Raw genomic sequence first — 72,089 nt, forward strand, 5'->3', positions numbered from 1 at the left:
AAATGGCAAACAGGAGAGTGATATATGAAAATACACAAATGAAAAGAAATGCAGATATATACGTGCGTGCGTACGCATGACAGAAATAATAGTTTTAAAAGACACTAGCGTGTTGTTCTTACCTCCGGTTCCGGATTCCCTCAGCACCCTTTACTAAGCGAAGCAGATGCTTATCCAGACAGCACTGCGAGGAATATGATCTCCCGCCCTTTGCTGATGGATAATGTCTGCTGAAATTACCTAGCAGAGATATGTGAAGGACGGACGAGCCGCCAATTGATAAAGCTAAATATTTATCTTACTTAAAACCCTTTAAGAGGTCTAAGAACACTGTACGCTATTAACGTATGGAATACCGTAAGGGTACGCACGTTGTGTAACAATCGCTTAGCCGTAGTCGAGACGCTCAAGCGTCACGTTCGCTCACGGCCAAGAGATCACAGGCAGGCACGCTATTGGCTGCCGACTAACGTAATGATACGCTATCAGCGTAGCGGACGCTCGGGACCACGAGGAGATCACCAGCGGTGCAGACGTTCACAGTGTAAAACCTTTCTATCTAAACCATAAACAATGTAATATGCAGTAAAACCTTAGTGTAGTGATAGGGTGTAGATGCAACACAGTGTAACCTTTTTAACTTAAAAGCTGTTCGAGCGTCACCGACGCTCTGAGAATACTTAACACTATAAGAAATACACAAATACCGGGCTTAGGGTCTAACGCCTTATATGAATGTTATACTTGCAAAAGAATAATACAATACAAGTCATACACTACCAATATAACATAGATTACCTAACCAGATAACTACACATGAAATACAATATTAGTACAATAACTATATAAGAGAAACGAGAGAGAAAGAGAAGAGAGAGAGATATGGCTCACAACAACAAGAAAGACAATATGATTGCGGAGAAAACTTACGCACAAAGGGGAACGATTGCATGCGCCTCTGGATATCCAGCTCCCGATTATCAGCAATGAGAACCGTTGAAGAGTGAGAGCTGGATATGATCGGCTTGTCTATTTATGCCCCACAAACAATACCATTCAATGGTCCCTACAATCTCATTGTTCATTGGACACAGGAATTCGTCTTCGCATTATAACAAAAGGTCATAGGTTGATTCATACAGGTGGGCTGTGTCTACTTCCAACTGCTCAGGTGGGTGGGAAACTAGGTTTCCCGCCGCATGGATAAGTGAGTGCAAATAATAGTAAATGGACATAAACTTCTTATGTCCATAACTATTCGCACGAGCGATTAATTCGCTTCAAACCAACACCGGAATATTGCTAATTAAATACTCTTCCGATGGATACTAAACACCACTGTATAATCCCTGTCTGACCCTTTGTATCAAACAAAGAGGGATCTCTTTGTCCATGAACATGCTATATTAACTAAACTTTCAGAATCTATCAAAGGGACCATGATCTACAAAATACGTTATACAGTTAAAATATGTTATGAACGAGTCGCCCGCTAGACGCACATAAACTTTACCGTAAATGCGCACACCGTGCACCTGCGGGTGCCCGCAACGGCGAGTATGCGCACGCACGGCAGGGCTCATGAACGTGCAACAGGCACTCGCATGAGGTGCAAATATGGCAGTGTGCATATTGATATTTTTCTGACTTTGACAGTACGGAAGGCCACTGCTCTACCTACCTCTGTGTCGTCAAGTATACTTTCCATCCATACCTGTGGTGCATTTCAGTTGTGCGCAGTATATATAGTAGTAGGCCATTGCTATTGATACTGGCATTTAATTCCACACATTAAAAAATGGAGAACAAAAATGTGGAGGTTAAAATAGGGAAAGATCAAGATCCACTTCCACCTCGTGCTGAAGCTGCTGCCACTAGTCATGGCCGAGACGATGAAATGCCATCAATGTCGTCTGCCAAGGCCGATGCCCAATGTCTTAGTAGAGAGCATGTAAAATCAAAAAACAAAAGTTCAGTAAAATGACCCAAAAATCAAAATTTAAAGCGTCTGATTAGAAGCGTAAACTTGCCAATATGCCATTTACGACACAGAGTGGCAAGTAACGGCTGAGGCCCTGGCCTATGTTCATGGCTAGTGGTTCAGATTCACATGAGGATGGAAGCACTCATCCTCTCGCTAGAAAAATGAAAAGACTTAAGCTGGCAAAAGCACAGCAAAGAACTGTGCGTTCTTCTAAATCACAAATCCCCAAGGAGAGTCCAATTGTGTCGGTTGCGATGCCTGACCTTCCCAACACTGGACGGGAAGAGCTTGCGCCTTCCACCATTTGCACGCCCCCTGCAAGTGCTGGAAGGAGCATCCGCAGTCCAGTTCCTGATAGTCAAATTGAAGATGTCACTGTTGAAGTACACCAGGATGAGGATATGGGTGTTGCTGGCGCTGGGGAGGAAATTGACAAGGAGAATTCTGATGGTGAGGTGGTTTGATTAAGTCAGGCACCCGGGGAGACACCTGTTGTCCGTTGGACGAATATGGCCATTGACATGCCAGGTCAAAATACAAAAAAAATCAGCTCTTCGGTGTGGAATTATTTTAACACAAATGCGAACAACAGGTGTCAAGCCGTGTGTTGCCTTTGTCAAGCTGTAATAAGTAGGGGTAAGGACGTTAACCACCTAGGAACATCCTCCCTTATACGTCACCTGGACCGTATTCATCAGAAGTCAGTGACAAGTTCAAAAACTTTGGATGACAGCGGAAGCAGTCCACTGACCACTAAATCCCTTCCTCTTGTAACCAAGCTCCTGCAAACCACACCACCAACTCCCTCAGTGTCAATTTCCACCTTAGACAGGAAAGCCAATAGTCCTGCAGGCCATGTCACTGGCAAGTCTGACGAGTCCTCTCCTCCCTGGGATTCCTCCGATGCATCCTTGAGTGTAACGCCTACTGCTGCTGGCGCTGCTGTTGTTGCTGATGGGAGTCGATCGTCATCCCAGAGGGGAAGTCGGAAGACCACTTGTACTACTTCCAGTAAGCAATTGACTGTCCAACAGTCCTTTGCGAGGAAGATGAAATATCATAGCAGTCATCCTGCTGCAAAGCGGATAACTCAGGTCTTGTCAGCCTGGGTGGTGTCCGGTATCCACCGTTAATTCACAGGCAACTAGAGACTTGATTGAGGTACTGTGTCCCCGGTACCAAATACCATCTAGGTTCCATTTCTCTAGGCAGGCGATACCGAAAATGTACACAGACGTCAGAAAAAGAGTCACCAGTGTCCTAAAAAATGCAGTTGTACCCAATGTCCACTTAACCACGGACATGTGGACAAGTGGAGCTGGGCAGACTCAGGACTATATGACTGTGACAGCCCACTGGGTAGATGTATTGCCTCCCGCAGCAAGAACAGCAGCGGCGGCACCAGTAGCAGCATCTCGCAAACGCCAACTCGTTCCTAGGCAGGCTACGCTTTGTATCACCGCTTTCCATAAGAGGCACACAGCTGACAACCTCTTACGGAAACTGAGGAAGATCATCGCAGAATGGCTTACCCCAATTGGACTCTCCTGGGGATTTGTGACATCGGACAACGCCACCAATATTGTGCGTGCATTACATCTGGGCAAATTCCAGCACGTCCCATGTTTTGCACATACATTGAATTTGGTGGTGCAGAATTATTTAAAAAACGACAGGGGCGTGCAAGAGATGCTGTCGGTGGCCCGAAGAATTGCGGGCCACTTTCGGCATTCAGCCACTGCGTGCCGAAGACTGGAGCACCAGCAAACAGTCCTGAACCTGCCCTGCCATCATCTGAAGCAAGAGGTGGTAACGAGGTGGAATTCAACCCTCTATATGCTTCAGAGGATGGAGGAGCAGCAAAAGGCCATTCAAGCCTATACATCTGCCCACGATATAGGCAAAGGAGGGGGAATGCTCCTGACTCAAGCGCAGTGGAGAATGATTTCAACGTTGTGCAAGGTTCTGCAACCCTTTGAACTTGCCACACGTGAAGTCAGTTCAGACACTGCCAGCCTGAGTCAGGTCATTCCCCTCATCAGGCTTTTGCAGAAGAAGCTGGAGACATTTAAGGAGGAGCTAAAACAGAGCGATTCCGCTAGGCATGTGGGACTTGTGGATGGAGCCCTTAATTCGCTTAACCAGGATTCACGGGTGGTCAATCTGTTGAAATCAGAGCACTACATTTTGGCCACCGTGCTCGATCCTAGATTTAAAACCTATCTCTCTTTCCAGCCGACACAAGTCTGCAGAGGTTCAAAGACCTGCTGGTGAGAAAATTGTCAAGTCAAGCGGAACGTGACCCGTCAACAGCTCCTCCTTCACATTCTCCCGCAACTGGGGGTGCGAGGAAAAGGCTAAGAATTCCGAGCCCACCCGCTGGAGGTGATGCAGAGCAGTCTGGAGCGAGTGCTGACAACTGGTCCGGACTGAAGGACCTGCCAACGATTACTGACATGTCGTCTACTGTCACTGCATATGATTCTGTCACCATTGAAAGAATGGTGGAGGATTATATGAGTGACCGCATCCAAGTAGGCACGTCAGACAGTCCGTACGTACAGTATACTGGCAGGAAAAAGAGGCAATTTGGAGGCCCTTGCACAAACTGGCTTTATTCTACCTAAGTTGCCCTCCCTCCAGTGTGTACTCCGAAAGAGTGTTTAGTGCAGCCGCTCACCTTGTCAGCGATCAGCGTACGAGGTTACTTCCAGAAAATTTGGAGAAGATGATGTTCATCAAAATGAATTATAATCAATTGCTCCGTGGAGACATTCACCAGCAATTGCCTCCAGAAAGTACACAGGGATCTGAGATGGTGGATTCCAGTGGGGACGAATTAATAATCTGTGAGGAGGGGGATGTACACAGTGAAAGGGGTGAGGAATTGGAGGATGATGATGAGGTGGACATCTTGCCTCTGTAGAGCCAGTTTGTGCAAGGAGAGATTGATTGCTTCTTTTTTGGTGGGGGCCCAAACCAACCAGTCATTTCAGTCACAGTCGTGTGGCAGACCCTGTCGCTGAAATGATGGGTTCGTTAAAGTGTGCATGTCCTGTTTATACAACATAAGGGTGGGTGGGGGGGCCCAAGGACAATTCCATCTTGCACCTCTTTTTTCTTTCATTTTTCTTTGCATCATGTGCTGTTTGGGGACTATTTTTTAAGTGCCATCCTGTCTGACACTGAAGTGCCACTCCTAGATGGGCCAGGTGTTTGTGTCGGCCACTTGTGTCGCTTAGCTTAGTCACACAGCGACCTTGGTGTGCCTCTTTTTTTCTTTGCATCATGTGCTGTTTGGGGACTATTTTTTTGAAGTGCCATCCTGCCTGACACTGCAGTGCCACTCCTAGATGGGCCTGGTGTTTGTGTCGGCCACTTGTGTCGCTTAGCTTAGTCACACAGCGACCCTGGTGCACCTCTTTTTTTCTTTGCATCATGTGCTGTTTGGGGACTATTTTTTTGAAGTGCCATCCTGCCTGACACTGCAGTGCCACTCCTAGATGGGCCAGGTGTTTGTGTCGGCCACTTGTGTCGCTTAGCTTAGCCATCCAGCGACCTCGGTGCAAATTTTAGGACTAAAAATAATATTGTGAGGTGTGAGGTGTTCAGAATAGACTGAAAATGAGTGTAAATTATGGTTATTGAGGTTAATAATACTATGGGATCAAAATGACCCCCAAATTCTATGATTTAAGCTGTTTTTGAGGTTTTTTTGTAAGGTGTGAGGTGTTGTGAGGTGTGAGGTGTTCAGAATAGACTGAAAATGAGTGTAAATTATGGTTATTGAGGTTAATAATACTATGGGATCAAAATGACCCCCAAATTCTATGATTTAAGCTGTTTTTGAGGTTTTTTTGTAAAAAAAACACCCGAATCCAAAACACACCCGAATCCGACAAAAAATTTTCAGGGAGGTTTTGGCAAAACGCGTACGAATCCAAAACACGGCCGCGGAACGGAATCCAAAACCAAAACACAAAACCCGAAAATTTCCGGTGCATATCTCTAATTTAAACAGGAGTTCCTGCCTGGGGTGCTCACTGTTAACTTTATAGAGCTGCCTAGTTTGCACTACTAAATAAAATACATCATTAACATGGACAGAACGGGTTATTCCCGGCACTACATATTGGAGAGGGTTTTTTATATTCATTGTTAGACACAAATTATCTAATCTGCTATAATTTTGTATTTAACAGTTAAAAAAAAAAGTATTTTAAGACTCCCAGAAATATTCTTTGAGAAGAGGGAAAACACCTCCCTCGATTCCTATTGCTAAACATGAGATAATATTTGTGATGTTCAGCATTAAGGGGGTCATTCCGAGTTGATCGCTCGCTGCCGATTTTAACAGCACAGCGATCAGGTAAAAAAAAATGGCAAAACTGCGCATGTGTATGCACCGCAATGCGCACGTGTGTCGTACTGGTACAAAGAGCATTGTTGCTGTGCAATGGTTCTAGCAAAGAATCCATTCGCACTGCCGATCGCAAGGAGATTGACAGGAAGAGGGCGTTTATGGGTGTCAACTGACCGTTTTCTGGGAGTGGTTGGGAAAACACAGGCATATCCAGGTGTTTGCAGGGCGGGTGTCTGATGTCAATTCCGGGACCTCCATTGCTGGATTAATCGCACAGGATAAGTAACTACAGGACTAGTGTTGTTTTGCATAAAATGTTTTTGTACCGCTCGGCTGCAAAGGCGTTCACACACTTACAAAGCGGAAATACACTCCCCAGTGGGCGGCGACAATGCGTTTGCACGACTGCTAAAAGTAGCTAGCGAGTGATCAACTCGGAATGAGGGCCTAAGAGTCTAGTCTGTTAAAACAACTTTCTTTCTGGCTTTCTGGCACAAGTTGCTGCAGGCAAATGCACTTGGGAGACTGGAACGGTGATAAAAAAAAAAACTGAATATTGGTGAATATAAAAATGACGGGATATATTTATGTTATGGAGAAGAGCTGTAATTCTATTGACATGACTGTTTTTCAATGAAGTTTTTGCTTCTCCAATGGATATCCCTGGCAATAGCCTTTACCGTATGCTTCTGGCAAAATCTTACCCAGGGATGGTTGTCCTTCTATCGCTGACAGAAAAGACAATAAATAGAGGATTATTGCGCTTGTGCATGCTTGTTCATTATATCACATCAAATATATATATATATATATATATATATATATATGAGGTTTTTTTGTATAACCATTGGTCCTTAGAAATAAATAAATATTAAGAATTAATATTAGGAAGGCCTGTATTTATATAATATCACATTTATTGTGCAATCACAATCAGAAATATGCATCAGAAATATACATCAATAAGCAACCATAAAATGGTAAAATTCCAAGGAGAGTGATAATATCAATTATTTGTTCTCTCCTTCATATGCATACATTAAAACAAGTAATTTGATTCCTATGATAGTATAAAATACTTTGGAAATAGTAACTGTTGGCAAACTCCAAGACTTTATCCTCCTCCAAAGAAAGAAAATAATGTATTTTAGATAATTTGTAACAGGGATGTTCACAGCGGCTGTTTGTGTCCAAATAGTATCATTAGTAGCTTATATGCACCTCGGAGCTGGATGTATATAATAGTGCTGTAATTGCCGGCGTTCCGGCTAATAAGTTTGTTTATCCAAGCACTATACACTGGTATAATTACCCTTCCTGGTGCCTTTAGTCAATCACAGAAAAGTAATGGTACTTTCAAATGAGTGCAGTGAGTATTAGAGTGCTGCCCAGGTTCAAGAACAAAGGAGATAAACACAAATCTCCAACATTAGATTCAAGAAAAAGAGTGGTGTTGAACCCCTGGCGCACTGTATTACTAGATGCTATTTCTATTGTTGAATAATGGAATGAATATATTGGTTGTAACACAACACTGACGATATTTATTAAAATACAATCCCCAGCTGGGAATGAACAAAAACAAACAAATATTGAACATATACACACAAATGTGGTAGATGGGAAGGAACCCAGTGCTTTCATAAAGTGCTTTCCGTGCTTAAAGTCCTTCTTAATTATAGAAGAAATCTCTCACCATATTGCATAGCCGCGGTGGGCTAGCTTTTTGAAGAGATAGCTATGGTCCTAGGCTGAAATGCCCAGCACCACCGCAGCAAGCGTGTCAGCTTCCTAGTCACTGGTTCCCAGATCTCCACCACTTCTGTCCTTTATCCAAATAACGCGTTTCGGTCTTTTATTGGCCTTTCTCAAAGTTTGAGAAAGCTGACACGCTTGCTGCGGTGGTGCTGGGCAAAAAGCTAGCCCACCGCGGCTATGCAATATGGTGAGAGATTTCTTCTATAATTAAGAAGGACTTTAAGCACGGAAAGCACTTTATGAAAGCACTGGGTTCCTTCCCATCTACCACATTTGTGTGTATATGTTCAATATTTGTTTGTTTTTGTTCATTCCCAGCTGGGGATTGTATTTTAATAAATATCGTCAGTGTTGTGTTACAACCAACATATTCATTCCATTATTCAACAATAGAAATAGCATCTAGTAATACAGTGCGCCAGGGGTTCAACACCACTCTTTTTCTTGAACCTTTAGTCAATCAGCCACATGTATCTCAACTGCATGGCCCTTTCTCCTGATGGTGATGCACTCGCCGCTGGCGGGACTTCTGTCGCTGTTGTCATCTCAGGATAGTGTCTCAGAGATAATGGACAGGTAAAAAGCTTTAGAAAGCATTAACTTCATTTGTAAACTGTGGATTTTTAGAAGTGGATATGTTGTCCATAGCAACCAATCAGATTCTAGCTATTCTAGAAGGTGCTAGATAAATGGTAGGTAGAATCTGATTGGTTGCTGTGAGCAACATCTCCACTTCCAAAAACCTGCACTTTAGTAAATATCATACCCTCCAACATGACCCGCCCCACTAGGTACAAAATGCTCTGTTTCTGGACTTCCCTCTTAATTTATGATTTCCATCACCTGTGTTGAACTAGTTAAATGATAAGAAAGCTGTTTCTTCACAGGTGATGGCAATAATAAATTAAGAGGGAAGTCCAGAAACAGAGCATTTTGTACCTAGTGGGGCGGGTCATGTTGGAGGGTATGAAATATAACGCAAAAGCTCTCAGCAATAATATACCTACCAACATGACCCTTTCCAGGAGGGACAAAATGCTCAGATCTTGGACTTCCCTCTTAATTTATGATTACCCTCACCTGTGTTGAAGTAGTTAATGGATAAGAAAGGTGTTTCACCACAGGTGATAGCAATCACAGATTAAGATGGAAGTCCAGGAACAGAGCATGTTGCCCCTCCTGAAAAGGGTCCTGTTGGGAGGTGTGCAATACTCAGACGTGATCATAACACAGATAAACTTGTTGCATGCAGAGAGGAGCCCCAGGTAAAGCAACTAGTTGATCTGGCAATGCAATGGTGAACTGGAATGGTTTAAATAGGCTCTCATGTGAGTGGATAGGCTGCAATGATCATGTGGAATAATGTACAGTATAACCAGTTTATGGGGGTCATTTCGAGTTGTTCGCTCGCTAGCAGTTTTTAGCAGCCGTGCAAACGCATTGTCGCCGCCCACCAGGAAGTGTAATTTCGCTTTGCAGAAGTGCGAACGCCTGTGCAGCAGAGTGGCTGCTTCGCTAGAACCTGTGCAAAACCACAAAGGACTTTGTACCTGCGCTGCGAACAACGGCAGCTAGCGATCAACTCAGAATGACCCACTATGACCCTATGGTTCCAATTAGAAATTTCTTCTTTTTCTACCAATTTTCAGTCATAAGCTTTGAGTAAACTGGAGTGTGACATGTGAGGATCTGCGTCCCCTGCTACCGTGACTGCAAGTCCTTCCCGGATACACAATGAGTGTGGCTACATCTCCCGGCTTCGTGCACACAAGCTGCGGATTTTGTCGCCCAATTCAAGTGCCACCCAAGTCACGATGACTACACCCATGCTGTGCTGGACCTAGTTACAAAGTGAAGCTGGAAACTAAGGCAATGCAGTAAATAGCATGGACAGGGTGATCCAGGAGACATGGTATGCTCAGAGTACCCAAGGTATGCCAACATGCCATATGAATGAGGTGAGCTGATCCAGAGGAGCGAACCGTGACAGATCTATCAATAGGTTAAGCATGTGCACTAAGGGGGAGATTTTTCAAAATTGTAGAGCGATAAAGTGGATAAAATTAAGGGGAATATGTATCAAATCTTGGAGAGAGATAGAGTGAAGAGAGATAATGTACCAACCAATCATCTCCCGACAGAAGCTGATTGGTTGGTACATTATTTCTCTCTACTTTATCTCTCTCCAAGCTATAATGCAGTACATATGCCCCCAAAGTACCAACCATTCAGCTCCTGTGATTTTTATTTTTAAACACAGCCTGTAAAATTACAGAAGCTGATTGGTTGATACATTATGTCTCTCTACTTTATCTTTCTTCAAGCTTTGATAAATCTCACCCTAAAAAAGATGGTGGGATCTAATGAGATCCTGCTTTGCAGTCTGCTGTCTCTTTCCATAGGATACAGCATGTTAACTGTTGATAAACTTTAGGTTTTTGGACCTTGATAACTGCAAATCTGCAACATCCCTGTACATTGTATGGAGACAGCAGTATGCTGCAAACTTGTGTATATTGTGGGAAATTTCGGCGATATCTTCTGCATTTCACACTTTACCCAATTTAGCATTTGGAAAATGATGTACCTGCATAATTTAAGGGGCTGAAAAGCTTAATACATACAGTAGTTCCCTAAATATGCCCCAATTTATTGTTTTTATGCTATTGCATACAAATGTTATTTTTTATATTCTCTATGTGATTTTTCCCCCCCAGTTTATGATCATTGGAACAAACTGAAAAATGTCAATGAAACATTAAATGAAATATTAACTCTCTTCCAAAAACATTTAAGGCCCATACACATTGGGGGTAATTCCAAGTTGATCGCAGCAGGATTTTTGATAGCAATTGGGCAAAACCATGTGCACTGCAGGGGAGGCAGATATAACATTTGCAGAGAGAGTTAGATTTGGGTGGGTTATTTTATTTCTGTGCAGTGTAAATACTGGCTGCTTTATTTTTACACTGCAAATTAGATTGCAGATTGAACACACCACACCCAAATCTAACTCTCTCTGCACATGTTATATCTGCCTCCCCTTCAGTGCACATGGTTTTGCCCAATTGCTAACAGAATTCCTGCTGCGATCAACTTGGAATTACCCCCATTAGACGATGTCGCTCTGTGAGCGACATCGTCTAATGTTTCCCCCTCCCGGGCCGGCCGGTCGGCGGCCGCCTGTACACACTGAGCGATATGACCACTCATATCGCTTAGTGACGTCACGCCCCCGCCAGCCCTGCATGAAGGTCGTGGACGACAGTCCACATCCTTCATGCATGCCCTACCGACAGCGACGATCGTTGCCGACCCGCGGGGCCGTGCATCGGTTGTCGCTGGCGGCATACACACTTGACGATAAAATGAGCGACGTCGCTCAAGGAGGGGGGAAATGAGCGGCGTCGATCATTTTATCGTTAAGTGTGTATGGACCTTTAGACTGTTACAAGAAATATCTTTTAGACCTTAAGTGACAAATATGAATTATGAAATCATCTCTAAATGCCTGTGATTCAGTAAAATTAGGAAGTGAGGTATGTATATTATAATGTTAACATTCAGGAAGGCTGTATAATTTATATAAATACATAATTTAGGGGTTGATGTATCAAGCAGTGGACAAGTGCATCAGTGCCCATAGCAACTATTCATCATCGAGGTAACAATTATCATGTACAGGTACATTCTATAAAATTATAGTCCACTGGTGAGTTTGCCACTTTTTCCACTGCTTGGTACATCAACCCCTCAGTGTTCTAACATCTGTTACAGTATAACTAGGCTTACTATAGTAATCCCTTTAAACTGGGACACTCATTAATTCCACAGTTTCTGTGGCTGGATAACTTCAAACCTACATTTCACCACATCTTAAGCAGCTAGAGAACCTGTGTAACCAACATTTCACCACATTTTAAGCAGCTAGAGTACCCATGTAATTCATGAGTGTCTCTGTTTAAGGGGAGTATGGTAGTATGGTAAGCCTAGTCACAATATAAATCAAAATCTGATTTTTGAAAATATTATTATTTATTTCTTGCAAATCAAGGGGAAGATAATTCAGATGTATTATGGATTTGTACCATGAAGAATAACACACCACATGTGCATCTATTATTTTAAAGCTTGTGATTGTCACGATCCGGGTATCTGGACGCCACTTCTTACCCATCAGATGCCTCCTAAGGCTGGCTCAGCGCTCCAGGACCGGATCCCATCTGTTATCCTAATGTTCACATCCCTGCATCCTCTCCTGTCTCTCTGAGACGCTGTCACAGTAACGCCATAATACATCTGGCATGGTGTCTCCCGCGGCCTCCGCCGCCGTCCCTGAGCTTCTGCATGCAGAGTGTCAGAGTGGCGATTACGTCAGCCGCGACCTCCGCTGTGTCCGCGTGGTTGGATGTGCACTTGTCAGCCTGGCGTCTCCTGTCTCCGGTGGCTGGCGCCGCCATTACTGTCTTCATTACCACATGGATTACAAACCAAACTTCCCTCCAAGTGTCTGCATGGGCGCAGCCATCTTGGATGTTGTCAGCTGATCATTTCCACCAATCCATTGTCTGTATTGTTAATCTGCATAATTGCCTAGCCAATCCCTTCCTTGCTGCAGGTATAAATACACTGTGCCTGAGCAAGGAAGGCGTCAGTGCTTCGGTTGTCTAACCTAGTTCCAGTTTGTCTCTCTCCTGTGACTGTCTTCCAGGTTCCAGCTCCTGTCTCAAGACTTCCACTACAGAGACCCGCACCAGCATTCCACCTGCGGTGTAGCCTGACTTTTCCATCCATTGGAACTCATCTGTTTCCAGCTACAGATCTACCTGCTTTCAGCATACAGCTTCCAGCAGAGGTCAGCTCTTCTTAAAGTGCCGGTACCCTTTTCTACAGATATCATTTATCACCGGTATTATTATTTCACCGCTCTCAAACTCCAAAACTTCAGCTTATTTCATCGCTCTCAAGTTCATTTATTATTTAACTGGTTCCAGCCAGTATCCACTCCGTGCTAACAACAGTCTGGTTCCAGCCAGTATCCACAGCAGCCGTTTTATCTACAGCAGCCCAGCTTTTCCTGGAACACCAGCTGGTACAATCCTGGGTTATCTCCATTGCTACAGTCGGGCCTGGTAAGGACTTTCCATCTAGAAGATATTAAGAACTATCTCACACTACCAGTGCCCTGTGGCTCTTGCCACCCTGTAGTACCCAGGAACTGTATTTATTCTTTGCTGACTTTTATGTTTTCTTTTACTGCTGCTGTGTTGCGGAGTTGTCATAATAAACATCATTGACTTTTATCTAAGTTGTCGTGGTCACGCCTTCGGGCAGTTATTCTTCATGTTACTTACATGTCCAGGGGTCTGATACAACCTTCCAGGTTCCGGTACATCTCAGCCCCTACAACTGAGGCTGCCTCCCGTCAGCTCAGGCCCTCAGTTGTGACAGTGATAATGTATCCATGAAACATTCAGATACTGTACCTAAATAATGTTTTATCAATGTGATTTCTTTTGTACAGAGGACTCCAATTAATCTATTGTAGTAATACCAGGGGCATCACTGAAGTCAGCAAAACTAAACAGACCCCCGCACCTACAGTACCAAAAAAGTGGGGTTGGCCTCATGGGAAATAGGTGTAGTCTTGCAGCCCAGTGCCCTATTTTCACCATTCCAGGGGCGCGTCTAGCATTTCTGGAGATGATGAGCTGCCCCCACAGACTAGTCTGCCTCCTCCTCAGTGACAGGGGTGGTCATTCCGAGTTGTTCGCTATTTTTTTCGTTCGCACAAGGTATGCGCAAAATTGCGAACATGTTGCAAAATGGCGAATATCCGCCTCCAACGTATCTTTGCTAATTCGTCTGCAGTATAACACAAAGTGGGCGTACGCCAAATGACATCGCATCAATGCAAAACCATCGCATTAACACAAACTGCAACGTAAAAATACTAAGTTTTCGTAGATTTACACATTCTTCTTAAAAGTGCACACTTTTGCGGAAAAACGCACAACAATGGGTTTTTTTTTCTATTAAGTGAAATTACACCTTTCAGTTTAAAGTCCACAAGCCCTCCTCAATTACGAATCCAATTAGTGTAATGAATGACAATGGTCCTGACCAATTAAGTCTTCAAAGAATACCAGAAGAACACTTTGTAGGCATAATTGGCCATAAACATTGATCTGGAAAAATTACAAATATAGATATGGGAAATGTGCCTGGTCTAATGCAAATGTTTGAAGTATTGTGTAGATGTGTAGTGTGTGAATAAATGTGTTTACATGTATTTATAATCCATAACCTCCTAAACGTTTTTTTTTTTTAATTATTGTTGGTGTATTTTTTTGTAATTATTCTTAAGTAAGATGTGTGAACTGTTTTAGGTCACCAATTTCTGCACGCCAATGTGCTGTTCCTTTATAGCATAAATAAACACAACACCCGCTTAACTTCAACAATTTTTGTATTTATTTGTTTTTTTTTTTTTTTTTTCCAGAAATTAAAATGTGAACAAAATAAAAATTATAAACTTAAAAAAAATTCTCAATTGCCTCTATATCAGCAATTACTGCCCTTAAATTGCTTTTTAGGTGTTGTAAAAGTGCAGGCAAACTGGTGGGATCTCCAACTGCAGCATCTGAAAAGAAGAGTCAAAGAAAACATTACTAACTTACTCACATTACCTGTTATACAAGCACGGCACAAAGCACACTTTAATGCCTAAGTGACTACATCATGGCTGTTTTAAGGATAAATCAGTAGCAGAACAACACACAAGCCTGCTCAGCAATGTTTTATTTTTTTTAAGAAAGTGTACCACACCATGGGGTACATTTACTACTATGGGAGTTCTATTTAAGATGGGATGTTGACCATAGCAACCAATCAAATTCTACATATTATCTTGTAGAAGTTGTCAAAAAAATTACAAGTTTAATATTATTGGTTGCTATGGGCAACATCCCATCTTAAAGAGAACTACCATCTTAGTAAATGTTACACCATGTTGGCATTCCTTCACATCTGGAGTGAAGCCAACTTATATTTTTTGGGGTTGGCCCTGCATCATCACAATGCATATAAACATCTTCAGAAGGACAACATATCCTAGCATGCCCAAACTCCCTGAAAGCCTGCCTTTCTAAATAAGGGCAAACAGGTTTTGATAAATCAAATAAGAATTTTGTGAGTGTAACTTTCACAGCACAAATCATTGTGTCGTTAGGCTGGCTAACAAAGTAAAGCATGCGAGTTGAAAGTGCAAATATTATGAATACCCAGGCACAAGTGTAAAAGACCAACAACATACTAAACTCCACTCAGGTCTAACTGTTTCACTGACAACCTAGCACATATAAACCCTGTTGTCCTGGCAACACTGTCGACCTAATGAGTGTCGACCTAGAGTGGACAGACAAAACATTGCACACATAGACACTGTACATCTAATGATACTCACATAAATGTAAACGCAACATCTAGACCATGAAGAAGAACACAAACATTTTTCCTTGGGCCAAGATTGCCCACAGTACAACACTGCATGTTTTGTAATTGTATGTGTAAGTAGGTAACCAATACATTTTACATTTTTAAACACTTACTCGCATCTGCCACATGCGGACTCCCCGAAATATCCGCAGGGGCTTCTTCGGCCCATTCACTGGGTGGGGAAGGCGGCTGGATGGGGGAAGGCAGCTGGATGGGGGAAGGAGGCTGGATGGGGGAAGGAGGCTGGATTGGGGAAGGAGGAGGGATTGGGGAAGGAGGAGGGATTGGGGACCTGCTTTCAGAGGGTGGGTCTGATTGAGAGGGGGAGGGGGGCGGAGAGGGTGTTTGGGAAACAGAGGGGGAGGGGGCCAGAGAGGGGGTCTGGGAAAGAGAGGGGGAGATGGCCGGAGTGGTTGTTTGTCCGCCTTCAGAGGGGGAGGGGGACAGAGATGGGTATTGGTAAAGAGAGGGGAGGGGGGCTGAGAAGCGGACTGGGAAGGAGAAGGGGATTGGGCAACAGAAGGGGAGGGGGGCTGAGAAGGGGACTGGGAAGGAGAAGGGGATTGGGCAACAGAAGGGAAGGGGACTGGGAAGGAGAAGGGGATTGGGCAACAGAAGGGGAGGGGGGCTGAGAAGGGGACTGGGAAGGAGAAGGGGACTGGGAAGGAGAAGGGGATTGGGCAACAGAAGGGGAGGGGGGCTGAGAAGGGGACTGTGAAGGAGAGGGGGATTGGGCATCAGAAGGGGAGGGGGGCTCAGAAGGGGACTGGTCGGGTCTCCCAGCAGCAGCTTGCCGTTGTGGTGGTCCTAGAATGACATATGTAATATTTAGGTTGTAGCATGACAAATTTTAACAACACCATTTTTCAATTACACTGTTCTGTCCCATGTTAAAGACACAGGGGTAACATTAATAGGTTTTTCAAATTTTTAAACTGGTGATGTTGGCCATAGCAACCAATCAGATTATACCTAACATTTATTAAGCTGCTTATAGAATCTAATAGATTGAATCTGATTGAATGCTATAGGCAACATCACCAGTTCTAAAAACCTCCCACCTTATTACAATTACACCACTGAGCAAGTTTTTGGGTTCAGTTGACAGCCTGTGTAGCAACTCTGTACAACAACATGCACTTTTTCAGAAGCACTTTGCTACACAGTCAGTACTGCTTGCCCTAACCACACACACTGTGTCATGTTAATTCTACAATAGTTCATTGTCAGTGTGCAAATTTTCACACTATCACTTAGATAAAATATGCAAAGTTTATGCTAATAATCTCAGTGTTATGTAATGTATTAAACTTACTGCGTCTACGTAATTCCCGGATTTGTTGGCGGAGTTCCGCCAACAGGTCCGGCGTCCGCCTGCGGAGGTCGCTCCACCGCCTCTCTAACTGTATGATGGTCCGCCTGCTGCGGATGCGGGTCCTCAATAAGCGGCGGACCTCCACGTAGGCCTCACGCTTTACCCTATTTGGGACAAAGGGCCCTGCGCGGCCTACGCGGCGGTCCATCACTGCCACCAGGACGCGCAGCTCGCGGCACGTGAATGCTGCTGCGCGCATCATGGCAATGGCGTTTTCCATATATGGGCTTATATTTATAGTTTGTGGTTGCATGTGATTGGTTGGAAATGTATGGTGTCATCTGTAATAAACTTTTTTGATATGTGTACATTGATGTGCTGGACAGTTTGCATAGTTCTCATGGGGCGGTGATTCGCACCCGCGGACACACACACACACAAACACACACAAACACACACATATTCAAATATGGCTTCAAATCATAAACATATTAGTCTTCACATATATATATAAAATAAAAGCATTTTAAAATAATAAAAACCATTGGATACAACAATCTTACACAACATACATGAAAAGGAGAATATTGCATTAAAAAAATGTACTGAAACAATATAAAATACTCTCAAAACTCACTCAGAAATGTGCTCACTCAGAAATGTCCACCGTGCTTCAGTAATTTTCCGCATACACCCACACACAGGCTGCATGCAGGGCGTTCATATAGCCAGTGCAGCAATTACTGGACCAATTAGCATAATATACACCTGCGCGGAATTCGCAAGCAGCTATAAATAGCTGAACACTCGTGCATACACACATGCTACCAGCAACATGGCTACTCGTGAGCAGACGGCAGCAGAGATGGACGAGGTGCAGAAGCAGATGTCAGCTTTAGCACATAGAAGCTTAGCACTGTGGAGGCAGATGCTTGAGTTTGCCAATGCTGACTCTGAAATAGCAGGACCCAGTACTATACAAACTCCTTCTTCTGCTACCCAGGAGTTAGGAGTGAATCCCCTGCCAGACATAGCTAGTGGGGAAACTGAGGGTGATTCTGGACTAGCAGCTCAAACACAAACTACACAAGCAGCTAGTGAAGAGGAAGATGGTGATGAAGGTCAGGATGATAGCTCACAGGCTACTTCCAAAAAAAAGAAAAGACAGCCCGCCTTCACTAAGAGGGAGTTACGGATTTTGGTCACACAGGCCATGCAAAAAATACATCGAGGACCCAAAAACATGGGTGCTGCAACCAAAGACAGAATTTGGAGGGACATCACTAATTCTATTAATGAAGTCGGCTCAATAGTCCGCACCTCGCAGGAAGTTCGAAGACGGTAAGTGTATATTGCCAGTCCATTTTCTGTGCCAAGTATTATTAAAAAGTAACTTAGATGTGATGTTGCCTATAGCAACCAAATGCATAGCATGTGTACTATATATTAAAGAAGGTTTTCAAAATTTAACACTACCTTGCCCCTATTTTTCCCCACATATGTAGTTGGGCCGACTTCAAATCCCGCCTGAAGGGCAAGAGGTCTTTGGAGTGGAATGCCTCGAGGGCAACAGGGGGAGGACCAGCTGCCACTGTGGAATACACAGATCTGGAGGAGATAGCGATGGACTGTGTGAGCTACGAGGAGGGGGTTGGGGTGTCTTATATGGACACGGACCTGCCTGAAATACTCCATGCACATGACTTGCCAGGTAAGTTTACACACATATTTTTTTTTGTTGACATTTTTTTCGATACAAAAGTCTCATATTGTTTTTATCTACTCTTTTTCCACTTATTCTTCTATTTGCTTTGCACATAACACAGCACAGGGGGGTGAGCAGGTAGAGTCACAGGAGGGTTATGTGACTGAGGCTGAGGTGGAGGGACCTAGTGTGTCTGGCAGTGTGGGACCACAAATCGCACCCATCCAGATTCCAACTGGCCCCCTCACCCAACCCTCTGCTATCCCGGAAATCCTGACTGAAATAGCCAGGTATGGTGAGAGCCTGAATGCTTTTCAGGACAGGATACTCCTGGAGGTAAGCCAGATACCTGTCCAGCTCACTGAGCACAGAACCAGTGTGGAGCAAGGTGTAGCTCAACTCTGCCAAGGTCTGGCAGAGATCAGGCAGGGACAAGATCAACTCACCTCCTCCTTCCATGAACTTGCCAATTCCATTCGGCAAGGGCTCCAGGACATCGCTGTCTCCCTTGCCCACAGTGGCAGAGAGCCAGCCACATTGGCTCCCTCCCCTCACCCTGCCCAGGAAGAACATCCCACTGGGCAGGGCACTCGAAGGTCGCTCCGCAGACCAAGCCAAGAAGAACATCATCAGGCGGGGAAAAAAAAGAGAAAGTGATGTCTCTCCAGATGGGCAGCACCCATGTTTTACATGTTGCCTCGATGTATTTTTTGATTTTGGCTTGTGTGGCCAGAATGTAGAACTCCCTCAAAGTGAAAGGTTTTCTTTAAATTGTAGCCTGTGAGTTATTTGTGCCTACACCTGAGCCATCTTCCTCTTCCTAGCGTGCTGTGTATGTTTGTGTGTTTGTTCCGGAATCTACCTCAGTTCCCCTAAAAGTTTAGTCTGGCTGGGGGTTCACTTACTTAATTGAAAACATCATATTTTGTCAGAAGAAGGGGTTAGCATAGTACTGGGTTCTGCTATGTGCATTTGCCCAATGCCATCTGCTTGCTGCTATATCCATCTCTGTATGTGATGCTCATTTGTAGCCATGTTGTGTTGTTGATTTTGAACTTTTTTTGAAGTAAAAAAAAATTACTTTACAATTGTTTGTGTGTTTTATTAAAGGTTATGCACTCATGAAAACTGTGCCCTGTAAACTTGAACATGGCATATTGACATTTGTGGAACAAGGGAACAATCAGAATATTCATACAAACATTGCATAGTGTAATTTTAAATCTGTATGCCTTGCACAACACTTAATTTACCATATGAAAAAAAAAACAAAAAAAAAACTTGGGTTACTAGGGGCAACATATAGTATTAGATATGGACACATATTCCCAAAAAACAAAACAAAAACAAAAAAAGCATATTAAGTCACATGAAATGTAGGCTGCCTTATGGTGCTCATGTTATTTGGTATGTACAAAGGAATATGTCTATGTTGAGAAGATTTAGCTGATGTAGTTTATAAGTTTGTTTAGTCACATTTGAGATTAGTAAACAAATAATGAAAACATGCATTTAACATCAGTTAATTTTTATTGGTACAAAAAATACAGTGCATTATTTGTGAGTGTGTCAGATTTGTTTGTGCTAACAATACAAATATGAAGTGGCCATATAATTGCTGTTTGTATTATTTTGTAAGAGCAGTGTTTTGCGAGTAAATGCTCAACAGGTGAATTCAGTTGCTAATAAATTGCTAATTAGAGCAGACACACACTTGTAACAGTACTTCGCAAGTGCTGAGTAGCTGCAGACTCACTCTTCGGCTGCGTCAAGATAGCGAACATTTGTTATGTACTTTTAACATAGGATACGCATTTTTGCCAAAAACACGCCTACTGCTGGATGCATACTCCCACACTAGCCGCCCACTTTCACGCCCATTTCGTAGGATTGCGAAGCCGTGCCTCTGCCACGCCTCCGTCACTCCCCGTTTTCGTTTGTGTATTACGAGCAGTTTTTCTTATAGTAATTCTGCACAAGTGTCGTATTGCTATCTTTGCGCATGCGTATTTCCGCTTTTGCGCTTGCGCAGTATGAGGTTTTCCTGCCGTTTGCGATGCGATGATCCGCTGCGAACAACTCGGAATGAGGGCCAGGAGCCGAATGGTACACGATAATATCACAGAGCAGCACCCAGTACTCTATCACAGTGGAGCAGCCAGCATTTTGGTGTCACCCCTCGGAGGATGACTACCAGTTGCAGTGACGTCTCTGAATAATAGGTGTATTTTCTTTGCATAATAAGACAGCTGAATATTTTGTACCCTGACATGTAGATTACTTATCCCTGAAAATAAAGTAATAATAAGTAAAAGTTTTTGCAACTTTTAAATAATCAGGCTGTGGTGTTAGGGTTCCCCAGTGCTGACTACTCAGCTGACAACAGGACATCATTTAAAAAAAAATTCCAAGACATACAGTAGTATGTTTTAACCATACTTGTTTACTCCCTGACAGACCAAGGACCCCTCCCTACTCCTGCCCACTTCCTAAGTAAAATGGTTGGGATGGACATTTCAATACATGATTTGCTGCAAATCATCTCATCATGGCCCCAGCCCTGCTGTATTGTGCCACTTGGACCTCTCGTGAGAGAGTCCCAAAAGTCGTCAAGTATGGTCTTTCACTTATAACATGGACATCTTACTGTATGGCAATATCCATAAACAATTATAAAGGGAGACATTTCCTATGTGACATTAAGTACATGCGGATGTAATAATAAGCCCAATAGCACAGTGACGAGCTTGAGAGAGATAATCACTAGTGGTAAACGTTAAAAACATTTCTCTGCTAGTGTTTATTTAAATAAAATATGTGGGGATTGGGGGAGTAGTGGTTTACATTGGTTACTTACATCACTGAGGTCATTAGTTCAATTCCGGATAATGTACCAACCAATCAGCTCATAACTGTCATTTGGCAAACACAGCCTGCACAATACCATACACAGCTGATTGGTTAGTACTTTATCTCTCTAAGTTTTGATAAAATTTGCCCTCAACTCTATCTGTGTGAATTTTCTATGTTTTCTTTGTGTTTGCATTGCCTTCCGTGTATGTGCTCCAGTTTCCTCCCAGCATCCAAGTACGTCATTTAGCTTCTGACAAAAAATGTACCTTAATGTGTATGTGTGCCCATGTGTTAGGAATATAGGGCCTTATTCAGGTTTGTTAACAAACCAAAAAAGTAAGCAAATGGGCTAAACCATGTTGCACTCAGGAGTGGATCTAGGCCGGGCGAGCAGGGCATGCACCCGGGGAGCTGCGGTCCGCGGGCGTGGCTGCAGTCACCCCGCAGGTGCCCACCGCCCACATGCACCCCGCATCCCGCACTCTGGCTGCAGCAAGCGCTGCGGGCAGTGTGGGTGCCCACTGCAGCAGGAGCCGCTGCATCCGGATTCATTTTCAGACAGACACTAGAGGTCATAACTGACCTCTAGTGTCTGTGCTGCGCTGCTATGGGAGAGACGTCATGACATCTCTCCCATAAAGAGGAGCTGCCACCGGCCAGAGATGGAGCAGCAGCAATGGAAGCATTCGGGAAGCAGGAGCGGGGCTGGTGAGTATTGTTTATTTTTTTTAAAAAAAATTTTTAGTGTTTGTAACGGCGCTACAAGGGAGCATCTTTACTGGAGACACATCTAATGGGGGCATTTCTACTGGCAGCATATCTAATGGGGACATCTCTACTGGCGGCATATGTAATGGGGGCACATCTAAGGGGGCATAACTACTAGAGATGAGCAGGTTCGGTTCCTCGGAAACCGAACCCGCCCGAACTTCATGTTTTTTTACACGGGTCCGAGCGACTCGGATCTTCCCGCCTTGCTCGGTTAACCCGAGCGCGCCCGAACGTCATCATCCCGCTGTCGGATTCTCGCGAGGCTCGGATTCTATCGCGAGACTCGGATTCTATATAAGGAGCCGCGCGTTGCCGCCATTTTCACACGTGCATTGAGATTCATAGGGAGAGGACGTGGCTGGCGTCCTCTCCGTTTATAGAGAAGAGAAGAAGAGAGTGAGACTAGAGTAGAGAGAGACACAGTAGTAATTTTGGGGAGCATTAGGAGGAGTACTACTACTTGCTGAAGTGATAGATAGATAGTGTGACTGTATAATGTATATCTGACTTGTGGGGGAGACACTGACAGTGGGGAGCAGTTAGAGTCTGAGAGCAGGACTCAGGAGTACATATAACGTACAGTGCACACTTTTGCTGCCAGAGTGCCACACTGCCATTGTGACCACACTGACCACTGATAAAGCTAAATATTTATCTTATATAAAAACCCTTTATGAGGTCTAAGAACACTGTACGCTATTCACGTATGGAGTACCGTAAGGGTACGCTCGTTGCGTAGCAATCGCTTAGCCGTAGTCGAGACGCTCAAGCGTCACGTTCGCTCACGGCCAAGAGATCACAGGCAGGCACGCTATTGGCTGCCGTCTATCGTAATGATTCGCTATAGCGTAGCGGACGCTCGGGACCACGAGGAGATCACCAGCGGCGCTGACGCTCACAATGTTAAACCTTTATATCTAAACCATAAACAGTATATTATGCAGTAAAACCTTAGTGTAGTGATAGAGTGTAAATGCAACACAGTATAACCTTATTAACTCGAATGCTGTTCGAGCGTCACCGACGCTCTGAGAATACTTAACACTATAAGAAATACACAGATATCGTGCTTAGGGTCTAACGCCTTATATATATATATATTATGAATGTTATACTTGCAAAAGAATTAATACAATACAAGTCATACACTACAATATAACATAGACTACCTAACCAGATAACTACACAGGAAATACAATACAATACAATTACGTTTTAAGGGAAAATAAGTGAGAAAGAGGAGAAGAGAGAGAGAGAGAAATGGCTCACAATAACAGTAAGAACAATATGGTTGCAGATAAAACTACACATGTGAGAGACAATCGCTGCGCAGTTAGTCAATGCTGAATACCGCATGGGATGGAAGCTAGACTCCATTTTGAGAAAACTCCCATGATTCCAAAGACTGCAACACATGGTTGAAAGGGGGAGGGGAAAACACCCGGCAGCAGCCATTTTAGATTTGCAGGTCCAAACACATGGCACTCTCTGCTACACCACAATCACATAGCAGAAGACACAAGACTCCATTTTATTCCAAAATGTCCAAGCCTCAAAACAATGCATATGTTCTGATTTTACAATTCCAAACCATCTAAATCACCTTTCACAATTTCAAGCAAACACAGTATCTCAATAACCAGAGCATATGAGCTATCACAAGACCAGACCACCAGGTACCCACAAGTATCAGCCTGCCATTGCTACAAGCACATATTCAAAAGTACTGCATGGTCTTATTCATGATTAACAAGATATATTATAACAAACCAGCACAATCTATTTTAAATCACCATAGGCAAACAAATACCACAAATACTATGCTACAGATTGTCTACTGTTCCAATTCATCACAGACTTCACAGAGTATCAACAGAAACACCCAACAATCACACAACTGCCCAAACCTCGTTAACCTTAAGCCATTTGTATCTCCAAACTAACTAATCTATGCCAATCAGCCATGAGATATTGAGATTATGATACTTAGCCTTTCGTAAGGAGCCTGGTGATGATCCAGCCATGCTTGCTGTGTGTAAGGTAGCTGTGTGAGTGAGTTACAGTATATCTGTCCTCAGAGGCCCCCACAACTGACCCCGACCCCCCCCCCCCCCCCCCGACAGGAACTATTCTCCTGTGTGTCTGTTCCTGGGGGAGGGGTCTCTCTCTCTCCTTTATGATTGAGTCACTATTCTCTTTGTATATGCTGATCAGGTTCAGCCCTGAAAACTTAGTAAATGGTTGGCTTGATCATTCATTGTTCTAACTAAGTGATCTTAGCTTTTATGCATATAATCATATCTATCCGCTGCAATGTCCCACAACTTCACAACAAGCATCAAACTAACCCACACATCATTCTGCTTGCTTCAATACCAAACATGACGGGCGCATCTGGTTCTGTTCAAATAATACACATTCATGACATCAATTCATCAGCCAATTCTAAATCTCCATGATGTCTGGTGCCCGACATTATTATAACCATGTACTGTATGAAACAAGCGCCGAATCCATCTCCGTGCCATGTCCGAGCAAATGCGTGTGTTACTATATATTGCTGTGCTCGCTGCGCATATTTGCAAGTATAGCGACTTAAATGTGTGCAGTTTGTATGTTCTCTCTATGTAATATTTTTGACTTTGACAGTCCACCCTTTGGCAGTCACCAATAACTGCCACTTCCTAAAACATTTCAAAAAGAGAAAAATATATGTCATATGTAAATACATTTCTATGATTGGGTAAGGGAGGAGAGAAGAGAAGGTGTGAAGAGGGTATGACCTAGTGAGATAGCAGAAGCATGTGTGTATGAATCCATGTTTGGGGGGTCATGTATCATTGTGCCGTACGTGTTGTACATCAAGCTTCGAGGTATTGCGAAGTATACATTTGAATTCCTTCTTATCCCGTGGTACTGGTCTGTGGATGGGCTGTCAAACTTTACCGAGCTCTTTTCGGATTTTGGTTGTAACAAAATGGGGAGCACATTTTAGTTGATGATACATGAATGGGGGAATATGTGATTGCTGATATCTGTGCCTGTATTCCCTATACTATGTGTGTAATTACCTGAAGGTTGTAGAGATGAAGAAAAGACATAATTACGGTAAATGCAGTGGTATTCTATGTCAGGTAAATGAACATTTGTCGGTTGAAGTCTTGTTCGGTGTCTGTTGAATGCAGTCTTCTTTGTGCTTTTGCCCATAAGGTGCGAGCAAAAGCTTTGTCAATGTCCATAGATTTACAAAAGTGTTGGGCTAGCGTAATTTTAAAATTTCTAGGGAAACTGGGGATCTATGGCAAAGTTCATCAAAAATCTGTGTATCAGGTTGTCAAAACTTCTTCTTTAATCCATCTGTTGTCTGTATATCGGCTCATCAAATTCCTCGTCCAAGTGGGTCTTTTTACCTTGGAGGAAACGGAAAAACAGGTGAAAGAAACGGACCGTATAATCGCAGTTTCATCACATCATTGTTTCTACAGTTGGGTCATAAATCAAATCTATTGGAATTACAATTTCCTCACTCCTTAGACTCATTACCTCAGGTAGTACTTTTCCAATATAACACAATCCTTCAGAGTTTGGGGCAAGCCACTTTATACGCCTTCCTCCCGCATATGAAATATGCATCATCGGGGAGAACATATGGGACGGAGTAGGACATTACCATATTACACATCTTACATGTGAACTCTCCTAACCCTAATTCTCCCATCTGTTTAGTACACCTATCAGTTTGTACGATCTGTGCACTGTATCCTAGAGATACCTCTCCAACTCTCGTGATCCTATTTCCTAGGGTATACCTATATCGGAAAGATTTTTTCCTTACCGGCTATGTGGCGTATAAGCTCTGTATCTGTTGGCATTCTATCTGCTCTATATGAAAAGGTCATGGTTTGGTTACTCCATGACACTTCCCAATTTCCCGGCTTTCGGGGATTGGAGATGTTAAAACATAATAGGGACCTATCCACATGGTATTGGTGGAGTTTCAAACTAGGAGGGCTGGAGATATTAAACCTCCTGTCCACCGGTCTCCCACCCTTTAGCTCAAGTACCTCCCCTATCGTTAAAGAAAATGGTACTAGTCCTGATTTGCTATGACCTTGAGGTACTTGAGAGCATACCCAACAATCTGTTTGATTTAACACGCTACCCACTAAAGAGTGATAGTCACTCAAGGGATGCCGGTCCATGTGGATATTAAAACTGGATTGGCATTTCTTAATGCACCCATCCTCAACTACATGGTCACAGAGCCTACAGATACAGTTTTCTTCAGCTAACAATCCTTAAAAGAAAAATGTTTACAAATAACATGGCTGCTAGATCGTTTCCGGTACTCGCCTTTGCTTGGTGATTGTGTTGCTATTGGAAATTTACACCTCCGTCTTAGTCATTGGAACCTTTCTGGTGTCAAAACTTCTTTCTCGACCTCACTGGTACTCTCACCGAAACAGACTGCTCGGGTCAACGTCATGGTCAACAGGAAAATCCATATCACAGTCTCTTGAGGCGAGTCCATCTTACAGGAGGAGAAAAGGAGAAATTTGTAATGGGGGTACAGGAAAACAGTTTGAGGGGGAGAGAAACTTGTTACGATAATTAGTTCTCTAGTCTTGTTGTTCTTCTTGTTCTGCTGTCATCTCAAAGGTGATGTCTCTCAGTCTTCCAAACGAACATTCTGGTGATACAATATTCCTTCCCAACCAGCGATCTTTCTGTAAGGAGCAAAAATCTGGCATTACCATTTGTCTAACTGATGTGTGACATACCATCTTTAAAACATGAAAACATGAGTGAGTAGCGAGAGAACAAAAAAAACAAAAGAGAGAGAGAACAATTCATATATGTATATATAACATAACACAACATTAAACAACAACAGGAAAAAAAAACATTTTTCAAACATTTTAAAACATTGTCAGATCATCAGGCTGTCATATCTACATGTCCAATGGTTTCCTTGCGCAGTCCCTCCCACCAGCACCTCCATACCCTCTGTATCTGGCCAGAATACATTGGTGCGGATAGGTCATGCAGGGGTTTGGTAGACTTCTGCAAAGACCAAGTATATATGCAATGTTTGAATCCTACCAATAATCGTCAGAGGTGGGGAGAGAGAAAAAGAAAAAAACATTTTTCACAAATACATTTACAACGTTTCACCTGATCATTCCTGTGTCTTCAGTGAATGACCTCCCAATTTATTAACTGTTACCTCAGGCTTACCATCCGTCCTAGTGATCACCTTTCTTGACTACATATTATGGGTGTGGCCCAAAATTTTTCCTATAAGATCCCTGATTATAATTGTGTGTGTTATAATTTTGCTCATTTCTTGGTCTAGGGGGTCTGACTTTATGTGGGTTATTACAGTTGCTGGCATAATGCCCTTCTCTTCTACAATGATAACAAATCCTTGGCTTTCTCCATGTGCTAGGGGCCTGGGGTTCCGGTCGACTTGATGCCTCCTCAACCGCTTGGATGTTCAGTGCCATCAACCGCTTTCCCTGTACTTCCCTGCTTCCTTGGATATCATGGTTATGTTGTTGTCTAGGGGGTGTATATACCTTGTGTGTGCTTCTAGACCTGCAATCTCTTGCATAATGGCCTTCCTTCAGGCAATTATAACAAACTTCCATATTTGAATTTTTCGCAATGGTGTGGGGCTTTTGTTGGAGTGGTCTTGTGGTTAGGGCCTGTATACTTGTTGTCATCAACTTGTCACTCAGTGACTCTCTGTATCTGGTGATATTCTGATCATGATTAATGACGGCCTCTCTTAATGCGGCCACCGAGATATCTCTCCAGTCTGGGTTGGTGGTCTGTACCCTTGTGCTTAATTCATCCTTTAAACCATTCATTAATACCTTAACCGCTATTCCTTTATGTTGTGCATTTGTCTTGATATCCGTGATCCCAGTGTTTCTAGCCATCATTTGCAGTGCTCGATTGAAATAATCAGAAATACTTTCCCCTTCGTTTTGTCTTATGGAGAAGATTTTGTTCCACTCGACAATGGCTGGGAAATATACTTCTAACTGTTGGTTGATCTGCTTAATACATTCCTGATTGTGTTCCTCCGTACAAGGTGCCTCCGTGTCTAATTTACAATCAGCAATGAACTTTTCAGGGTCAACACTGGAGGGCAAACATGTCCTCAGCACTGCTCGCCACTCTTTGTTGGTGAGTTCTGTGGAGTTTCCTAGTTCTTTAACAAACCTTTGACATGCTACTAGATTTTTCCTAGGATCAGGAAATTCAGACATAATTGATCTCAATTCGGTCCGGGACCAGAGACAGCGCATTGCACTGTCCTTGACGGGAATGATTCCCTGATCGTCAGTCTTCCCATTGGGGACTGTGATCACCCTGACCGGATCAAACTCAACTACATCATTTTGTGTTGATCTTACAACATGGGGTACATCTGTTTGTGCGTGATAGAAAACATTGTACGTACCTGTGGACACGACCTCACCTGACCCTCCGTTAGGGGGTTTGATTATTGCCTTTACCGATTTGGTCGCGTCCACCTGGATGTCTTGTAGGATGGCTTCTGGAAGAGGTGCCGACATTGTTCTGGGCTCACTTTCTTGTTTGTATTCCTGAGGGAAGTTTGACATGGGGTGCAACTTGCATAGGTTAATAGTTGTACATTTAACAGTATTACAATTATCATTGTTACATTTATTACACTTATTCTTATCATCTATACTACAGTTGCTAAGAGCGTTTTTATTGTTCAACCTTGTGCTTTTCTCCGCAACCATAATCCTCTCCATTGCCATGTCTCTCCTCTCAAGATAAGAGTCAGATAAGTCAATTAAATCTCTTTGCAATTCACTTTCCTGTTGCCATAACTGCAAATAATCATAATGTTTGATTCGTCTCTTTGCTGGTTTAATAAGACCTATCCTTCTCCTTAAATTCATTAACACTTCTGGGCTGAAGCTACCTATTCTTGGGAATTTCTCCCCGTCATGCATTGTCATTCTTTCCCATTCATCACATAAAATTTCTGTGTGCCTTCCGTATTTTTCACACATTACGTACCTTGCCGACCCGACTGGTCGGTTTATAGAATCAACCCGAACCGAGGTTGATCGCCCCCTTCCTGAACAACTGGCCCCCATAATTTGCAGGTGTTACGGACCCTTACAAAAAACCAAGATATTCACGATAGGTTGGCGGTGAAGTTTACCGAGCACCTCACTCACTCGCCCACGCCGACCAATACGACCTGATCACACTGATATAGTGCTGGCGTACTCGACCCAGGGCCCCTATTAACCTTTGTTTACTGGAACATGTGAGTGTGATCCGCAGAGCATTAACCCTTTCCAGTAAAGGTGTGGTTGTCAGATAGTTCCTGAGTGACCAGCGAACTTCCCTTTTTGAAAAAATAAAAAATTACACAAATCACGTTAGAATGTACAAATAGCGTTTATGACCTTCGTACACAAATAGTACTGGTCAGTAGAGATGAGCGGGTTCGGTTCCTCGGAATCCGAACCCGCCCGAACTTCATGTTTTTTTTCACGGGTCCGAGCGACTCGGATCTTCCCGCCTTGCTCGGTTAACCCGAGCGCGCCTGAACGTCATCATGACGCTGTCGGATTCTCGCGAGACTCGGATTCTATATAAGGATCCGCGCGTCGCCGCCATTTTCACACGTGCATTGAGATTGATAGGGAGAGGACGTGGCTGGCGTCCTCTCCATTTAGATTAGAAGAGAGAGAGTGAGATTGATTTGAGACAGAGACACTTGAATTACTGGAGCTTAGGAGTACTGTAGAGAGTGCAGAGTTTAGTAGTGACTGACCACAGTGACCACCAGACAGTGCAGTTTTATTAAATATAATCCGTTCTCTGCCTGAAAAAAACGATACACAGTGACTCAGTCACATACCATATCTGTGTGCACTGCTCAGCCCAGTGTGCTGCATCATCTATGTTTATATCTGACTGTGCTCACACAGCTTATAATTGTGGGGGAGACTGGGGAGCAGTGCCAGTTATAGGTTATAGCAGGAGCCAGGAGTACATATTATTAAAATTAAACAGTGCACACTTTTGCTGCAGGAGTGCCACTGCCAGTGTGACTGACCAGTGACCTGACCACACTGACCACCAGTATAGTTAGTAGTATACTATATTGTGATTGCCTGAAAAAGTTAAACACTCGTCGTGTGCCTTGTGTGGTGTTTTTTTTTTTATTCTATAAAAAACTCATTCTGCTGACAGACAGTGTCCAGCAGGTCCGTCATTATATAATATATACCTGTCCGGCTGCAGTAGTGATATATATATATATTTTTTATATCATTATTTATCATCCAGTCGCAGCAGACACAGTACGGTAGTTCACGGCTGTAGCTACCTCTGTGTCGGCACTCGGCAGTCCATCCATAATTGTATACCACCTACCCGTGGTTTTTTTTCTTTCTTCTTTATACATACATACTACATCTCTTTATCAACCAGTCTATATTAGCAGCAGACACAGTACAGTAGTCCACGGCTGTAGCTACCTCTGTGTCGGCACTCGGCAGTCCATCCATAATTGTATACCACCTACCCGTGTTTTTTTTTTCTTTCTTCTTTATACATACATACTACATCTCTTTATCAACCAGTCTATATTAGCAGCAGACACAGTACAGTACGGTAGTCCACGGCTGTAGCTACCTCTGTGTCGGCACTCGGCAGTCCGTCCATAATTGTATACCACCTACCCGTGGTTTTTTTTTTCTTTCTTCTTTATACATACATACTACATCTCTTTATCAACCAGTCTATATTAGCAGCAGACACAGTACAGTAGTCCATGGCTGTAGCTACCTCTGTGTCGGCACTCGGCAGTCCATCCATAATTGTATACCACCTACCCGTGGTTTTTTTTTCTTTCTTCTTTATACATACATACTACATCTCTTTATCAACCAGTCTATATTAGCAGCAGACACAGTACAGTACGGTATTCCACGGCTGAAGCTACCTCTGTGTCGGCACTCGGCAGTCCGTCCATAATTGTATACCACCTACCCGTGGTTTTTTTTCTTTCTTCTTTATACATACATACTACATCTCTTTATCAACCAGTCTATATTAGCAGCAGACACAGTACAGTAGTCCACGGCTGTAGCTACCTCTGTGTCGGCACTCGGCAGTCCATCCATAATTGTATACCACCTACCCGTGGTTTTTTTTCTTTCTTCTTTATACATACATACTACATCTCTTTATCAACCAGTCTATATTAGCAGCAGACACAGTACAGTACGGTAGTCCACGGTTGTAGCTACCTCTGTGTCGGCACTCGGCAGTCCGTCCATAATTGTATACCACCTACCCGTGGTTTTTTTTTTCTTCTTTATACATACATACTACATCTCTTTATCAACCAGTCTATATTAGCAGCAGACACAGAACAGTAGTCCACGGCTGTAGCTACCTCTGTGTCGGCACTCGGCAGTCCATCCATAATTGTATACCACCTACCTGTGGTTTTTTTTTTTCTTTCTTCTTTATACATACTACATCTCATTATCAACCAGTCTATATTAGCAGCAGACACAGTATGGTAGTCCACGGCTGTAGCTACCTCTGTGTCGGCACTCGGCAGTCCGTCCATAATTGTATACCACCTACCCGTGGTTTTTTTTTCTTTCTTCTTTATACATACTACATCTCATTATCAACCAGTCTATATTAGCAGCAGACACAGTACGGTAGTACACGGCTGTAGCTACCTCTGTGTCGGCACTCGGCAGTCCATCCATAATTGTATACCACCTACCCGTGGTTTTTTTTTCTTTCTTCTTTATACATACTACATCTCATTATCATCCAGTCTATATTAGCAGCAGACACAGTACAGTACGGTAGTCCACGGCTGTAGCTACCTCTGTGTCGGCACTCGGCAGTCCGTCCATAATTGTATACCACCTACCCGTGGTTTTTTTCTTTCTTCTTTATACATACATACTACATCTCTTTATCAACCAGTCTATATTAGCAGCAGACACAGTACAGTAGTCCACGGCTGTAGCTACCTCTGTGTCGGCACTCGGCAGTCCATCCATAATTGTATACCACCTACCCGTGGTTTTTTTTTCTTTCTTCTTTATACATACTACATCTCATTATCAACCAGTCTATATTAGCAGCAGACACAGTACGGTAGTCCACGGCTGTAGCTACCTCTGTGTCGGCACTCGGCAGTCCGTCCATAATTGTATACCACCTACCCGTGTTTTTTTTTTTTTTCTTCTTTATACATACTACATCTCATTATCAACCAGTCTATATTAGCAGCAGACACAGTACGGTAGTCCACGGCTGTAGCTACCTCTGTGTCGGCACTCGGCAGTCCGTCCATAATTGTATACCACCTACCCGTGGTTTTTTTTTCTTTCTTCTTTATACATACTACATCTCATTATCAACCAGTCTATATTAGCAGCAGACACAGTACGGTAGTCCACGGCTGTAGCTACCTCTGTGTCGGCACTCGGCAGTCCATCCATAATTGTATACCACCTACCCGTGGTTTTTTTCTTTCTTCTTTATACATACATACTACATCTCTTTATCAACCAGTCTATATTAGCAGCAGACACAGTACAGTAGTCCACGGCTGTAGCTACCTCTGTGTCGGCACTCGGCAGTCCATCCATAATTGTATACCACCTACCCGTGGTTTTTTTTTCTTTCTTCTTTATACATACATACTACATCTCATTATCATCCAGTCTATATTAGCAGCAGACACAGTACAGTACAATAGTCCACGGCTGTAGCTACCTCTGTGTCGGCACTCGGCAGTCCATCCATAATTGTATACTAGTATCCATCCATCTCCATTGTTTACCTGAGGTGCCTTTTAGTTGTGCCTATTAAAATATGGAGAACAAAAATGTTGAGGTTCCAAAATTAGGGAAAGATCAAGATCCACTTCCACCTCGTGCTGAAGCTGCTGCCACTAGTCATGGCCGAGACGATGAAATGCCAGCAACGTCGTCTGCCAAGGCCGATGCCCAATGTCATAGTACAGAACATGTCAAATCCAAAACACCAAATATCAGTAAAAAAAGGACTCCAAAACCTAAAATAAAATTGTCGGAGGAGAAGCGTAAACTTGCCAATATGCCATTTACCACACGGAGTGGCAAGGAACGGCTGAGGCCCTGGCCTATGTTCATGGCTAGTGGTTCAGCTTCACATGAGGATGGAAGCACTCAGCCTCTCGCTAGAAAACTGAAAAGACTCAAGCTGGCAAAAGCACCGCAAAGAACTGTGCGTTCTTCGAAATCCCAAATCCACAAGGAGAGTCCAATTGTGTCGGTTGCGATGCCTGACCTTCCCAACACTGGACGTGAAGAGCATGCGCCTTCCACCATTTGCACGCCCCCTGCAAGTGCTGGAAGGAGCACCCGCAGTCCAGTCCTGATAGTCAGATTGAAGATGTCAGTGTTGAAGTACACCAGGATGAGGAGGATATGGGTGTTGCTGGCGCTGGGGAGGAAATTGACCAGGAGGATTCTGATGGTGAGGTGGTTTGTTTAAGTCAGGCATCCGGGGAGACACCTGTTGTCCGTGGGAGGAATATGGCCGTTGACATGCCTGGTGAAAATACCAAAAAAATCAGCTCTTCGGTGTGGAAGTATTTCACCAGAAATGCGGACAACATTTGTCAAGCCGTGTGTTCCCTTTGTCAAGCTGTAATAAGTAGGGGTAAGGACGTTAACCACCTCGGAACATCCTCCCTTATACGTCACCTGCAGCGCATTCATAATAAGTCAGTGACAAGTTCAAAAACTTTGGGCGACAGCGGAAGCAGTCCACTGACCAGTAAATCCCTTCCTCTTGTAACCAAGCTCACGCAAACCACCCCACCAACTCCCTCAGTGTCAATTTCCTCCTTCCCCAGGAATGCCAATTGTCCTGCAGGCCATGTCACTGGCAATTCTGACGAGTCCTCTCCTGCCTGGGATTCCTCCGATGCATCCTTGCGTGTAACGCCTACTGCTGCTGGCGCTGCTGTTGTTGCTGCTGGGAGTCGATGGTCATCCCAGAGGGGAAGTCGTAAGCCCACTTGTACTACTTCCAGTAAGCAATTGACTGTCCAACAGTCCTTTGCGAGGAAGATGAAATATCACAGCAGTCATCCTGCTGCAAAGTGGATAACTGAGGCCTTGACAACTATGTTGGTGTTAGACGTGCGTCCGGTATCCGCCATTAGTTCACAGGGAACTAGACAATTTATTGAGGCAGTGTGCCCCCGTTACCAAATACCATCTAGGTTCCACTTCTGTAGGCAGGCGATACCGAGAATGTACACGGACGTCAGAAAAAGACTCACCAGTGTCCTAAAAAATGCAGTTGTACCCAATGTCCACTTAACCACGGACATGTGGACAAGTGGAGCAGGGCAGGGTCAGGACTATATGACTGTGACAGCCCACTGGGTAGATGTATGGACTCCCGCCGCAAGAACAGCAGCGGCGGCACCAGTAGCAGCATCTCGCAAACGCCAACTCTTTCCTAGGCAGGCTACGCTTTGTATCACCGCTTTCCAGAATACGCACACAGCTAAAAACCTCTTACGGCAACTGAGGAAGATCATCGCAGAATGGCTTACCCCAATTGGACTCTCCTGTGGATTTGTGGCATCGGACAACGCCAGCAATATTGTGTGTGCATTAAATATGGGCAAATTCCAGCACGTCCCATGTTTTGCACATACCTTGAATTTGGTGGTGCAGAATTTTTTAAAAAACGACAGGGGCGTGCAAGAGATGCTGTCGGTGGCCAGAAGAATTGCGGGACACTTTCGGCGTACAGGCACCACGTACAGAAGACTGGAGCACCACCAAAAACTACTGAACCTGCCCTGCCATCATCTGAAGCAAGAAGTGGTAACGAGGTGGAATTCAACCCTCTATATGCTTCAGAGGTTGGAGGAGCAGCAAAAGGCCATTCAAGCCTATACAATTGAGCACGATATAGGAGGTGGAATGCACCTGTCTCAAGTGCAGTGGAGAATGATTTCAACGTTGTGCAAGGTTCTGCTGCCCTTTGAACTTGCCACACGTGAAGTCAGTTCAGACACTGCCAGCCTGAGTCAGGTCATTCCCCTCATCAGGCTTTTGCAGAAGAAGCTGGAGACATTGAAGGAGGAGCTAACACGGAGCGATTCCGCTAGGCATGTGGGACTTGTGGATGGAGCCCTTAATTCGCTTAACCAGGATTCACGGGTGGTCAATCTGTTGAAATCAGAGCACTACATTTTGGCCACCGTGCTCGATCCTAGATTTAAAACCTACCTTGGATCTCTCTTTCCGGCAGACACAAGTCTGCTGGGGTTGAAAGACCTGCTGGTGAGAAAATTGTCAAGTCAAGCGGAACGCGACCTGTCAACATCTCCTCCTTCACATTCTCCCGCAACTGGGGGTGCGAGGAAAAGGCTCAGAATTCCGAGCCCACCCGCTGGCGGTGATGCAGGGCAGTCTGGAGCGACTGCTGATGCTGACATCTGGTCCGGACTGAAGGACCTGACAACGATTACGGACATGTCGTCTACTGTCACTGCATATGATTCTCTCAACATTGAAAGAATGGTGGAGGATTATATGAGTGACCGCATCCAAGTAGGCACGTCACACAGTCCGTACTTATACTGGCAGGAAAAAGAGGCAATTTGGAGGCCCTTGCACAAACTGGCTTTATTCTACCTAAGTTGCCCTCCCACAAGTGTGTACTCCGAAAGAGTGTTTAGTGCCGCCGCTCACCTTGTCAGCAATCGGCGTACGAGGTTACATCCAGAAAATGTGGAGAAGATGATGTTCATTAAAATGAATTATAATCAATTCCTCCGCGGAGACATTGACCAGCAGCAATTGCCTCCACAAAGTACACAGGGAGCTGAGATGGTGGATTCCAGTGGGGACGAATTGATAATCTGTGAGGAGGGGGATGTACACGGTGATATATCGGAGGATGATGATGAGGTGGACATCTTGCCTCTGTAGAGCCAGTTTGTGCAAGGAGAGATTAATTGCTTCTTTTTTGGGGGGGGTCCAAACCAACCCGTCATATCAGTCACAGTCGTGTGGCAGACCCTGTCACTGAAATGATGGGTTGGTTAAAGTGTGCATGTCCTGTTTATACAACATAAGGGTGGGTGGGAGGGCCCAAGGACAATTCCATCTTGCACCTCTTTTTTCTTTTATTTTTCTTTGCGTCATGTGCTGTTTGGGGAGGGTTTTTTGGGAGGGCCATCCTGCGTGACACTGCAGTGCCACTCCTAGATGGGCCCGGTGTTTGTGTCGGCCACTAGGGTCGCTTATCTTACTCACACAGTCAGCTACCTCATTGCGCCTCTTTTTTTCTTTGCGTCATGTGCTGTTTGGGGAGGGTTTTTTGGAAGGGCCATCCTGCGTGACACTGCAGTGCCACTCCTAGATGGGCCCGGTGTTTGTGTCGGCCACTAGGGTCGCTTATCTTACTCACACAGTCAGCTACCTCATTGCGCCTCTTTTTTTCTTTGCGTCATGTGCTGTTTGGGGAGGGTTTTTTGGAAGGGACATCCTGCGTGACACTGCAGTGCCACTCCTAGATGGGCCCGGTGTTTGTGTCGGCCACTAGGGTCGCTTATCTTACTCACACAGCTACCTCATTGCGCCTCTTTTTTTCTTTGCGTCATGTGCTGTTTGGGGAGGGTTTTTTGGAAGGGACATCCTGCGTGACACTGCAGTGCCACTCCTAGATGGGCCCGGTGTTTGTGTCGGCCACTAGGGTCGCTTATCTTACTCACACAGCGACCTCGGTGCAAATTTTAGGACTAAAAATAATATTGTGAGGTGTGAGGTATTCAGAATAGACTGAAAATGAGTGTAAATTATGGTTTTTGAGGTTAATAATACTTTGGGATCAAAATGACCCCCAAATTCTATGATTTAAGCTGTTTTTTAGGGTTTTTTGAAAAAAACACCCGAATCCAAAACACACCCGAATCCGACAAAAAAAATTTGGTGAGGCTTTGCCAAAACGCGGTCGAACCCAAAACACGGCCGCGGAACCGAACCCAAAACCAAAACACAAAACCCGAAAAATTTCCGGCGCTCATCTCTACTGGTCAGGTTTACTAATGCACACAATTACGTGCGGTACAATCGTTCAGCACATAAGCAACTAATCTTATGTACGGAGCGACCAGCGGAATCGAAAATTGCGGCTGCGAATTCCTTCAGCAAGAGCTTGTATGGCCTATATGGGTGTTGCACCAACCCTTTTTTTAGTGTTGTGCCTGTGGACTCTATAGCGGACTTCCTTGTCTGCTGTACCTAGACCTCCTGGTCTGTTATGACCTCCTGGTCTGCTACAGTATGACCTCCTGGTCTGCTATACTCTAATGCTCAAATTTTTTTGTTTAACCAAGGATGCCTCCCTAGCCACCGTGCATGTCACTTACACGTATGTACCTTCACGAGAACTCGATGATTTCTTTTGGTTCAATCCTCAAAATTGTAAAAACAAACACTCACTCACCACATATACACTTTTGTTTCTATTTCTATTTCTGCGCAGAAATTTCTCTTTTTAGACCAGATGTGTTACAAATTAGGAGAAGGATCTGTTAATTTAAATTTCGAATTTAAAATAGATTTGCGCTACTTATCGCCTGTTTGTGCTATTTATCGCTTGTTGCGCTATTTATCGCCCATTGCGTTACTTAAAAATCAACACTATCGTGTGACTTGAGTTACGTGGGCGTACCCAGACGCTCCGTTGCGTAATTTACGCTGCGTGCGTCGGCCTTTGCGTACGCGAGTCTCAGCCCTTTGTTAGAGACACGAGTACACAAAACCAATGTCCACCGTAACACAACTAACACGTTTATCAATGTAGATGATCCTCGATCATCTACCGCACACCACACCAATCTCTCCTTTTACCTTTAGGTAGAGCTGTGTGTATTTCTATACCTTAACTGTATTACCTTTACTCTTTAACTATGAAATAGCGGCAAATCTCTCTTAGTACGTTTATCAATTATACAATGGCAAACAGGAGAGTGATATATGAAAATACACGAATGAAAAGAAATGCAGATATGCGTGCGTGTGTACGCAAGACAGAAATAAACAGTTTTAAAAAGACACTATCGTTTTGTTCTTACCTCCGGTCCCGGATTCCTTCAGCACCCTTTACTAAGCGGAGCAGACGCTTATCCAAACAGCACTATGAGGAATATGACCTCCCGCCCTTTGCTGCTGGATAATGTCTGCTGAAATTACCTAGTGCAGATATGTGAAGGACGGGCGAGCCGCCAATTGATAAAGCTAAATATTTATCTTATATAAAAACCCTTTATGAGGTCTAAGAACACTGTACGCTATTCACGTATGGAGTACCGTAAGGGTACGCTCGTTGCGTAGCAATCGCTTAGCCGTAGTCGAGACGCTCAAGCGTCACGTTCGCTCACGGCCAAGAGATCACAGGCAGGCACGCTATTGGCTGCCGTCTATCGTAATGATTCGCTATAGCGTAGCGGACGCTCGGGACCACGAGGAGATCACCAGCGGCGCTGACGCTCACAATGTTAAACCTTTATATCTAAACCATAAACAGTATATTATGCAGTAAAACCTTAGTGTAGTGATAGAGTGTAAATGCAACACAGTATAACCTTATTAACTCGAATGCTGTTCGAGCGTCACCGACGCTCTGAGAATACTTAACACTATAAGAAATACACAGATATCGTGCTTAGGGTCTAACGCCTTATATATATATTATGAATGTTATACTTGCAAAAGAATTAATACAATACAAGTCATACACTACAATATAACATAGACTACCTAACCAGATAACTACACAGGAAATACAATACAATACAATTACGTTTTAAGGGAAAATAAGTGAGAAAGAGGAGAAGAGAGAGAGAGAGAAATGGCTCACAATAACAGTAAGAACAATATGGTTGCAGATAAAACTACACATGTGAGAGACAATCGCTGCGCAGTTAGTCAATGCTGAATACCGCATGGGATGGAAGCTAGACTCCATTTTGAGAAAACTCCCATGATTCCAAAGACTGCAACACATGGTTGAAAGGGGGAGGGGAAAACACCCGGCAGCAGCCATTTTAGATTTGCAGGTCCAAACACATGGCACTCTCTGCTACACCACAATCACATAGCAGAAGACACAAGACTCCATTTTATTCCAAAATGTCCAAGCCTCAAAACAATGCATATGTTCTGATTTTACAATTCCAAACCATCTAAATCACCTTTCACAATTTCAAGCAAACACAGTATCTCAATAACCAGAGCATATGAGCTATCACAAGACCAGACCACCAGGTACCCACAAGTATCAGCTTGCCATTGCTACAAGCACATATTCAAAAGTACTGCATGGTCTTATTCATGATTAACAAGATATATTATAACAAACCAGCACAATCTATTTTAAATCACCATAGGCAAACAAATACCACAAATACTATGCTACAGATTGTCTACTGTTCCAATTCATCACAGACTTCACAGAGTATCAACAGAAACACCCAACAATCACACAACTGCCCAAACCTCGTTAACCTTAAGCCATTTGTATCTCCAAACTAACTAATCTATGCCAATCAGCCATGAGATATTGAGATTATGATACTTAGCCTTTCGTAAGGAGCCTGGTGATGATCCAGCCATGCTTGCTGTGTGTAAGGTAGCTGTGTGAGTGAGTTACAGTATATCTGTCCTCAGAGGCCCCCACAACTGACCCCGACCCCCCCCCCCCGACAGGAACTATTCTCCTGTGTGTCTGTTCCTGGGGGAGGGGTCTCTCTCTCTCCTTTATGATTGAGTCACTATTCTCTTTGTATATGCTGATCAGGTTCAGCCCTGAAAACTCAGTAAATGGTTGGCTTGATCATTCATTGTTCTAACTAAGTGATCTTAGCTTTTATGCATATAATCATATCTATCCGCTGCAATGTCCCACAACTTCACAACAAGCATCAAACTAACCCACACATCATTCTGCTTGCTTCAATACCAAACATGACGGGCGCATCTGGTTCTGTTCAAATAATACACATTCATGACATCAATTCATCAGCCAATTCTAAATCTCCATGATGTCTGGTGCCCGACATTATTATAACCATGTACTGTATGAAACAAGCGCCGAATCCATCTCCGTGCCATGTCCGAGCAAATGCGTGTGTTACTATATATTGCTGTGCTCGCTGCGCATATTTGCAAGTATAGCGACTTAAATGTGTGCAGTTTGTATGTTCTCTCTATGTAATATTTTTGACTTTGACACCACCAGTATAATATATATTGTGATTGTCTGCTTAGGAGTACTACTTGCAAGTTGCTGATAGTGTGACCAGTGACCTGAGCACCAGTTTAATAATCACCACCAGTTTAATATATATATATATATATATATATATATATATATAATTGTATATAATATATATATAATATTGTATACCACCTACACATGTTTTTTTTTTTTTCTTTCTTCTTGATACATACTACTATAGTAGCTTACTGTAGCAGTCTGCGGTGCTGCTGAGCTGACAGTGTCCAGCAGGTCCGTCATCAGTCATTACATAATAAATATATATACCTGTCCGGCTGCAGTACTAGTGATATTATATATATATATATATATATTAATTTCATCTCATTATCATCCAGTCTATATTAGCAGCAGACACAGTATGGTAGTCCACGGCTGTAGCTACCTCTGTGTCGGCAGTCGCTGGTCCATCCATAATTGTATACCACCTACCCGTGTTTTTTTTTTCTTTCTTCTTGATACATACTACTATAGTAGCTTACTGTAGCAGTCTGCGGTGCTGCTGAGCTGACAGTGTCCAGCAGGTCCGTCATCAGTCATTACATAATAAATATATATACCTGTCCGGCTGCAGTACTAGTGATATTATATATATATATATATATATATTAATTTCATCTCATTATCATCCAGTCTATATTAGCAGCAGACACAGTACGGTAGTCCATGGCTGTAGCTACCTCTGTGTCGGCAGTCGCTGGTCCATCCATAATTGTATACCACCTACCCGTGTTTTTTTTTTCTTTCTTCTTGATACATACTACTATAGTAGCTTACTGTAGCAGTCTGCGGTGCTGCTGAGCTGACAGTGTCCAGCAGGTCCGTCATCAGTCATTACATAATAAATATATATACCTGTCCGGCTGCAGTACTAGTGATATTATATATATATATTAATTTCATCTCATTATCATCCAGTCTATATTAGCAGCAGACACAGTACGGTAGTCCACGGCTGTAGCTACCTCTGTGTCGGCAGTCGCTGGTCCATCCATAAGTATACTAGTATCCATCCATCTCCATTGTTTACCTGAGGTGCCTTTTAGTTGTGCCTATTAAAATATGGGGAACAAAAATGTTGAGGTTCCAAAATTAGGGAAAGATCAAGATCCACTTCCACCTCGTGCTGAAGCTGCTGCCACTAGTCATGGCCGAGACGATGAAATGCCAGCAACGTCGTCTGCCAAGGCCGATGCCCAATGTCATAGTACAGAGCATGTAAAATCCAAAACATCAAATATCAGTAAAAAAAGGACTCCAAAATCTAAAATAAAATTGTCGGAGGAGAAGCGTAAACTTGCCAATATGCCATTTACCACACGGAGTGGCAAGGAACGGCTGAGGCCCTGGCCTATGTTCATGGCTAGTGGTTCAGCTTCACATGAGGATGGAAGCACTCAGCCTCTCGCTAGAAAAATGAAAAGACTCAAGCTGGCAAAAGCACCGCAAAGAACTGTGCGTTCTTCGAAATCCCAAATCCACAAGGAGAGTCCAATTGTGTCGTTTGCGATGCCTGACCTTCCCAACACTGGACGTGAAGAGCATGCGCCTTCCACCATTTGCACGCCCCCTGCAAGTGCTGGAAGGAGCACCCGCAGTCCAGTTCCTGATAGTCAGATTGAAGATGTCAGTGTTGAAGTACACCAGGATGAGGAGGATATGGGTGTTGCTGGCGCTGGGGAGGAAATTGACCAGGATGATTCTGATGGTGAGGTGGTTTGTTTAAGTCAGGCACCCGGGGAGACACCTGTTGTCCATGGGAGGAATAGGGCCGTTGACATGCCTGGTGAAAATACCAAAAAAATCAGCTCTTCGGTGTGGAAGTATTTCACCAGAAATGCGGACAACATTTGTCAAGCCGTGTGTTGCCTTTGTCAAGCTGTAATAAGTAGGGGTAAGGGCGTTAACCACCTCGGAACATCCTCCCTTATACGTCACCTGCAGCGCATTCATAATAAGTCAGTGACAAGTTCAAAAACTTTGGGCGACAGCGGAAGCAGTCCACTGACTAGTAAATCCCTTCCTCTTGTAACCAAGCTCACGCAAACCACCCCACCAACTCCCCCAGTGTCAATTTCCTCCTTCCCCAGGAATGCCAATAGTCCTGCAGGCCATGTCACTGGCAATTCTGACGAGTCCTCTCCTGCCTGGGATTCCTCCGATGCATCCTTGCGTGTAACGCCTACTGCTGCTGGCGCTGCTGTTGTTGCTGCTGGGAGTCGATGGTCATCCCAGAGGGGAAGTCGTAAGACCACTTTTACTACTTCCACCAAGCAATTGACTGTCCAACAGTCCTTTGCGAGGAAGATGAAATATCACAGCAGTCATCCTGTTGCAAAGCGGATAACTGAGGCCTTGACAACTATGTTGGTGTTAGACGTGCGTCCGGTATCCGCCATTAGTTCACAGGGAACTAGACAATTTATTGAGGCAGTGTGCCCCCGTTACCAAATACCATCTAGGTTCCACTTCTGTAGGCAGGCGATACCGAGAATGTACACGGACGTCAGAAAAAGACTCACCAGTGTCCTAAAAAATGCAGTTGTACCCAATGTCCACTTAACCACGGACATGTGGACAAGTGGAGCAGGGCAGGGTCAGGACTATATGACTGTGACAGCCCACTGGGTAGATGTATGGACGCCCGCCGCAAGAACAGCAGCGGCGGCACCAGTAGCAGCATCTCGCAAACGCCAACTCTTTCCTAGGCAGGCTACGCTTTGTATCACCGGTTTCCAGAATACGCACACAGCTGAAAACCTCTTACGGCAACTGAGGAAGATCATTGCGGAATGGCTTACCCCAATTGGACTCTCCTGTGGATTTGTGGCATCGGACAACGCCAGCAATATTGTGTGTGCATTAAATATGGGCAAATTCCAGCACGTCCCATGTTTTGCACATACCTTGAATTTGGTGGTGCAGAATTTTTAAAAAAACGAAAGAGGCGTGCAAGAGATGCTGTCGGTGGCCAGAAGAATTGCGGGACACTTTCGGCGTACAGGCACCACGTACAGAAGACTGGAGCACCACCAAAAACGCCTGAACCTGCCCTGCCATCATCTGAAGCAAGAAGTGGTAACGAGGTGGAATTCAACCCTCTATATGCTTCAGAGGTTGGAGGAGCAGCAAAAGGCCATTCAAGCCTATACAACTGAGCACGATATAGGAGGTGGAATGCACCTGTCTCAAGCGCAGTGGAGAATGATTTCAACGTTGTGCAAGGTTCTGCAACCTTTTGAACTTGCCACACGTGAAGTCAGTTCAGACACTGCCAGCCTGAGTCAGGTCATTCCCCTCATCAGGCTTTTGCAGAAGAAGCTGGAGACATTGAAGGAGGAGCTAACACAGAGCGATTCCGCTAGGCATGTGGGACTTGTGGATGGAGCCCTTAATTCGCTTAACAAGGATTCACGGGTGGTCAATCTGTTGAAATCAGAGCACTACATTTTGGCCACCGTGCTCGATCCTAGATTTAAAACCTACCTTGGATCTCTCTTTCCGGCAGACACAAGTCTGCTGGGGTTCAAAGACCTGCTGGTGAGAAAATTGTCAAGTCAAGCGGAACGCGACCTGTCAACATCTCCTCCTTCACATTCTCCCGCAACTGGGGGTGCGAGGAAAAGGCTCAGAATTCCGAGCCCACCCGCTGGCGGTGATGCAGGGCAGTCTGGAGCGACTGCTGATGCTGACATCTGGTCCGGACTGAAGGACCTGACAACGATTACGGACATGTCGTCTACTGTCACTGCATATGATTCTCTCCCCATTGAAAGAATGGTGGAGGATTATATGAGTGACCGCATCCAAGTAGGCACGTCAGACAGTCCGTACTTATACTGGCAGGAAAAAGAGGCAATTTGGAGGCCCTTGCACAAACTGGCTTTATTCTACCTAAGTTGCCCTCCCACAAGTGTGTACTCCGAAAGAGTGTTTAGTGCCGCCGCTCACCTTGTCAGCAATCGGCGTACGAGGTTACTTCCAGAAAATGTGGAGAAGATGATGTTCATTAAAATGAATTATAATCAATTGCTCCGTGGAGACATTGACCAGCAGCAATTGCCTCCACAAAGTAGTACACAGGGAGCTGAGATGGTGGATTCCAGTGGGGACGAATTGATAATCTGTGAGGAGCGGGATGTACACGGTGATATATCGGAGGATGATGATGAGGTGGACATCTTGCCTCTGTAGAGCCAGTTTGTGCAAGGAGATATTAATTGCTTCTTTTTCGGTGGGGGTCCAAACCAACCCGTCATTTCAGTCACAGTCGTGTGGCAGACCCTGTCACTGAAATGATGGGTTGGTTAAAGTGTGCATGTCCTGTTTATACAACATAAGGGTGGGTGGGAGGGCCCAAGGACAATTCCATCTTGCACCTCTTTTTTCTTTCATTTTTATTTGCGTCATGTGCTGTTTGGGGAGTGTTTTTTGGAAGGGCCATCCTGCGTGCCACTGCAGTGCCACTCCTAGATGGGCCAGGTGTTTGTGTCGGCCACTAGGGTCGCTTATCTTACTCACACAGCTACCTCATTGCGCCTCTTTTTTTCTTCTTTGCGTCATGTGCTGTTTGGGGAGTGTTTTTTGGAAGGGCCATCCTGCGTGCCACTGCAGTGCCACTCCTAGATGGGCCAGGTGTTTGTGTCGGCCACTAGGGTCGCTTATCTTACTCATACAGCTACCTCATTGCGCCTCTTTTTTTCTTCTTTGCGTCATGTGCTGTTTGGGGAGTGTTTTTTGGAAGGGCCATCCTGCGTGCCACTGCAGTGCCACTCCTAGATGGGCCAGGTGTTTGTGTCGGCCACTAGGGTCGCTTATCTTACTCACACAGCAACCTCATTGCGCCTCTTTTTTTCTTCTTTGCGTCATGTGCTGTTTGGGGAGTGTTTTTTGGAAGGGCCATCCTGCGTGACACTGCAGTGCCACTCCTAGATGGGCCAGGTGTTTGTGTCGGCCACTAGGGTCGCTTATCTTACTCACACAGCTACCTCATTGCGCCTCTTTTTTTCTTCTTTGCGTCATGTGCTGTTTGGGGAGTGTTTTTTGGAAGGGCCATCCTGCGTGACACTGCAGTGCCACTCCTAGATGGGCCAGGTGTTTGTGTCGGCCACTAGGGTCGCTTATCTTACTCACACAGCTACCTCATTGCGCCTCTTTTTTTCTTCTTTGCGTCATGTGCTGTTTGGGGAGTGTTTTTTGGAAGGGCCATCCTGCGTGACACTGCAGTGCCACTCCTAGATGGGCCAGGTGTTTGTGTCGGCCACTAGGTTCGCTTATCTTACTCACACAGCTACCTCATTGCACCTCTTTTTTTCTTCTTTGCGTCATGTGCTGTTTGTGGAGTGTTTTTTGGAAGGGCCATCCTGCGTGCCACTGCAGTGCCACTCCTAGATGGGCCAGGTGTTTGTGTCGGCCACTAGGGTCGCTTATCTTACTCACACAGCTACCTCATTGCGCCTCTTTTTTTCTTCTTTGCGTCATGTGCTGTTTGGGGAGGGTTTTTTGGAAGGGCCATCCTGCGTGCCACTGCAGTGCCACTCCTAGATGGGCCCGGTGTTTGTGTCGGCCACTAGGGTCGCTTATCTTACTCACACAGCTACCTCATTGCGCCTCTTTTTTTCTTCTTTGCGTCATGTGCTGTTTGGGGAGTGTTTTTTGGAAGGGCTATCCTGCGTGCCACTGCAGTGCCACTCCTAGATGGGCCAGGTGTTTGTGTCGGCCACTAGGGTCGCTTATCTTACTCACACAGCAACCTCATTGCGCCTCTTTTTTTCTTCTTTGCGTCATGTGTTGTTTGGGGAGTGTTTTTTGGAAGGGCCATCCTGCGTGACACTGCAGTGCCACTCCTAGATGGGCCAGGTGTTTGTGTCGGCCACTAGGGTCGCTTATCTTACTCACACAGCTACCTCATTGCGCCTCTTTTTTTCTTCTTTGCGTCATGTGCTGTTTGGGGAGTGTTTTTTGGAAGGGCCATCCTGCGTGACACTGCAGTGCCACTCCTAGATGGGCCAGGTGTTTGTGTCGGCCACTAGGGTCGCTTATCTAACTCACACAGCTACCTCATTGCGCCTCTTTTTTTCTTCTTTGCGTCATGTGCTGTTTGGGGAGTGTTTTTTGGAAGGGCCATCCTGCGTGCCACTGCAGTGCCACTCCTAGATGGGCCAGGTGTTTGTGTCGGCCACTAGGGTCGCTTATCTTACTCACACAGCTACCTCATTGCGCCTCTTTTTTTCTTCTTTGCGTCATGTGCTGTTTTGGGAGTGTTTTTTGGAAGGGCCATCCTGCGTGACACTGCAGTGCCACTCCTAGATGGGCCAGGTGTTTGTGTCGGCCACTAGGGTCGCTTAGCTTAGTCATCCAGCGACCTCGGTGCAAATTTTAGGACTAAAAATAATATTGTGAGGTGTGAGGTATTCAGAATAGACTGAACATGAGTGGAAATTATGGTTTTTGAGGTTAATAATACTTTGGGATCAAAATGACCCCCAAATTCTATGATTTAAGCTGTTTTTTAGTGTTTTTTGAAAAAAACACCCGAATCCAAAACGCACCCGAATCCGACAAAAAAAATTCGGTGAGGTTTTGCCAAAACGCGGTCGAACCCAAAACACGGCCGCGGAACCGAACCCAAAACCAAAACACAAAACCCGAAAAATTTCAAGTGCACATCTCTAATAACTACAGGGGTATCTCTACTGGGGCACATCTAATGGGGGCAAATCTACAGGGGGCATCTTTACTGGGGCACATCTAAGGGGGCACAACTACAGCGGTATCTCTACTGGGGGCACATCTACTGGGGACAAATCTACAGGGGGCACAACTACAGGGGCCATGCCCCTTCCCTTTGAAGCCATGCCCCTATTTTTTATTTTTTTTATGCGCACCTTTGGTACGCAGTGCGCACTAACCCTGTTTTACCTGTCGGGGTGCAGGCGCCAAAGGAAACTTTCGCCCAGGGCGCCACAAGGTCTAGAAATGGCCCTGGTTGCACTGCAGCTAGGGCAGAGGTAACATGTGCAGAGAGATTCAGATTTGGGTGGGGTGTGTTCAAACTGAAATCTAAATTGCAGTGTAAAATAAAGCAGCCAGTATTTACCATGCATAGAAACAATATAACAAACCCAAATCTAAATCTCTCTGCACATGTTACATCTGCCCACCTGCAGTGAGACATGGTTTTGCCCAATTGCTTACTGTTTTGTTTTGCTAACAAACCTGAATAAACCCCATAAAGTGCAAGCTCCACTGGGTCAGGGACTGAAATATTCTCTGTTTAGCACTTCTTAATATCTGTATGGTCAATATACTGGTTCCTGCTGAAAAAATAGCACTGTAAATAACTGATTATATAAGTGTGGAAGGTGTAATAATCGTTTTGCATTTTCTCCTTGAGAATTATTTTTCTGTGTCAAATCCAAACTTCTCAAATGTAATATAATCAAGTTTACAAGCCGCAATGCAAAGCTTTTTCTATTTTTTTCTTTTTAAAGAAAACAATCGAGTTCTTCCAAACTCAAATTGTATGTTATTGTTTTTTTTTATCTAAACTCACCATAGAGCAAATCAAAAGAAATTCTCTCTACAGACTTATCAAAAGGGAAGGACACTTGGCTTTGTGAGAACTCGAGATTGCCTATAAGTGGTAACAAACAATGACTACTGAATCCACGTTTTAAAACATATGCCAAATTTGCAATGTTGTTATCATCAATGGGTTGTCCTGTATTTCTTTTGGAATTTCTTATTTATACAAAATGGTAAAAACATAAAGAATGTTAATTTAAAAAAAAAATGTTTTCTATTCTATTATATACATATTTATCTTAGTTATAAATTCAATTGTGTAAGTATTGTAATAAAGTAGCATACAGTAGTTAGGTTACTATTTGGAATGGGTGTAGTATGGTTTGCCGGCGGTCGGGGTCCCGGCGACCAGCATACCGGTGTCGGAATCCCGACCGCCAGCATACCAACAGCTGGGCGAACGCAAATGAGCCCCTTGCTCATGGAACCCCAAAGAGGGAGAAAAGATGTCGGTATGCCGGCGGTTGGGATTCCGGAGCCGGTATGGTGGTTGCCGGGAGCCTGGACGCCAGGAAACCTGAAGACCACCCATTTGGAATATACAGTAACTGCCCCATCTTCTTTGCTGTACAGTAAATTGACTACGTCAACATCCAGTTTTTTATTCTACAGAATAAAAGCACTAAGTGTAATAATTTTTAATCTTTCATAGCAAAAAAAAAATTGGCAGAACATGCAACAAGTGTAATTTTAATATTCCATGTTTTTATAATGTATTCATAAGATTTATTATTTCCGGTAAAGTTGATTGTAGATGTAGTCGTGTTTTTAATATTCAGTGACTTCTTTATTTTCACTCTATTAAGCTAAGACAAGTTGTATTCAAGGTACGTACAGAGGGCACATGCGCACTAGCTATGGGGGCGTTCTGCGAGTCAAGGGTGCGTGGACTCACGGCATGCCCCCATTTCCATAGAAACGGTTGGGGGGTGCCGGGAGTCAGGGGGGCGTGGAATTGCGGCACTCCTCCATTACCATGGAGACAGGCAGGGGGGCAGTGAAGCATCTACAACAGAGAGTGCACGGCCTTCCCGGCTCGCTGAATGACAGGACTGGCCCACCAACCCATCGGCCCTTCCGGCATTTGCCAGAAGTGCCCGATGGCCAGTCTGGCTCTGGCTTTGCGCAAAGTAGGCTAAGTTCTCGACAATGCGACTAATTAAATATCTCCTAAAAGTGCATTAAACTGTTCACAATTATTCACTATGGATTGCAGGCAACCTGAATCATGACAACCTTTACATCCTCTACTCCAGTGGTTCTTAAACTTGGCCCTCAGGACCCCACACGGTTCACGTTTTCCATGTCATCCAGCAGGTGCACTGTGTATCACCAACAGTCATAGTTTTAAAATTTACAGGTGACCTGCAAAACATGAATCCTGTGTGGTCCTGAGGACCGAGTTTGAGTCTACTCCAAGTGCAATATTCCATGAGGAAGAGACAAATAAGATGCTGCTGCCACTGTAGGACTAAGGTGGAGGTGTATCAAAGCCTGGAGAGAGATAAGATGATAGAGATGTGCTTGAAAAATGACAGAATCTGGTTGGTACTTTATCTCTCTCCTCTTTATCTCTCTCCATTGTTTGATACATCTACCACTAAGTCCGTTAAATGAGTGCCTGCCATATGTGAAATGTACTTGGTACAGATAATTCTCCATGCAGTAGGTTTACTGCAAATTTCGCTTCAACACCTCTGAGCAGGGGATAAGCTTGATGAAAATCTCTTCTTTACCCACTTAACTGATGATTTTTTTTCCCCATAAACCACTCAGAAATTGTCTGTATTTTTATGAATGAATTAGGTGAAGAACATGAATTTAACCCTATGCAAAATGACTTTAGTCCCTCTGACAGCAGCAACGGCGGGAAGTTTCCCTTCCCTGCCGCTGCTAGCACTGTTTATCAGACTGGTAAGATAAAACACTGCCTGGTGTGGTCGCATCCGATGCGACCATGCAAGGCAGTGGTTAAGGTAAAAATGATGGAATTTACCACTACACAGTCTATCATTCTATATCTAATGCTGTGGCCCGGCATTTTGCCCAAAATAAACATCCACTGCACAGCATTAGATATAGAATGATAGACTGTGTAGTGGGAGACATGAGAGGAGGTAACAGAGGTGCAAGATTGTTGCAATTAGAAACAAGATGGATATTACGTTTAGATGTAATATATCCGAAAGGCCTCAATGAAAGTATCTCATATTCATGTTTCTTAAAATAGCATAATGGGTAATATCCGACAGTGTCAATTATCGAGAGGTTCTGTTGATACAAGGAGTAATATTTATTAAATTAAGATAACAAGGTTACATAGAAGTTTTTTAACATTTTGTGAAATGAGTATATGGGATAATGTACTGTTATTACATTGTTACAGCTAACCTTGTATGTTACACTGTACTCTTCTTGGTTGCTATGGTGATGGGTGTTTGTTTCACGGCGCCGTCGCTTGACGATGACATCAGACGCTATGCGGCTCAGCGGGCGAGGAGTCCCGGCACGAGTCGGCGGGAATTCACACAGGGGGTGACAGTATAAAGGTATGTACACTATTTTAATCTTGTAATAAAGCCTGACGACAGTAGGAGTGACTACTGAAACGTTGCTGGATAAGTAAAAACTTGCTTTTGGTGAATTATTTAAACCAGGAGTGCCGCATCTTTGCTACACATATATATATATATATATTTACACGTAGATCCTGCACTCTCATCTTATATAATCCAACGTTGCGGGTGCTCCCAATAGACCATGACAGTCCACTTAAAATAGCAATGTTCTCCACAGAGTGGAAGGTGCACTCACGCGAATATTTAGATCAGTCCATATGTAAAAGCATAAACTTTATTGTGGTCAATGGACCGCCTCAATGTCGACGTTTCGGTTCGATAACGAACCTTTCTCAAGACTGGCAACAAATGATCATTCTATCAACATCACAATTTCATAGGCTTGAAATAAATCTATAACAAAAACAGAAAAGTGAGACTCCGCCACCCAGGCCATATGACACTCAAATAACATAATACCCATCAATGTATATAATAATTAGATGCCCGTGTCCACATCAGAGCCCGTCACCGTCTAGGTCAGTAAATGTTATGCACACCAGTGCCTGCAGGAATGTACTGGTGTTTGAACTGTTATGCACACCAGTGCCTGCAGGAATGTACTGGTGTCTGAACAGAGAAGGATGCAAAACAAATGAACTCACAGACAAACTGGGAAATATGACATAACGTACACAGAAGGTGATAGGGTAACAAAACCAACACAGAGTGAACAGAGAAGCCCAGAGGCTAAGAAACTGGGTGTCTCCCTAGTATTAGAAATGCTCAGATGGAAAAAGCAAGATGTTGTGTTTTAATATGTAGAGAACCCGAAATGCTGTTGCTAAGGGCAACAGCAAAACCCTAAAGGGTTACCAACGGGTGTGGCAGTAAACTCCTTGGTCAGAGATGGAATAATAGACACAAGGAGAGTCTCCACAATCCTAATTCTCACTTGCAGGGCCCAGGTTCAGCTTACTGCCACTAAACTGACACATGGACGCCCTGCACAGTGAGAGAGGATTATGCAGGCAGGTCTGAAAGTACAGCCACAAACCTGCTGAGTTCACAGAATAGCAAAAGAACCTCAGCAGGCTAAATGACTGACTCCAGTCTTACTGCTAGGTCTGGATTGGCAGAGTGTAGTACCAAATCCCCAGGCCTATTTGCAGTAAGCAACAACAAATACAAAGCTACACAGTACTGGCTAACTTTCAGGAACTGACTAACCAACAAAGATTCAGCAGCATCTGCTTAACCTGAGAAGAGGCCTTATAAAGCAGGTGCTGTCCACGCCCCCCTCAGACCTCACAGACTGTGAGCACAAAAACCAGCACCGGATCCCCTGCCTGTAACCACTGCATAGCAAAAGACCCGAACCGGAGTATCAGCTGCGCTCAGGTTACTCCGCTAGCACTTGTCTCCCGGTTGCCATGACGACGTGGCAGCACAGGGCAGGAGACCCTAACAGTAAAACAGCAATACACCTATAGGATAGAACACCCCCTTCACCTGTGACATAGCCTTCCATTCACCTCAATGGGACCCAACTCACCTAAGGTTAATTAGATCACAATATGTAAAAAGGAGGGTGGTCTGGTGTGTACTCCAAAGCAACTCTCAAGCTTATGGGGAATGCTAATGTCTATGGAACAATGGAGACAGTATAATCAACCATATGACCAAAGAGAGAGAGAATATGGAGGCATAACACCTGTAGTGGTCACACACAACATACCTGTAGGTCCAGCCACTGTTACCCAGATGTAGCAACAGGGTAGAGATGGTATATACAGCTGAACAATCAATATAAAAGAATATCATCAGCATATGCCCAAATAAAATAAAATAAGTGATGACTCATATGGGTAATTACTTACTGAACTGTAGCGGTTCTAAATCGTCCCTGTGCTGCATACTAGTGATGTGCACCGGACATTTTTCGGGTTTTGTGTTTTGCTTTTGGATTCGGTTCCGCGTCCGTGTTTAGGATTCAGACGCGTTTTGGCAAAACCTCACCGAAAAATGTTTGTCGGATTCGGGTGTGTTTTGGATTCGGGTGTTTTTTTTCAAAAAACCCTAAAAAACAGCTTAAATCATAGAATTTGGGGGTCATTTTGATCCCATAGTATTATTGACCTCAATAACCATAATTTCCACTCATTTCCAGTCTATTCTGAACACCTTACACCTCACAATATTATTTTTAGTCCTAAAATTTGCACCGAGGTTGCTGGATGGCTAAGCTAAACGACCCTAGTGGCCGACACAAACACCTGGCCCATCTAGGAGATGCACTGCAGTGTCAGGCAGGATGGCACTTCAAAAAAATAGTCCCCAAACAGCACATGATGCAAAGAAAAAAAGAGGCGCACCAAGGTGGCTGTGTGACTAAGATAAGCGACACAAGTGGCCGACACAAACACCTGGCCCAACTAGGAGTGGCACTGCAGTGTCAGACAGGATGGCACTTCAAAAAAATTGTCCCCAAACAGCACATGATGCAAAGAAAAAAAGAGGCGCACCAAGGTCGCTGTGTGACTAAGCTAAGCGACACAAGTGGCCAACACAAACACCTTGCCCATCTAGGAGTGGCACTGCAGTGTCAGATAGGATGGCACTTCAAAAAAATTGTCCCCAAACAGCACATGATGCAAAGAAAAATGAAAGAAAAAAGAGGTGCAAGATGGAATTGTCCTTGGGCCCTCCCACCCACCCTTATGTTGTATAAACAGGACATGCACACTTTAACGAACCCATCATTTCAGCGACAGGGTCTGCCACACGACTGTGACTGAAATGACTGGTTGGTTTGGGCCCCCGCCAAAAAAAAGCAATCAATCTCTCCTTGCACAAACTGGCTCTACAGAGGCAAGATGTCCTCCTCATCATCATCCTCCGATTCCTCACCCCTCGCTCTGTTTTAGCTCCTCCTTCAATGTCTCCAGCTTCTTCTGCAAAAGCCTGATGAGGGGAATGACCTGACTCAGGCTGGCAGTGTCTGAACTGACTTCACGTGTGGCAAGTTCAAAGGGATGCAGAACCTTGCACAACGTTGAAATAATTCTCCACTGCGCTTGAGTCAGGTGCATTCCCCCTCCTTTGCCTATATCGTGGGCAGATGTATAGGCTTGAATGGCCTTTTGCTGCTCCTCCATCCTCTGAAGCATATAGAGGGTTGAATTCCACCTCGTGACCACCTCTTGCTTCAGATGATGGCAGGGCAGGTTCAGGTCTGTTTGGTGGTGCTCCAGTCTTCTGTACGCGGTGGCTGAATGCCGAAAGTGGCCCGCAATTCTTCGGGCCACCGACAGCATCTCTTGCACGCCCCTGTCGTTTTTTAAATAATTCTGCACCACCAAATTCAATGTATGTGCAAAACATGGGACGTGCTGGAATTTGCCCAGATGTAATGCACGCACAATATTGCTGGCGTTGTCCGATGTCACAAATCCCCAGGAGAGTCCAATTGGGGTAAGCCATTCTGCGATGATCTTCCTCAGTTTCCGTAAGAGGTTGTCAGCTGTGTGCCTCTTCTGGAAAGCGGTGATACAAAGCGTAGCCTGCCTAGGAACGAGTTGGCGTTTGCGAGATGCTGCTACTGGTGCCGCCGCTGCTGTTCTTGCTGCGGGAGGCAATACATCTACCCAGTGGGCTGTCACAGTCATATAGTCCTGAGTCTGCCCTGCTCCACTTGTCCACATGTCCGTGGTTAAGTGGACATTGGGTACAACTGCATTTTTTAGGACACTGGTGACTCTTTTTCTGAGGTCTGTGTACATTTTCGGTATCGCCTGCCTAGAGAAATGGAACCTAGATGGTATTTGGTACCGGGGACACAGTACCTCAAACAAGTCTATAGTTGGCTCTGCAGTAATGATGGATACCAGAACCACGTTTCTCACCGCCCAGGATGCCAAGGCCTCAGTTATCCGCTTTGCAGCAGGATGACTGCTGTGATATTTCATCTTCCTCGCAAAGGACTGTTGGACAGTCAATTGCTTGGTGGAAGTAGTAAAAGTGGTCTTACGACTTCCCCTCTGGGATGACCATCGACTCCCAGCAGCAACAACAGCAGCGCCAGCAGCAGTAGGCGTTACACTCAAGGATGCATCGGAGGAATCCCAGGCAGGAGAGGACTCGTCAGAATTGCCAGTGACATGGCCTGCAGGACTATTGGCATTCCTGGGGAAGGAGGAAATTGACACTGAGGGAGTTGGTGGGGTGGTTTGCGTGAGCTTGGTTACAAGAGGAAGGGATTTACTGGTCAGTGGACTGCTTCCGCTGTCGCCCAAAGTTTTTGAACTTGTCACTGACTTATGATGAATACGCTGCAGGTGACGTATAAGGGAGGATGTTCCGAGGTGGTTAACGTCCTTACCCCTACTTATTACAGCTTGACAAAGGCAACACACGGCTTGACACCTGTTGTCCGCATTTCTGTTGAAATACTTCCACACCGAAGAGCTGATTTTTTTTGTATTTTCACCAGGCATGTCAATGGCCATATTCCTCCCACGGACAACAGGTGTCTCCCCAGGTGCCTGACTTAAACAAACCACCTCACCATCAGAATCCTCCTTGTCAATTTCCTCCCCAGCGCCAGCAACACCCATATCCTCCTCATCCTGGTGTACTTCAACACTGACATCTTCAATCTGACTATCAGGAACTGGACTGCGGGTGCTCCTTCCAGCACTTGCAGGGGGCGTGCAAATGGTGGAAGGCGCATGATCTTCACGTCCAGTGTTGGGAAGGTCAGGCATCGCAACCGACACAATTGGACTCTCCTTGTGGATTTGTGATTTCGAAGAACGCACAGTTCTTTGCTGTGCTTTTGCCAGCTTAAGTCTTTTCATTTTTCTAGCGAGAGGCTGAGTGCTTCCATCCTCATGTGAAGCTGAACCACTAGCCATGAACATAGGCCAGGGCCTCAGCAGTTCCTTGCCACTCCGTGTGGTAAATGGCATATTGGCAAGTTTACGCTTCTCCTCCGACGATTTTATTTTAGATTTCTGAGTCCTTTTTTTACTGATATTTTGTGTTTTGGATTTTACATGCTCTGTACTATGACATTGGGCATCGGCCTTGGCAGACGACGTTGATGGAATTTCATCGTCTCGGCCATGACTAGTGGCAGCAGCTTCAGCACGAGGTGGAAGTGGATCTTGATCTTTCCCTATTTTTGGAACCTCAACATTTTTGTTCTCCATATTTTAATAGGCACAACTAAAAGGCACCTCAGGTAGACAATGGAGATGGATGGATACTAGTATACTTATGGATGACGAGTGACTGACGACACAGAGGTAGCTACAGCCGTGGACTACCGTACTGCGTCTGCTAGTATAGAGATGATAATGATATAAAAAATATATATATATCACTACTGCAGGTATATATAATATAATGACGGACCTGCTGGACACAGTCAGCAGACTCCTAAACTACTAGTATGAAGAAGATAGAAAAAAAAACCCCACCACAGGTAGGTATACAATTATGGACGAGCACTGACGACACAGAGGTAGCTACAGCCGTGGACTACCGTACTGCGTCTGCTAGTATAGAGATGATAATGATATAAAAAATATATATATATCACTACTGCAGGTATATATAATATAATGACGGACCTGCTGGACACTGTCAGCAGACTCCTAAACTACTAGTATGAAGAAGATAGAAAAAAAAACCCCACCACAGGTAGGTATACAATTATGGACGAGCACTGATGACACAGAGGTAGCTACAGCCGTGGACTACCGTACTGCGTCTGCTAGTATAGAGATGATAATGATATAAAATATATATATATATATCACTACTGCAGGTATATATAATATAATGACGGACCTGCTGGACACTGTCAGCAGACTCCTAAACTACTAGTATGAAGAAGATAGAAAAAAAAAACCCACCACAGGTAGGTATACAATTATGGACGAGCACTGACGACACAGAGGTAGCCACAGCCGTGGACTACCGTACTGCGTCTGCTAATATAGAGATGATAAAGATGATAGAGATGAACAAAAAAAAGATAACACTACTGCAGGTAAATTTTTATATAATATAATGAATGACGGACCTGCTGGACACTGTCAGCAGAATGCGTTTATAGAATAAAAAAAAAAACACCACAGGAGTGTTTAACTTTTTCAGGCAGACAATATACTGGTGGTCACTGGTCAGTCACACACTGGCAGCAAAAGTGTGCACTGTACTCCTGCTATAACTGCACCCCAGTCTCCCCCACAATTCAGCTGTGTGGGCAGTGAGCACTCAGCACAGTCAGATATACATAGATGATATTATCATGCAGCACACTGAGGCTGAGCATAGATATGGTATGTGACTGTGTATCGTTTTTTTTCAGGCAGAGAACGGATTATATTAAATAATAAATAAAACTGGTGGTGGTCACTAGTAACTATCAGCAAAACTCTGCACTCTGAGTACTCCTAATGCTCCCCAAAATTACTAAGTTAGTAGTAAATCAACTCAAGTGTCTCTATCTATTCTAACGGAGAGGACGCCAGCCATGTCCTCTCCCTATCAATCTCAATGCACGTGTGAAAATGGCAGCGACGCGCGGCTCCTTATATAGAATCCGAGTCTCGCGATAGAATACGAGCCTCGCGAGAATCCGACAGCGGGATGATGACGTTCGGGCGCGCTCGGGTTAACCGAGCAAGGCGGGAAGATCCGAGTCTGCCTCGGACCCGTGTAAAAAGGCTGAAGTTCAGGGGGGTTCGGATTCCGAGGAACCGAACCCGCTCATCTCTACTTGGCAGACGACGTTGAGGGCATTTCATCGTCTCGGCCATGACTAGTGGCAGCAGCTTCAGCACGAGGTGGAAGTGGATCTTGATCTTTCCCTATTTTAACCTCCACATTTTTGTTCTCCATTTTTTAATGTGTGGAATTATATGCCAGTATCAATAGCAATGGCCTACTACTATATATACTGCGCAAAACTAAAATGCACCACAGGTATAGAATGTAGATGGATAGTATACTTAATGGATGACGAGTGACGACACAGAGGTAGGTACAGCAGTGGCCTACCGTACTGCTATATATAGTATACTGGTGGACACTGTCAGCAAACTGCAAAACTAAAATGCACCACAGGTATAGAATGTAGATGGATAGTATACTTAATGGATGACGACACAGAGGTAGGTACAGCAGTGGCCTACCGTACTGCTATAAGTATATATAGTATACTGGTGGACACTGTCAGCAAACTGCAAAACTAAAATGCACCACAGGTATAGAATGTAGATGGATAGTATACTTAATGGATGACGACACAGAGGTAGGTACAGCAGTGGCCTACCGTACTGCTATAAGTATATATAGTATACTGGTGGACACTGTCAGCAAACTGCAAAACTAAAATGCACCACAGGTATAGAGTGTAGATGGATAGTATACTTAATGGATGACGAGTGACGACACAGAGGTAGGTACAGCAGTGGCCTACCGTACTGCTATATATAGTATACTGGTGGACACTGTGTCAGCAAACTGCAAAACTAAAATGCACCACAGGTATAGAATGTAGATGGATAGTATACTTAATGGATGACGAGTGACGACACAGAGGTAGGTACAGCAGTGGCCTACCGTACTGCTATTTATAGTATACTGGTGGACACTGTCAGCAAACTGCAAAACTAAAATGCACCACAGGTATAGAATGTAGATGGATAATTTACTTAATGGATGACGAGTGACGACACAGAGGTAGGTACAGCAGTGGCCTACCGTACTGCTATATATAGTATACTGGTGGACACTGTGTCAGAAAACTGCAAAACTAAAATGCACCAAAGGTATAGAATGTGGATGGATAGTATACTTAATGGATGACGACACAGAGGTAGGTACAGCAGTGCACTCTTCACTGTACTTCTCCTATATAATATTAATTATACTGGTGGTCCCCAGTCCCCACAATAAAGCAGCACACTGAGCACAGATATGGAGTGTTTTTCAGGCAGACAACGTATACTGGTGGTCACTGTCAGCAAAACTCTGCACTGTACTCCTGCTATAGCTGCTCCCCAGTCCCCACAATTAAGCAGTGTGAGCACTCAGCACAGATATATTATGCAGCACACTGAGCACAGATATGGTATGGAGCGTTTTTTTCAGGCAGAGAACGGATAAAAACTGGTGGTCACTTATCAGCAAAACTCTGCACTGTACTCCTCCTAACAGCTGCTCCCCAATCCTCCCCAAAATTAAGCAATAAACCAATCAACTTCTACAATAAACGGAGAGGACGCCAGCCACGTCCTCTCCCTATCATCTCCAATGCACGAGTGAAAATGGCGGCGACGCTCGGCTGCTTATATAGAATCCGAATCTCGCGAGAATCCGACAGCGGGATGATGACGTTCGGGCGCGCTCGGGTACGCCGAGCAAGGCGGGAAGGTTCTAACCTGCCTCGGACCCGTGTAAAAAAGGTGAAGTTCGGGGGGGTTCGGTTTCCGAGAAACCGAACCCGCTCATCACTAGTCCCCAGTCCCCACAATAAAGCAGCACACTGAGCACAGATATGGAGTGTTTTTCAGGCAGACAACGTATACTGGTGGTCACTGTCAGCAAAACTCTGCACTGTACTCCTGCTATATAATACAGCTGCTCCCCAGTCCCCACAATTAAGCAGTGTGAGCACAGATATATGCAGCACACTGAGCACAGATATAGAGCGTTTTTTTCAGGCAGAGAACGGATAACTGGTGGTCACTGATCAGCAAAACTCTGCACTGTCCTCCTCCTATATTATACAGCTGCTCCCCAGCCCTCCCCACAATAAAGCAATAATGCACAATCAAGTTCAACAATAACGGAGAGGACGCCAGTCACGTCCTCTCCCTAACATTTCCAATGCACGAGTGAAAATGGCGGCGACGCGCGGCTGCTTATATAGAATCCGAATCTCGCGAGAATCCGACAGCGGGATTATGACGTTCGGGCGCGCTTTAGTATGGCTCGGACCCGTGTAAAAACGGTGAAGTTCGGGGGGGTTCGGTTTGCGAGAAACCGAACCCGCTCATCACTACTGCATACCTTTTGCAAGCCACATGACGTCAATTTAAAGCTCCATCTACCGGAAGTCATGCGTTCCACCGGTCCGGAGGCATACGGCGCATAGAATTCAACGGAGCAAGTCACTCGTGGTGGACTAAAATAGCCATAGTGCCCAAATAAACACATTCTAAGCCACAATGCCATAGAAATACAGTGGAAATGCGTATATAGGTAAATGGTAATCCCAGTTAGCAAAGTGACCAAGTGGAAATATTATGCGTTCCACTGGTCCAAAAAGGGGGCGGGGTCTGCATTCCACGAGCAAAAAAAGCCTCCCGGTTGGAGGCAATGAGCTATAACAATTATTATTAAATTAAACAATTAACAATTAAAGCCTAGGGGATCATTAAGTAACAATGATCAAAATCTAATAAGACAATGACCTGCCATAGAACTGATGTGGATAATGGCAAATACTACCGGTATGGGTAATAAATTAATTCCAGAACTTATACATCTAGATAAATATTAGTCCACATGGACAACTGTATTAAGTGAGATACATTAATATACCGTGTCATTCACGGCTGAGGAGTGTCTAGGCCTGGGAGAAAGCTCACCTGGGTGCAAGTCACAAATATTCATGGGCTAACACTAATGAACCTGTATAGACACATATTCTTTTATCAATGTGCCACTCATATAGACATGTCAAAAATAATACAGAAAATTAAATGCAAACTGTAGACGGAAAAAATAATAAAAAATGAAACATAAAGAACAATAAACAAAATTATAATGAATATATACTGGAAAAAATAAAATAACAAAGATAATTAACACACAATGTAATAAACAGTCCCATTGTACCGAGACAGTATAAGGTAATCCCAACCAGTCCAATGCACTAATGACATACTGATACCCAAACTAGTAAAGCTAGTTCCTTTCACATAAGCAGATTTAAATTCAGAGAAAAACATTAAACGGGTGGTTTGGTGCTTTGCTGCCACGAAATGTCTTGCCACTGGTTTGTCAGTTTTTCCTGTAATTAATGCGGTATGTATAGAGGATCTGTGATTGGCCATCCGATCTTGGAATGGCCGCGTCGTCAAACCCACGTAACAAAGTCCACAGGGACAATTAAGAATATATATTACGTGATCCAACCTGCAATATAAATGGTATCGTATTTTGATGGACAGCGGCAGAGGGAGGTTGACCTAACCCTCCATGGTCAGTTTCTTTCTGAATACCACAGGCGTAATCAGCTGCCAAGGGGATTTAGGATAGCTAACATTCCTACATTGGGAAGGAATAATCCCACATTCTGTAGTAGATGGTGTGGGGTACTCAACAAGTGTTCCCTGGACCTTATGGCCCTCGTTATTGAGGAGGTTGGGCAGGAACTTAAAAAGATTAAAATAGAAATCGAGACCACTAACGCCTCAGCCCTCACGACTTTACGGGACGATAAATCCCAGAACTGGACAGATTGTCTACAGACCCAAATTGAGAATTATAAAAAGGAATTGATCTCTTTTAAACGTAAAAAGCTGTTGACAGTGACCAACGATTACCAGAACCATACGGTATACCGATGGTTACTGGGTAATAATTCTGAAGACAGGAATAGACGGCCCCCCCGGAGACGTCAGGCTCCACCCTTTCCCAGAGAATTTGGTTCATATGTCTCAACTTCCGATAATGAGTACGTTGAAGGGCCCTCTGGATCTGTAAATTTTTTAGATCTAGGATCCGACAATCAGATCGGACCCGGCAAGCTCCAAAGAAGCGGCACCGATCGCACACGAGGAGGGGTGGGTACAAGACGAAGAGGTCGTCCGGACGCAAATAAAACACTGTCTTTAACCTGTCCAGTACACCATTGAATGAGGCTGAGATGAAACTCCTTTCTCGGGGTTTGACGTTTGTTCCTATGTGTAAATCACAAGCTTTTCATAAATCAGTGGATCAATATAGATTCGGGAGATCCATGCGACTCAGGGAATTTTTCTCTGATAAACCAACTGTCGAGACCAATAATAAATTTCAGGGTAAATCTACATTTGACCCTCCCTCATCCAACCCTAGTATTAAGACATTCCTCAGACTGGTACAATCTGATGTTGAAAAAGAGCAGGAGCCTAGGATGTTTGACAATCTAACCCCCCAGAACGCGCAGCACTGAAGAAACTTAGATTAAATACCAACAAAGTTATTCGCCCCGCGGATAAGGGTGGGGCAGTCGTAGTCCAGGACTGGGCAGATTATGATCGTGAGGTCCTACGCCAATTGGCGGACACAGAGACATACAGGCAATTAAATTCCAATCCTATTACTACTATCAAAACAAGATTGATGCATGTATCAGGTTTGGTTGTGAGCAAGTTTGGGTCAGTAAAGAATTAAAAAAAAAATTGAGCACTGAACACCCCAAGTGTCCCATATTATATACATTACCCAAAATCCACAAAACCTTGGTACAGCCCCATGGAAGACCAATTATTGCTGCTGAGGGTTCACTGCTTCAGCCTCTGGCCATCCTAATAGATAGTATTCTACAACCACTTGTGGTGAAAACTGACAGCTATCTACGAGACACAGGAGACTTTCTAACCCATCTACACAACCTACAGGTCAAGGATAGTAACGTATATATGGCTACCCTTGACGTCTGTTCCCTATATACAATAATCCCACATCAGGCAGTACTTGACACCATTAAGAAAAATCTTCAGGGAATCAGTAATTTGGAATTTCCAATTGAATTTATATTGGAAATAACTGAACTGGTACTGAAATGTAATCATTTTTTGTATAAAGACAAGTTCTTTTTACAAACGTCAGGCACTGCGATGGGGTCAAATTTGACCCCATCGTATGCCAATTTATACATGGCACAATACGAGAAATCTCATATATTATCGACATATGGTCATAAGATCGGTTTTTACCGCAGATTTATTGATGATATTTTTCTGCTATGGCACGGGACTGAAAATGAATTTACCGATATGGTAATGACCTTGAACACTTTGGACAGTCCAATCTGATTCACCCAAACCATTTCTCCCATGGAGATTAACTTCTTGGATGTTACCATCATCAGAACAGATTCAGGTTTCATCTCCACTCTATACCGCAAACCCACAGATCGTAAAACATGTTATTACAGGCGGACAGTTTTCATCCGCCAGCTCTCAAAGAGAGCCTACCTATCTCACAATACTTGAGGGCCATGCGCATTAATTCTGAGTCTGACCATAGACAAATCCAATGTTATGAAGTCACCTCTAGATTTTTGCAGCGGGGTTATACACCCAAGATTCTCGCTAATTGTCTAGAGACGGCCAATCAGATCTATCAGGGTAAACGACAAACTACTAAAAAACATCTTGACCGTATGATTTTTCCTACACAATTTTACAATAGTACCACCATTAGAAAGTCATTAAGGAAACATTGGCCTATTGTTGCCACCGATACGAATCTACCATTCTCTAGGATCAAAGCACCGATGGTAGCATACCGCAGAGGTGCTAACCTTAAACAACTTCTCATGCGCCCTACTTTGTTTCCTAGAAAGGAACTCACCACCACTCAGGTTATGCAATCTAGACCGGGGAGCTACTCTTGTGGCAGTTGCACGACCTGTAGGTCGATGATGACTGGTTCCACCTTTTATCATCCGCATACCGGCAAGTCCATCAAAATACGATACCATTTACATTGCAGGTTGGATCGCGTAATATATATTCTTAAATGTCCCTGCGGACTTTGTTACGTGGGTTTGACGACGCGGCCATTCCGAGATCGTATGGCCAATCACAGATCCTCTATACATACCGCATTAATTACAGGAAAAACTGACAAACCAGTGGCAAGACATTTCGTGGCAGCAAAGCACCAAGTCACCAGTTTGAAGTGTAAATTAATAGACTGGATACCCCCAAGTCCGGCCGGGGGGGATTGTTCACTTTTGTTAAAAAGACGGGAAAGTTACTGGATACACCAGTTATCTACGGTAGCACCTAGAGGACTTAATGAATCCAACCCATTTAATGTTTTTCTCTGAATTTAAATCTGCTTATGTGCAAGGGACTAGCTTTACCAGTTTGGGTATCAGTATGTCATTAGTGCATTGGACTGGTTGGGATTACCTTATACTGTCTCGGTACAATGGGACTGTTTATTACATTGTGTGTTAATTATCTTTGTTATTTTATTTTTTCCAGTATATATTTATTATAATTTTGTTTATTGTTCTTTATGTTTCATTTTTTATTATTTTTTCCGTCTACAGTTTGCATTTAATTTTCTGTATTATTTTTGACATGTCTATATGAGTGGCACATTGATAAAAGAATATGTGTCTATACAGGTTCATTAGTGTTAGCCCATGAATATTTGTGACTTGCACCCAGGTGAGCTTTCTCCCAGGCCTAGACACTCCTCAGCCGTGAATGACACGGTATATTAATGTATCTCACTTAATACAGTTGTCCATGTGGACTAATATTTATCTAGATGTATAAGTTCTGGAATTAATTTATTACCCATACCAGTAGTATTTGCCATTATCCACATCAGTTCTATGGGGGTCATTCCGAGTTGTTCGCTCGCAAGCTGCTTTTAGCAGCTTTGCACACGCTAAGCCGCCGCCTACTGGGAGTGAATATTAGCTTATCAAAATTGCGAACGAAAGATTAGCAGAATTGCGAATAGACACTTCTTAGCAGTTTCTGAGTAGCACCAGACTTACTCGGCATCTGCGATCAGTTCAGTCAGTGTCGTTCCTGGTTTGACATCACAAACACACTCAGCGTTCGCCCAGACACTCCTCCGTTTATCCAGCCACTCCCGCGTTTTTCCCAGAAACGGTAGCGTTTTTTCCCACACACCCATAAAACGGCCAGTTTCCGCCCAGAAACAGCCACTTCCTGTCAATCACACTACGATCACCAGAACGAAGAAAAAACCTCGTAATGCCGTGAGTAAAATACCTAACTGCATAGCAAATTTACTTGGCGCGGTCGCACTGCGGACATTGCGCATGCGCTTTAGCAACTAATCGCTCCGTTGCGAGAAAAAAATAACGAGCGAACAACTCGGAATGACCCCCTATGGCCGGTCATTGTCTTATTAGATTTTGATCATTGTTACTTAATGATCCCCTAGGCTTTAATTGTGGCCATTGTTATAGCTCATTGCCTCCAACCGGGAGGCTTTTTTTGCTCATGGAACGCAGACCCCACCCCCTTTTTGGACCAGTGGAACGCATAATATTTCCACTTGGTCACTTTGCTAACTGGGATTACCATTTACCTATATATGCATTCCCACTGTATTTCTATGGCATTGTGGCTTAGAATGTGTTTATTTGGGCACTATGGCTATTTTAGTCCACCACGAGTGACTTGCTCCATTGAATTCTATGCGCCGTATGCCTCCGGACCAGTGGAATGCATGACTTCCGGTAGATGGAACGCATGCACTTCCGGTCCGGCGATAGCGGCGCTGGTGTTCTCATTATGCCACGCGTTGTTTTAGTGTATGTGGCTGGTGGATCTGCCTGTGGGTATCTGGTCTGAGGCCTTGTTTATGTATTGGTTATGGTGTTGGCCCCTACTGCAGTGTTTGAAGTTGGTGGGGTTATTATTCTTGGTTGCTTCGGGGACTTCCCGCCACTTCCGGTCTGGGAGCTTTAAATTGACGTCCTGTGGCTGGCAAAAGGTATGCAGCACAGGGACGATTTAGAACCGCTACAGTTCAGTAAGTAATTACCCTTATTTTTTTTTATTTGGGCATATGCTGATGATATTCTTTTATATTGATTGTTCAGCTGTATATACCATCTCTACCCTGTTGCTACATCTGGGTAACAGTGGCTGGACTCACAGGTATGTTGTGTGTGACCACTACAGGTGTTATGCCTCCATATTATCACTCTCTTTGGTCATATGGTTGATTATACTGTCTCCATTGTTCCATAGACATTAGCATTCCCCATAAGCTTGAGAGTTGCTTTGGAGTACACACCAGCCCACCCTTCTTTTTACATATTGTGGTCTAATTAACCTTAGGTGAGTTGGTTCCCATTGAGGTGAATGGAATACTATGTCACAGGTGAAGGGGGTGTTATACCCTATAGGTGTATTGCTGTTTTACTGACCTAGATGGTGACGGGCTCTGATGTGGACACGGGCATGTAATTATTATATGCATTGATGGGTATTATGTGATTTGAGTGTCATATGGCCTGGGAGGCGGAGTCTCCTAATATGCTTTTCTGTTTTTGTTATAGATTTATTTCAAGTCTATGAAATTGTGATGTTGATAGAATGATCATTTGTTGCCGGTCTTGAGAAAGGTTTGTTATCGAACCGAAACGTCGACATTGAGGCGGTCCATTGACCACAATAAAATTTATGCTTTTACATATGGACTGATCTATATATTCGTGTGAGTACACCTTCCACTCTGTGGAGAACATTGCTATATATATTAGTGATGAGCGGGTTCAGTTCCTCAGAATCCAAACCCCCCCGAACTTCACCCATTTTACACGGGTCCGACGCAGACTCGGATCCTCCCGCGTTGCCCGAACGTCATCATCCCGCTGTCGGATTCTCGCGAGATTCGTATTCTATATAAGGAGCCGCGCGTCGCCACCATTTTCACTCGTGCATTGGAGATGATAGGGAGAGGACGTGTGCAGCGTTCTCTCAGTTGTGTTCAGTGTGCTGCAAATATCTGTGTGCTGCAAATATCTGTGCTCAGTGTGCTTGCAAATATCTGTGCTCAGTGTGCTGAAGTGAAAATATCTACGTTCTCTGCCTGAAAAACGCTCCATATCTGTGCTGCATTGTAGTATATAGTAGGAGGACAGTGCAGAATTTTGCTGACCAGTGACCACCAGTATTATATCAGTACGGTAAAGTAGTCCACTGCTCTACCTACCTCTGTGTCGTCAAGTATACTATCCATCCATACCTGTGGTGCATTTAAGTTTTGCGCAGTATATATATAGTAGGAGGACAGTGCCTAATTTTGCTGACCACCAGTATATAATATATAGCAGTACGGTACAGTAGTCCACTGCTCTACCTACCTCTGTGTCGTCAAGTATACTATCCATCCAGCGACCTTGGTGCACCTCTTTTTTTCTTTGCATCATGTGCTGTTTGGGGATTATTTTTTGAAGTGCCATCCTGTCTGACACTGCAATGCCACTCCTAGATGGGCCAGATGTTTGTGTCGGCCACTTGGGTCGCTTGGCTTAACCATCCAGCGAACTTGGTGCACCTCTTTTTTTCTTTGCATCATGTGCTGTTTGGGGAATATTTTTTGAAGTGCCATCCTGTCTGACACTTCAGTGCCACTCCTAGAAGGGCCAGGTGTTTGTGTCGGCCACTTGGGTCGCTCAGCTTAGCCATCCAGCGACCTTGGTGCACCTCTTTATTTCTTTGCATCATGTGCTGTTTGGGCACTATTTTTTAAATCTGCCATCCTGTCTGACACTGCAGTGCCACTCCTAGATGGGCCAGGTGTTTGTGTCGGCCACTTGGGTCGCTTAGCTTAGTCACACAGCTACCTCATTGCACCTCTTTTTTTCTTTGCATCATGTGCTGTTTGGGGACTATTTTTTAAATCTGCCATCCTGTCTGACACTGCAAGTGCCACTCCTAGATGGGCCAGGTGTTTGTGTCGGCCACTTGGGTCGCTTAGCTTAGCCATCCAGCGACCTTGGTGCACCTCTTTTTTTCTTTGCATCATGTGCTGTTTGGGGACTATTTTTTGAAGTGCCATCCTGTCTGACACTGCAGTGCCACTCCTAGATGGGCCAGGTGTTTGTGTCGCTTAGCTTAGTCATCCAACGACCTCGGTGCAAATTTTAGGACTAAAAATAATATTTTGAGGTGTGAGGTGTTCAGAATAGACTGGAAATGAGTGGAAATGATGGTTATTGAGGTTAATAATACTATGGGATCAAAATGACCCCCAAATTCTATGATTTAAGCTGTTTTTGAGGGTTTTTTTTTAAAAAAACACCCGAATCCAAAACACACCCGAATCCGACAAAAAATTTTCAGGGAGGTTTTGCCAAAACGCGTCCGAATCCAAAACATGGCCGCGGAACCGAATCCAAAACCAAAACACAAAACCCGAAAAATGTCCGGTGCCCATCACTAATACAGGTTGAGTATCCCTTATCCAAAATGCTTGGGACCAGAGGTATTTTGGATATCGGATTTTTCCGTATTTTGGAATAATTAGATACCATAATGAGATATCATGGTGATGGGACCTAAATCTAAGCACAGAATGCATTTGTTACATATACATCTTATACACACAGCCTGAAGGTTATTTTAGCCAATATTTTTTATAACTTTGTGCTTTAAACAAAGTGTGTCTACATTCACACAATTCATTTATGTTTCATATACACCTTATATACACAGCCTGAAGGTCATTTAATATAATATTATTAATAACGTTGTGTATTAAACAAAGTTTGTGTACATTGAGCCATCAAAAAACAAAGTTTTCACTATCTCACTCTCACTCAAAAGAGTCCGTATTTCGGAATATTCCGTATTTCGAAATATTTGGATATGGGATACTCAACCTGTGTGTGTGTGTGTGTGTGTGTGTGTGTATGTATATATGTATGTATGTATGTATATATATATATATATATATATATATATACACACACATACACACACACATATATATATATATATATATAATGTACGGACCGGCACTCCTCCCAATGGCAAATCAGGTGCTCCGGTGCCTCCAGAAAACATGGGATGCAAAGGAAGCAAAAAGACTGCGGCACTCGAACACTTGAAGCAAAATACTGGTGTATTAAAAATGACACATAATGTCCAACGTTTCGGGGTCAACACACCCCCTTTGTCAAGGAAAAACAGCAATTTTTCACCAGTATTTTGCTTCAAGTCTTCGAGTGCCGCAGTCTTTTTTGCTTTCTATATATATATATATATATATATATATATATATATATATATATATATATAATCTGAGCACTTTTGCTGTACAACACTTGCTTTCTATAATATTTTTACTTTAGTTTTTAAAATGCATATAACAGCTATTTGACCCATTTTAAGTACTCCAAATATGTTTGTTTTGACCACTAATAGACTTCTGTACTGTTTTCCTATCTTAGTTTGCCTTTTTTAGAATACAGGCAGATTTCCCCATTTTCTCTTACACTTTTCTCTGGTTTTGACGGCAAGAATTATCGCAAGAATCCAGTTCTCGTGAATTCGCAGTAGGATAGGTCGAAAAGCAGGAGCGCACAAACCTGCAATAAGCTGCTTTTGGTGATAATTTTTTGCCGATGTCTGCAAAAAGTCCAGTTGCGGTAAATTACCACATTATTGCAGCTAATTGAGTTCCCTCAGCAGCAGCGATCGCAGTCTGAAGCCTTTTGTGGAGTGTGCACACGCAGCAGGCTTCACGCCGGGAGGCCCAGCGAGATACTAACAGTGAGATGCTAACAGCATCTCAGGGCTGTGATCACCTCTGCCTGATTGAAAGGCAGAGACGATCGTAGGGCAGGAGGGGGCATGCAGGGCACGGTCCGGACAACGCAGGCGTGTCTAAACCATTGGGGGGATGGGCCACGGTGGCTGCAGACATTACACGCCGCCGCTGCGACATGGGATGCAGTGGGTGGCCTCCTGCCAGCGCAGCTAGGCTGCTCAGACAGGGAGCTACTCGCCGGGTGCGAAAGCACTGCCGCTCTGTGATGCTTTTGCACCCTTGTGGGAGGGCCTGACATGCGGGGCATCCTAGCCCTGTCTTGGGCGTCCCTCCGCATGATAGAGTAACTGATCATAGATGTGCTAAATTTAGCACATCTACAATCAGATATGAATTACCCCCAGAGTACTTACGACTTCCTGATGCAAAGCGGTCCACTATCCAAGTCTGACTCATCTCATGCTGCAATGGGAGCCGCTGTACAGTATATGTACTGTATGCATGTTGGAGATGGGACAAACATTTGCATAGATAGTAACTCATTACAGTAGCTCATCAGGACTCTGGCATTTATTCTGAAAATTACTAATTCAGTTTCATTTTGTAGTAACATTTAATGTATACTGGCCCTCATTCCGAGTTGATCGCTAGCTGCTTTCGGTCGCAGCGCGGCGATTAGGTGAAAAAGCGGCCTTTCTGCGCATGCGTACGGGCCGCATACGCATGCGCGAAGTACTTTCACACAAAACTATGCAGTTTTACACAAGGTCGAGCGACGCTTTTTTGTCGCTCTGTTGATCGGTGAGTGATTGACAGGAAGTGGATGTTTCTGGGTGGTGACTGGCCGTTTTCAGGGAGTGTGCTAAAAAACGCAGGCGTGTCAGGTAAAAACGCAGGAGTGTCTGGGGAAATGGGGGAGTGGCTGGCCGAACGCAGGGCGTGTTTGTGACGTCAAAACAGGAACTAAACTGTCTGCAGTGATCGCAAGGTAGGAGTAGGTTTGGAGCTGCTCAGAAACTGCATGAAAAGTTTTTCGAGCAGTTCTGCTAATCTTTCGTTCGCACTTCTGCTAAGCTAAGATACGCTCCCAGAGGGCGGCGGCCTAGCGTGTGCACTGTTGCTAAAAGCAGCTAGCGAGAGATCATCTCGGAATGAGGGCCACTGTAACTTTAAATAGATATCAATTTATTGACTCCTATACTACGTTTTGAATTCAGCATATTAACTCCTTTTAGAGTTACTAAAAGGTTTCTTCTTTATTGAATATTGCTTAATTCAATAAAGAAGATTGAATACAGTACTATTATATACTGGTAGTACCTTATGTAAGTAAAGTAACATCAAATTGCTTAAAATAAGCTAATATCTCAGTTGATAATACATTTCTATGTCTTCCTACAGCCATGGCCAAAATTTTTGAGAATGAAACAAATATTAATTTTTACGAAGTCCCATGCCTCAGTTTTTATGAGGGCAATTTGCACATACTCCAGAATGTCATGAAGAGTGGACAGATGGATTGCAATTAATTGCAAAGTTCCTCTTGACCATGACAATGAACTTAATCCCCAAAACAACTTTTCCACTGCATTTCAGCACTGCCACAAAAGGACCAGCTGACATCGGGGGTCATTCCGAGTTGATCGCACACTGCCGATTTTCACTATGCTGCGATCAGGTCTCTACTGCGCATGCGTATGCACTGCAATGCGCACGTGCATCGTACGGGTACAATGCGGATCGTATCTGAGCGCTGGATTTAACGAAGAATCCATACCCACAGCCGATCGCAAAGAGATTGACAGGAAGAGGGCGTTTATGGGTGTCAACTGACCGTTCTCTGGGAGTGGTAGGGAAAATGCAGGCATTCCGGGCGTTTGGAGGGCGGGTGTGTGACGTCAATTCCGGCACCAAAAAGACTGAAGTGATCGCAAGGGCTGAATAAGCTCAGACCTACTCTGAAACTGCACAAAATGTTTTTGTAGGGCTCGGCTGCACAAGCGTTCGCACACTTGCAAAGCGAATATATACTCCCCCGTGGGCGGCGACTGTGCGTTTCCACGGCTGCTAAAAACAGCTAGCGAGCGATCAACTCGGAATGAGGGCCATTATGTCAGTAATTCTCTTGTTAACACAGGTGAGAGTGTTGACAAGGACATGGCTGGAGATCACTCTGTCATGTTGATTGAGTTAGAATAACAGACTGGAAGCTTTAAAAGGAAGGTGGTTCTTGAAATCATTGTTCTTTCTCTGTTAACCATGGTTACCTGCAAGGAAACACGTGCAGTCATCATTGATTTGCACAAAAAGGGCTTCACAGGCAATGACATTGCTGCTAATAAGATTGCACCTAAATCAACAATTTAATGGATCATCAAGAACTTCAAGGACAGATGTTCAATAGTTGTGAAGAAAGCTTCAGGGCACCCAAGAATGTCCAGCAAACGCCAGGACTGTCTTCTAAAGTTGATTCATCTGCGGGATCGGGGCACCACCAGTGGGGAGTTTGTTCAGGAATGGCAGCAGGCAGATGTGAGTGCATCTGCACACACAGTGTGGCAAAGAATTTTGGACGATGGCCTGGTGTCAAGAAGAGCAGCAAAGAAGCTACTTCTCTCCCGGAAAAACATCAGAGGCAGACATAGTCTGCACAACATACAGGGACTGGAGTCTTTGGGGCATCTGGAAAAAATGCTTATCCGGAGATGGAAAGGTGAGTGCTACCA

At 44.2% G+C, this 72,089-nt stretch overlaps 1 long non-coding RNA gene across 1 annotated transcript; it reads left to right on the top strand.

Annotated features, from left to right (window-relative positions):
- Positions 1–9,265: 9,265 nt before the first annotated feature.
- On the top strand, positions 9,266–48,398 carry LOC134935592 (uncharacterized). Its single transcript, XR_010180275.1, has 3 exons — positions 9,266–9,370; positions 9,755–10,063; positions 48,206–48,398. It is a non-coding gene; the product is annotated as an uncharacterized LOC134935592 (long non-coding RNA).
- The last annotated feature ends 23,691 nt before the right edge of the window (positions 48,399–72,089 follow it).

This window comes from Pseudophryne corroboree, chromosome 6 (genome assembly GCF_028390025.1).
Source record: "Pseudophryne corroboree isolate aPseCor3 chromosome 6, aPseCor3.hap2, whole genome shotgun sequence".
In the NCBI taxonomy this organism is placed as follows: Eukaryota; Metazoa; Chordata; class Amphibia; order Anura; family Myobatrachidae; genus Pseudophryne; species Pseudophryne corroboree.